Source organism: Lytechinus pictus, chromosome 18, assembly GCF_037042905.1.
Source record: "Lytechinus pictus isolate F3 Inbred chromosome 18, Lp3.0, whole genome shotgun sequence".
In the NCBI taxonomy this organism is placed as follows: Eukaryota; Metazoa; Echinodermata; class Echinoidea; order Temnopleuroida; family Toxopneustidae; genus Lytechinus; species Lytechinus pictus.
Window position 1 is genome coordinate 8073893 of NC_087262.1, and position 72089 is coordinate 8145981.

A 72089-nucleotide genomic window follows, 5' to 3' on the forward strand; every position below is an offset into this window, starting at 1 on the left:
TTTATTTTGCCCACAATGGAACTTACAGGAAAGCATATATCAAACAGGATGCAAATGGAGGTCTATTCAGCCGGACGTTATTTATACGCTTTGGAGTTTGGATTCTTGTTTGCCTAGAAAACGTAAAGTATTTCAAGAGTTTTTATATTTTCATTACATCTTTGTCCTTATTTCTCTATATCCGTAGCTCTACCATGCGCGTATTCGGGGTCGCCAAAATAGGGAGAAAAGGGAAGGAAAGAAAAGGGGAGGAAAAGGGAGGGGAGAGAAGAGAAAGGGGGCAAGAAAGAGAGGAGGGAAAAAAGAAGCGCCGCATTGGTGTTCGACCTGGGGGGGGGGGGGGGGGCCGAATCGATAATCGACCTAGGGGCGCCGAATTTAAGTCCAACATAGATAGGGGAGCCGAATTGTGGTTCGAAATAAGGGGCGTCGAGTTGATATCCGACCTAGGGGGCGCCGAATTGATGTTCGACCTAGGGGGCGCCAAATCGATGTTCGACCTAGGGGCTGCCAAATTGATGTTCAACCTAGGAAGGGGGGAGGAAATTGATGTTTTACCTCGGGGAGCCGTATAGATGTTCGACATAGGAGGGTGCCGAATCGAAGTTCGACATAGGGGCACCAAGGGGGCGCCGAATCGATATTTTTTTCGTAGGGTTGACGAATTGCTGTTTGACATGGGGGGGGGGGGGTGGATGCGCCGAATTGATGTTCAACCTAGAGCATGTATATAGCGGGTGCCGAATTTATGTTTTGCTTAGGGGCGCCGAATTGATGTTCGACCTAGGGTGTGCCAAATTGATCTTCATCCTGGGGGGGGGGGGGGGTGAATTAATGTTTTACCTCGGGGCGCCGTATAGATGTTCGACATAGGGGCACCGAAATGATGTTTAACCTTGGGGATGGGGCGCCGAATAATTATTTTTCCTATATACGGTTGTCGAGTTGCTGTTTGACATATAGGGGCGCCGAATTGATGTTCAACCTAGGTGGTGCCGAATGGATATTCACCACACGCCAATTTGATATTTGTCTCGGTGCATCAAATTCAGGTTCAATTTACCTAGGGAGGGGAGGGGGTGCCAAACTCATGTTTGCTCCCATCAATTACCAATCCTGTTCATGATTACCAAAAGTGCCTAGAAAGTCCTAATTTTAGATCAGAATATAAAAACAAATTCATCCTACTCTTCGCATTAATTGTTTAGTAAGGTGGCGATCCTGTTCATGGTAAGATAAGTGCTTAGAATGTCTGACTTTGTATCAAAATATATAGATTTTTATTCAGCTCGCGCTTCGCGCTCGCATAAACTGTTTTGTTACTGATCATCCTTTTCATGATAACCGAAAATGCTTACTCAAATGTCCAAATTTTAGGTAAGAATATGAAAAAAAATTCATCTCGCTCTTTGCGGACGCATCAATGTTTAGTTAGATGACAATCCTGTTCATGATTACCAAAAGTGCTTAGAATGTCCAAATTTTAGGTCAAAATATCAATCACTTTTTAAGCTCGCGCTTCGCACTCGCACAAATTTACGAGGTCAGAATATCAAAAAATTTGAACTCGCGCTTAGCGCTCGCATTAATTATTTAGCTATATAATATACCCATCCTGTTCATGGTTATAAAAAGTGCTTATGATGTCCAGTGTTGGATTGGGAATTCAAAAATTGTCAGTTCGCACTTCGTGATCGCATAAAATGTTGATAGATACCCATCCTGTTCTTGATTGCCAAAAGTGCTCATAGATTTCCCCCCAAAAAAAAATTTTAGGTCAGAATATAAAAAAAATTCAGCTCACGTTTCGCGCTCGTATCGTAAATAATTCATATACATATCATGTTCACGGTTGCAAAAAGCGTAGAATGTTTGATCGGAAAACAGATGAAAATATCCCCCTCCCCTATTGGCGAAAGCTGGATCTAGCCCCGGTTAAGAAATTACAGCTCCCGCACATAATTTTAGTATGGTCTACCACTCTGATGAAAAGTTGAACTAAATTGAAACCCCAAAACGCTTAAAAATTTTATGCTTTCTGGTCGCATTTATTATTTTCAAGAAGTGGATACAACTTTGATCTTTTTTACATGGACACGTTACAAAAAATGGTCTTCGATTGCCTTTTTCACGTGGTTGTGGAATAAGACAATTCAAAATGCATTTAGGCACTTTGATTGCCTGAGTGGTCGGGTCGGGGTGCAATTTTCCGAAAAATTCACAGGGGCGCAAAAATAGTGACCCCCTCGTGGTGCAAAATCCTGGATATGCGCATGTCCGTCGGGCATCGTTTCCACTTTTGTACCTCTTTATCTATACCGGTGTGATACTATATAAGTCCATGGATCAGATCAGTTTACTTCCATTTCGTCTGATGCCAAATCGTCAAATTGCCAACTCGCCTACTATCATTAAAGTCTACCATAATTATGCTCATCCACTATCGTCTAGTAACCAGTTGGTCCAATAGCCATTTAGTCCATATACCATTTGGTCTAATTGGACAACGTGCTATTGTGCAAAATGAATGAAAATGAATTGGATACTGGACCAAATAGACGACTTGGTTATTTACCAATGGACCTACTAGGCCACTAAATTGAACTTGTCCGAGTGTGCCATAACACCTAAACTGCATGCTTTCTCATATCCGATACCCCCCCCCCCCTCCCCCGCCGCCCCAAGAAAGGGAAGGGGGCATGGAGGAGAGAGAAGAAAGAAAGAAAGAAGTAGATTGTTGAAAGGGAATCAAAAGAATATGAATCAGAGGGAATGTAAACGCAATATAATACTCTGTTTGAATCGCTTCTCTTTCATGGAATTTATATTTTGAATAGATCGTTTCATTTCAGTCTTTCTCATTATTTTACTTTCAACCCTGTATTTCATCAGCTTTACTATCAAAAGCCTGCGTAGCGAATTACAAAACGTCCCATCCTTGTTTCACCACCCATGACATTACGTAATTATCATTTTATTATTATCATGTAATGAAATTCATACTGTGTTTACACGCTGCATCTGCTGTCAGTTTGACTACCTTGTAAATATTTATTTACAAGGTAAAGCTTATTTCCAAGGTAATATTTATTTACAAGGTAAAGCCTATTTCCCCACTGGAAAATAGCTTTAGAGCTTTCGTGGGTCATCCTGTGTAAGCCTGTTGTTTTTAATGCTACTGTATATATATTATGGTGACTTGCGAAATAAAATCAATCAATCAATATTTTTTGACGATATATCCAGTTGAAATCAGTGGCGTTCAAAATAATGGGGAATGATTGGGGCTATATGGATTCCCAAATTTGTCACGGCCAATACAAACAGAAAGCGAGAAGGGGAACTAATATCTGAATATTATGTCAAAATCTATCACCGATAAAAAATGATTTGTGCCCGACACATATATCTGGCCCCTTAATTCATATTTTTTTACGCCAATGGTTGTATTCATGAATAGTTCAAGCATGGTTCCTAACATCTTTCTGTATTTTTCACGTGATTATGAAATACGATAATTCAAACTGCATTTACGGCACCTATGATTCCCTGGCTGGGCGGGTCGGGGTGCCATTTTACGAAAAGTTCAGAGGGGCGCCAAAATAGTCAGGCTCAATCCTGGATACGCACATGTCCGTTGGGCATCGTTTCCAACATTGTACCTCCTTATCTATACCGGCGTGATAATAGGCGCTAAGTCCATGGATCGGATCGGTTTACTTTTATTTCGTCCGATGCCAAATCGTCCAATTGCCAACTCGTCTAATATCATTTGGTCTACCATCAGTTCGTTCACTATCCACATGGCCTATGTACATACATGCCATTCCGTCTGATAACCAGTTGATCCAGTTGAATATATATCGTTTCAGCCTTTCTCATTATTTTACTGCATAGCGAATTACAAAACGTCCTATCCTCGTTTCTGCTAACTGCACAAGACATTATTTATAATTTTATTAGTATCATGCAATGAAATTTATACTGTTTTACACGCTGCGTCGGCTGCCCACTTGACTACCTTGTATTCAGTTGAAATCGGTGGCGTTCAAAATAAGGCTTAGGGCTATATGGATTCCCAAATTTGTCACGCCCCCCCCCCCCAAAAAAAAAAAAGGAAAGAGAGAAGGAAAACTATTATCTGAATACCGGGTCTGAATATCATGTCAAAATCTATCGTAGATTACAAAAAAAAATCAAGATTTGTGCCCTATATGCCCTTCATATTTATTTATGTTCATTATTTACGCCACTGGTTGAAATTAAATACAACTGAAAACATTTTCCCTTTTTATCATTGCATTATACATCATGAATAGTGAAAGCATGGAGCTATATGGTGAAAGCATGTTCATAACATCTTTCTGTATTTTTCGCTGTTTATACAATTCCTAAACTCAGGTTTTGTGTATTCCTTATGTTCGCATTCTCAATGTTATTTTTCTCTTTAGTTCAATATTATTCTCTCCAATTAACTTTATTATGGTATGCCTTTTCAGGAAAGTATTACTTGTTTGCTTGCCCCATGACCGCTTTACCTTTTGCAGATCGGCGTGTCTCTCAGTGAGTACTCTGAAATATCTCCTTGACCCCCCCCCTGGAGTTGTAAAACACCCATAAAGGCAAAATATTATATTTTTTATCGTCAACATATTTGCATCACATCACCATAAAGTAAATACATCAGAATAAGCGTATACCCATTGAACCTCGCCAGAAGGGGCTTGCAAAAAATTTCATTTTTTTCGAAAGTCATCACCACCACTATGCACGATTGGCCTTTCATACCAACTGATAGCCAAAATAGTTGAACCATATTCCAACACTTTCTATATACGATCAATACGATCGCCTTGACTGATTTGATACTTTCTGATACGACTAATTATTCCGCGATTGTATGCCCCTTGGAAGCGGGGGTGCTGGGGATGCGGCGTGTATTATTTTCTCCAGGCATGCAGCACCCCCTGGAATTATGGTAGGTGTCAAATTGGAGAAATGTATGGAATATGACCAACATTTCGTGTCAGAACCTTTCTTATGTTTTTATTTTGCTTTGTTAAATTTTCTTCAGCACGTAACCCCAGCAAAAATAAATCCTGAGTGTGAACTGAGCACATTTCTTTTCTCAACCATCAAAATGATTATCATATTATTTTCCCAATCAGTTGTAAAATGTCGAAACGCCGGAATCTCCTTGGTCCCAACCCCACGGGCAATCCCAATATGAAAAAATACACTTCCTCTGCTATAAAACAACAGTTATCATTCCCTTTTTCCTTTATATATAACACGGAAATGGGAGTTCCACTTCCCGGTTAATTCCACTTTCATTGCTAAATAAGTCAATCAAGATGCGAGTGATGTTTTTGTCCTGATCGTGTCGCCACGCTCCACAGTCATTCAGATTTTTTCAACAGTTGAACTGCTCGTGCACACACTGTATGCGTAGGCCTATCTGCCTCTCATTTGTTGCAATAAAAGTTCATCTTTCCATCTGTATTTTTTTGTTTATTGTTTATTTAATAAGGGTTAGCTAATTCAACAAAAGCTCCCATGGGGCGCCCCTATCTATTACTTTGTCATTGGTATCCATGTCTATCCATTCTTGGGCCATCGGATGATCCATTCATATATGCCTATTCCTCCATCTTTTCATTCTTTCAGTCATCCATCCATCCACCGATGAATTGATTATAGGCTACCTCACCCTCCCCCACTGGAGAAATGCTCTGCGACCAAATCTCTGGAAATCCTATTGATACACGTTGAAAGCCGACGTAAATTACTAGTACATGTGCAATCCCCTCGGACGTTGCTTCTCCAAGTTTGCTTAGTCTTCTTTTACGTACTTCGTTGCCCTGTTTCCCACTGCGTGACTTGTAAAGTTCTGTTGTAAAACATGCTGGTCGCCCCCTTGATCGGCTCTGCACTGAAATTCACCCCTCTGCATACGTATATAGAGTGGTTCTACCGTAGATCATAGCGCCGTGCAATATTGAATATACTCAACTTCTCCTTATTCCATATCTAGGTATCTTGGGTGGCTGCAAGAATAAGAGTTTTCCGAGAAATCTTGCCCATTACGTCTGCCCCCCGGTTTTTTTTTTATTTTTTAATTTAATATTTTTTCTCATGACGCCTGTAAAGATTGACCAAATAACACTTTATTCGAAATTTGCAACTGCATTGGTCGCATACACACACTACAAAGGTCTACATGATGTAGACTACGCTACGTACATACTTTGCATCAACGGGTTTCTCCGCTCACCTTTTGACCTCGCAAGTTCAGTCTAAACAAACGAATAATAATCAAGTTGTGTTGCATTGCACCTACTTTCATGTCAATAATGTGTGTCCTCATTGTCCTATCAACTTGATTTATCTTCCTTTTATGTTTTATTATTCTGTTTCCCGCCCTGAAAATTGTTTTTCTCTTCGCCCTTCCCTTTCTTCATACTCGGCCCTAGACAGAATGGGGGTGGTCGTCTATTTAGAGTTTTAAACCACTTTTGTTTTAGCTTTTTATCAAACTTTTCCTCTGTAATTGGTGTGTGGAGCCAAATAATCTGAAACTGACTGAAACGCTATAGAACATATGATATCATGATTTTAGGAAAGATCAACGATTTAAAAATATTAGGGTATGTTGTGTTCACATTCTTTTTTTGACCGTTCTCCCTATTCTCCTTCACCGATCCACTTCTTTCTTTCTTCTCTTTCCTCCCTCCCTCTTCCCTTTGGGGAGGGCCATGGAGTCAGTATAGTAAGCTATCGCCTCGCTCTGAGACCGATTTCCCGTACCTAGTACGCCAAGCTATGTGGAGGGAACTGAAAGGGTGCATAAAGAGCTACGATCCGACATTAAAAAAAATCAAACTCGGCCCTTGCCTTCTCCGGGATTCCTTGTATCTCTTTTAGTCTTTGGAGTACATTCAGATTCATGACATACAATCCCTACAGTAAGCCGTATTGCGTAGTCATTCACGTCCGCTCATCAACGTGTCTGAAGTTTCATGTAGGGCATGCTCGTATGTCTTTGGTATATATACAGTGTGTATGTGCTGCAGGACGATTTTTATTGATTGGACCATGGACCTAGTCCATGATTGGACAAACCAAAGGGGCAAACCCTATCGGACCGTACCCCCGCCCGCACACACAACGAATACACACACGCCCTCCACTGATTCACTTACCCCCAGTGATTCAACTAACACAGTGATTCACTTTACCCATTGATTTACTTTCCCCGGCTATTCAGGGGTGTGTGTATGCATGTTATGGGGATGTAGTGTGTTGTGTGTTCGGCAGTCCAGGAGGTGGACTTCAGTATCAGCAGCCAGTGGCCGCCTAACAATCGGCGCATTGTGCATGCAGCGTCCGGTGCATGACTTCCACCCTGCTCTCGCTACGCGTTTAGCATTCGTCGATAATGCGCATGCGCCATGACGTATTTATGAATATCCACGATGTTATAATGAATATGCATGAATCAAACGGCGTTCTAATATCAATTTATTTTCTAACTCGAGAGGGCGGAAACAAATTGAATAGGTTAACCGATCCCTATAATATATATTTCACCCCTCAATATCACCAAAACAGAAGAGTTATACCAATTTCTGTTGAGTGCTAAAGTAGAGCATTGATATAGATATTTAATGAAAAAAATATATTCACAATTGATTCACTGCCCTTGTCTGATATGAACCAATCATACACTATACCTTTAAGACTGTATTTAGGACGAATTGGCTATTGAACGAATTGATATTGGACTAAACAAAATTAGACGACATGGTCATTGGACGAAATTGCATTGGACGTTGTGGGTATTAGACCATTTCGATCTTAGACCAACTCGAGAACAGACAAGATTAATGGTCCACCAAATGGGTTTAGCCGATGTGGTTTAAGAAAATAGTGACCAAATTAAAAATCCTCATTGTGCAGTTACAGGGTATATTGTATTTGTAATGCAATGAATAAGTACGGACAACTGGGCGAATGATCCCATAGGTTACCAAAATGTGCCGTCAATAGCCCTGCACATTTTGGTAAATTCACCAAATTGTGCAGTGTTTATTTGGATAAAAAGGGCAAAATCCAACAACCGTAACATTGAAAATTTTATCAAAATCGGATGTAAAATAAGAAAGTTATGACATTTCACAAAACAGTTATATGCACATCCTGGTCGGTATGCAAATGAGGAGACTAATGACGTCATCCACTCACTAATTCTTTTGTATTTAGTTTATATGAAATATGAAATATTTCTTCTTATTGTCAAGTGAAACAACGATTAATTCCTCCCAGAACATGTGGATTTAGCCTTGTTTAATACTATTTGGTTCAGTTAAGTTGGTCCTTATTGTAAAATCTTTAATTCAAACAATAAAAAACAAAAGAAATAGTGAGTGATGGACATCATCGACTGACTCGTTTGCATGTCACTGAGTTGTGCATATCACTGTTTTGTGAAAAATAAGCAAAAATTTAAAATACCATAACTTTCTTATTTTACAGCGTCATGCTAATCTGATTTTTCTCTATTTATTTAAATAAACATTTTTCTTGGGTGGACTTAACCTTTAACATTAACGAAATCAATAAGTTTTCCGGCTGTTCTAGGGATCTTCAAGAGGATATTTCTACTTGTTTACCTGATGAGATTTATAGCAAAACAAGTTCATTTGTCAACAGCTCAAGAGAATATGAATTCACTAGTTTGCTCCAAAGAAATACAGAAGGGCAGTTCCATAAAACATGTACGTCCGAGCCCCTAGTGTGGGACCTTCATGAAAGTTTCTGTCTCAGATTTCTTGTTCTTTTGACAATCTGTAATGTTCTCAAACCATAACTTGGTCAGTTTATATAAAAAAAAACATTTTAACAGCATTTGAAATTACGCCCTTAAACGCTTATTACTCGATCATCCATAAAATATCGCTTTTGTCTTAAAAAGTGGTGGAAGTTCGTACAGACCATTTCCCACCCCCCACGAAAAAAAAATGTGCGGGATATGACTTCGAGCTGAACGGGCGCACTGAGCAGAGAGCTCTTGCCACCTATTAAGATTACACAAAAATTATATCAACTGCGAATTATGGCATCCCATGGCCCGAGGCCTGTTACCCGACAAACTGCGAGCAAGCAGCCGGCCGCATCGGCCACCGTGGCAGATAAAGTGCACTCTAGCTCTCCAACCTCTTAGGATCCCTCTAATTCGGAATTACAGCGAGATATTGCCAACTTTTCTGACAAAATCTTGTCTAAACTTGATAACATCAATACCGAACTTCAGTCTTTTAATCGCCGCCTTACAGATGTGGAAACTACAATTGAGGTTAATTCTGCCAAAATAGCTGAGGTTGAGAATTCTATACCAGCTACATTGCTCTACTACAAGACGAAATATCCAATTTAAAAGAGAAACTTCTCTTGATGGAAATCTACAACCGAAAACCCAATCTGCTATTCTACGGAGTTGATGGTGAGCCTAATGAGGATATATATAAAACATTACTTAAAGTATTCATCTTTCTTGGTGTTGACGAGGGAAGGGCAAAAGGGATCCAACTCATCAACGCACATCGCTTACCCAATCGCAACCCACCTCGGACCCCAGACGCCGGTGCCGCAGCCCGTTTCCGACCCGCTCCGATAATCGCTAAATTCGTCAGGATGCCAGACAGAGATCTCACTCTATCAACTTTCGAGAACCTAAGACGCCCAAAGGAAACATCGCAGCAGCCAGGAATCGCAGCGGAAACGCAATCATCACCTCCCCTCGCATAACGGTCAGGACAGACCTCCCTCCCACCCTGAAAGCTCAACGTGGCCACCTTGCCGAAATTGCTTACAAGTTGCGAAAGGAAAAAAAAACAATCTACAAGAATAAAGTTACAAGGTGCTAAAATCGTCCTCCAATGGAAGGAAAAAGGTACGACTACTCTCTAAATTCGAGCGATTATAATTGTAATCAAATAGATTAACTTTTTAATCCAGCTCAGATTGTCCTGAGGGACAAATCCCTTCAGATTAAAAAGTAAACTTTTCTTGGATTACTCATTTTTAATCTTCAGGAAGATTACATCAATCATAATCAAATTAGATTAAAAACTAATCAGTTATTAATTAACTATAAATCCCTTTCTAGATTAACACTTTCACAATCTAAAAAACAGTACACAATATGAAATTAAGAAATGGGTGCTTTTACAGCTTTATTTTCATAACATTTCATCAGTTAACATTCAAAATTCAATGCTTTGAAAGCAGTATATACATTGCAACAATACACATTTCATCAGTTAACATTCAAAATTCAATGCTTTCAAAGAATTATTTACATTGCAACAATACACATCAGAGTGTAATGTGATTATGAAGACCATTGTACAATCAATTCTCAATATAATGAAAGTAGAAACATTAAATATTCTGTACAATTATAAGGTGAACTAGAAATATCACCGAAGGTGATTAATACCCCCGCCCCATCAATAACATGCTGTTACCATGACAACACAATTTTCGACACGTGAAAAATGTGTCTTGCACATCCTCACACCAAGACAAATGTTTGTGCCAAATTGGTTAAAAACTGAGGAAGTAGTTCGATCCGCAAGATTTTTACCAAATTTTCTGACATTATATGTGCCGTTACCATGGAAACAGTTTCCGAAACATGTGAAAAATGTGTCCTGAACATCCTCACACCAAGACCAATGTATGTGCCAAATTTCACGAGTATTTGTTGAAAACTAAGGAAGAAGTTCGATCCACAAGATTTTTAACCAATTTTATGACATTACATGACGTTACCATGGCAACCCAGTTTTCGACACATGTGAAAAATGTGTCTTGCACATCCTCACACCAAGAACAATGTATGTGCCAAAAAATATAAGTATTGGTTGGAAAATAAGTAGTCTGATTCACAAGGTTTGCAATGGACCGCCCGCCCGACCACACGCTGATTACTATATACCCCCTTCAAACTTCATTTGGCGGGGGTATAATTATGATATCAAGTGCTGTGATATAAATTCATAAAAATACACAGAATAAATTATATATATAATAAGGAAGGGATAAGGGACCAGGCAATGCATAATATTCAAAGAGTTTACAATGCAAGTTGTGTTTCAGCGCTAATCAGTGTCACAGTAAATATTTTCATGGCATAATTAATTATAGTCATGTGTACTCAAATTCATAAATTGCAGAAATAAAGAAATGAGAGCAAGTTAAACAAAAACTTTCAGATTGTTGTAACAGAATAACAGACCAACATGGACCGTGATTAATTACTATTAAAGTCTTGGCTAAACTTTGTTCAGGTGAGACAAAAAGATCAAAATAAATATGAAAATGAAAGTTTACTACCTTAATCAGACTGGAGTATTTTGGAGGATGGAAAGACTGTTTGGGGGGGGGGGGTTAAATGCCCTAAAGGCCCCCCGCCCAATCTCGGCTTTGTTGATCGCGCAATCAAAAAACGAAAATAGTCATGCACGTCACCCATGACTTAATCTACAAAACTGTATACTATTTGATTGTTCCAAAATTATTCAAATTATTTGTTATTCATTATCCTAATTTATGCATGAAATTAGAATTTGACTGTTTTAAATTATAAGGCCCTTGTACCGCTAATCTTTTGTTTAGAGACTGAGATTCTGACCAAATGCACATAAAAAAATAATCAGTATCAAAGTGTTTTAAGTATTTAATTGTTTTTGAAATTTCATATGTATTTCTTTGTTTTCGACTTTTTTTGGATGGAAATTGTCGACAATAATTTTATGATCTTAAACAACATGAAATTAATTGATTTTAATCAGTAAAAGTAAAGAGAACGCTATGAAATTTTGGCTACAAACAGAATTTGCATTTTGAGCAATTTTGGGACTGACATGCACTTACATAATTATGCATAATTTCGGACTGCATACCCAGGCGTCGCAAATTTGGTCTCAAAAGTTGCATGAGATTTATCGACAAATTTATTGCAAAAAAAATTTCAAGGGGGGCCTTTCACCCTCCCCCTCCCCAGTCTATTTAGGGTTAAATTTGTCTTTATGTCTTAATGCAAGACCCTGTAAATTCTGCTTGATTCTTTACCTTATGACTCATGAATAATAAATCACTCTCAGCAATGTAATATCAAACTAGATATCACCTTGTCTTCTAGTTACTTTTGTGAAAAATGTGTCTGCACATCCTCACAAGCAGACCAATGTGCCAAATTTCATGAATATTGGTTGAAAACTGAAGAAGTAGTTCGATCCGCAAGATTGTAGTGGCTTGCGTCTGTGTCCAAGGGCTGCCGCTTGAACATCTGTCCCAATCTGGCAAAGAAGCACAAAGAAGTGATAGTTGAGCATTGACAACATAAGCTACAAATTTTAAAAGCATAGGCCCCAACAATATCATATTCAAACAAATGTAGAACCTAATTACTCTCGTATTCAAACAGGGAGGAAAAAAATTACTTGATGTAAACCTGTAGTATATTTGAAACAACCCCATGAATGAAGTATTGGGAGGCTGCCACGATCCATAAACAGCCAACAATATTTATAAGCCAACAATGAGATTTTGCCAGTGAAGGAGAGATTTATGATTGCATGTATACATGCCTGCACAGCTGGAATTTGCATTTCATAAGATATTGGAATGCATCTTCAGGATGACATACACCACTGCATTATATTTCTATGGCCTCTTTCAAGTTCTGGCTCTGCAATTTGTAATCATATTATAAGTTTTCTTTGTTCATATTTTTGCATTTGTTATTATACATGAAGTTGATATTGTTGTTGGATAAATAAATACTACAATTAATTTCTTTTTAATGATCATTCACAATTCTTAATACATAGGATAAACAGAAAAATAGAAAAGTTTTCATAGTGAAAAGTCAAGGGGGAGAGGCATTAACCAATGTCGAGGAAGATTCATAAAGAGGTGGCACAAAGCCCGGGAACAAAAGAAAAAAACTAACATAGACTAATTGGGCCGGGTGGAGAAAACCCCAAGAGAGGGACAGACAGAAAAAACAGAGGGAAAAAATTTGTGAAAATAGCAAGAAACACACACCAAAAGAGAAGTATTGTGGGACAGGAATTTAAGGATAAATTGATGTCTGGTAGGAAACCCAAAATTTGCATATTCACTAATTGACTACTTACAGGTCTGTACTGGATGAAGTGCTCCAAACTCGATGCTCTTGAACTCGAGGTGGGGTTCTTGGTCTTTGTCAGTGGCTTATGTAACATCAGCAACAGTGCAGTTAAAGCACACAGGTCTCCTGTAAAAGATAAATATTATGATATTATAATTTAATATGTTCAATTAACTTTGGCACACTCCCTTATTGTCATGTAATGATAGTAGGTAAGATTATATCTTATCTGCTCACTTTGATGCAATGATGTACATACATGTACATTGCATCATCTCCTCATTGTAATGCAATGCATATATTGTACCATCCATTCATCACAATTCCATGTGTGATAGAGAGAGAGAGAGATTACAAGGTCTCTGCCAAACTTTGTTCAGGCAAGACAAAAAAGTGTGGAGACAACTGTTGTTTGGATCATTAGATCTCTGAACATCTTTTAATAATCATGGAGAGTGCCACTTAAGTATTTGAAAAAAAAGATAACTTTTAATGTTTTGTCTGCTGTCACCAAGATAAAGCAGCAAACAAATTTTCTTTGCACAACCAAACTGACAATAAATATAAATCAGAAATAAAGGGGGAATCTAGGCTGAAAATCAGATAATTTGGAAAGTAGAGTAAAATTTAACAAGCACAACACATCATATGTGTATAAAAAAATATATCCCTTATATGGACATAACTCAGTAACAACAATGATCATAAACATTCCATCAGGAGTCAGTCATCCTAGTTTATTATGTCTGGAGCAGAAAATTTGAATAATTATTTCACATAATAAAATACAAAATAAAAAGTTCAGGTGTGATATCATCAGCTTGCTCATTGAATATGCATGAAAGCAATTTATTGAGAAAAAAAAATGCAAAAAACAAAAAAGTAACTTCGTTACTTTTTATCCGATTTTGACGACATCTTTAGTGTTGTGCTTGTTATATTGTACTCTATAAGACTTGAAGGTATATCTTTGATGTACTAAACTTTTTTATATCAAAATATATGCCAAGGCGCTTCCTTTGATCTCCTCTATGCTCTATGCACCTTTTATATCCCCTTCAGTTCCCATTGTTCTGTTCTATCTTATATTCATTGAAGTAATCCCTTTGACGTTTCCCCCTCTTTCCTATGCACGAACCTACTTACTTCCACTGCCACATCCTCCTTCTTTCACCTCAACTCTATTCTTACTATTGTTTTCAATTTCTTTTTTTTTTCAGCCTAAACCTAGCATCATACATGTACATAAGTTGTTGTATCTTGCTCTTATCTTCATTCGTTCTCTTGACGACGAGCTGCGCATTCAGCTTGGAATGTGGCGTTTCCAACTCTTACATGGTTGTACCGCAAATACCTTCCGAATGGGTTTATATTTTACTCTACTTTTTCAAATCATTTGAATTTCAGCCTGGAGTCCTTAAAAATAAAAACTTTACTCACTGTTGTCACCTTCCTCAAACTGTTGAATTGATTCTTTACCGCTGGATACCCGCTCAAACCTAATTTTATGATACGGTCTCGGTAGAACGACTCCCACTTTGAAATAAAATTGTCAGAAAGGTGCCCATGTTCTGTTTCAAAGTCCATGTTGATCTGTAAAAACCAAACAGGAATAAGTATATTTTTGTAAACCTAACTTTCATGCTTGTAATAGTGGAAAATTGGGTCCATGATTCAATGCGTACATTTGCCTAGTTCATGAAACATGGACATAACCCACATAAGGATAATTAAAGGAGAAAGAAACCATAGAAACCAGTTGAATTCATATCAAAGTGAAAAATCAAAGAAACATATTGTTGAAAGTTTGAGCCAGATTGAATGAATAACAAGAAAGTTATGAGTATCTGAATATTGAGATCACTAATGCCATGTAGATCCTCCCATTGGCAATGCGACCGAGATCTGTGATGTCACAGACTTACATTTCCCCCATTACCTTAATACTTATATCACTTAAATTCTCTCTTTTATAGAGTCTATTGCAAGATGAGGTGTTCTTTTATGAGAGGACAAGTACAGAGGTTTCACAGCATCATATCATGGATGATTTGTTTGTCATATCATAAGAATGAGCAAAATGAGATATTTTAGGGTATATTTTCAGTGTCCAAAGGGGAGAGTTGTACGTCTGTGACATCACAGATATTGGTCGCATTGCCAATGGCAATGTCTCCATAGCATTAGCGATCTTGACATTCAAATGCTCATAACTTTCTTGCCCAATCTTACTCAAAGTTTCGTTGATTTCATTCTTTGATTTTTCTACTTTCACACAAGCTAACTTGCTACAAGGGTTTAATTCTCCTTTAACATGCATGATTTGAGAAACTTTGGATCTACCCTAGATATGATTGGAATAAAAGCCCTATTTACACCTGGAGAAAATGGGAAAAACTGTAACATTAACAGGAAAGCCTAGTACAATTTCCTCGCTTGGTGAGAAAAGTGCATGCATTTTGTCATTTACAACATATATTCTCTATCTTTAATGCTATCTAGTAAATATTACCCTGCTCCACATGAATAACTTTAAGTCCCTACCCCTATGGATGATCCTCATCACGTTTGGTGATCTGATTTACCCGACCCCCCCCCCCCCCCCGGCCCCATTTATTTTCTTTTACACCTACAGGGGCCCAAGTAGCTTGCCTATATATTGTCATGAAAAACTTATTCTTCCATAAAGGTATATATACAACATATCTTGTTTGTAGAGCTTTTGGGTACCTGAAGAATTAATTGACCCCCCCCCCCACCACCACCCCGGGCACGTTGCCACATGCCATATACAAACAACTTTAGGTCCTTACCACTTAAGGACGATCTACATGTTTGGTTGAAATCTCATATCTGGTTCTAAAGAAATTCAATATGAAAATATAATTTCCCAAATTGCATGACCCTTTTTCCAAACTTTCATCCCCTTTAGGAGCCCAAGGTGACCATCCTAGGTCTTGACATGAACAACTTATATTATCCATTTATAAAGGTATCTACATTCAACAGATCACGACTGTACTGCTTTTGGGTCTGGAGAAGATTTTTAAAGTTTACCCACTTTCTCCAATGGGGGGGGGGGCACATGCTCCATATGAATAAACCCCCTAAAGATGATCCTCACCAAGTTTGGTCGACATCCGCCCAGGGGTTCTTGAGAAGATTAAAATGTAAAAAGTGTAGGCACAACGGACAAAAAGCGGTCACAATAGCTCAGTTGAGCCTTTGGCTCAGATGGGCCAAAAATAAGGGAACTGAGAATCAACAATCAGACATAGTGAGAATCTGTGTTCTTTCAGTACAAATTGGCAATCATAACAATTTTAAACATATTTTTAGTGGATATATATATTTTTAGTGGATGTATTATAAGCAAATGTTTTGTTTAACACGTAAAGCATTGAAGTAAAAAAACAAGTGTTGCCAATTAGCAGAAGAAAAGGTGATCAAATAGGCCTCTAAATAAGTCGTCATGAAAGCTCGGGTTAACTTACAAGTTCTGGCATCTCTTGTATCCTTGGAAAGGTGGTGATGAAGTCTGAAATGGTCAGGTCTGTCCTCTTCTTCAGCATCATTTGACGATAAGCAGCAGTGTCTTTGAAAAATTGGATAATTTTCCCCTTATTTGCTGCAGTGGGAACTGTGTGCTTCATCCAGTTAACCTGAAAGACAGAAGTTACCGTATTATTTCAACCATCAAAATAACCTGCATGTACATGTAAGGTACTTTTATTGCCTTGGACATACTCTTTGTATTACTTCTAAACGTGCCTTTAATTTGGTGCCCCCTTGATCTCGCATTTTGAGCTATTCTGCATTTCTTATATTACACAGATGTGCATGCGTACTAGGGATGCCATCGACATGGCAATTACATCATCATCAAAATGACAGAAACCATGCCAATATCGACATGAGAAATAGATTTCACAACATTTGTCAATATAATTTCCTCAAATGTTAACTGCATGAAATCACCTATTAGAGCTTTCCAAATGTGCATTGTCACTCAGATTGATGAAACAAACTTGAGAATGAAAGAAAGATGATTATCAAGGCAAGTCATTGACCAATAATGATTTGCTTTGAATCTCTTTTTTTACTTTTTAATAATTTATTTGACTTTTTTTTATTGTTCAGAGGGCTTTCGAACAAATATATACATATAATAGCTACATGTACAGTTTGCAAGGTGCAATTATTGTAAAATCATTAATCTGACTTCGGTTCAAAGCATGAAAGCTGTTCGAAAATACTTTTGATGTCTTTTCAAATATAAAGCAAGTTTTATATTTCTACTTTTTCCTTACCAAACTATATTTGTGCTTTAAGAATATCTTGAATTATCTTTTCTAATCAGTTTATTTAAACTCAGACAAGTCTTTCAGTCAGCCACCCATCTTATTTCACATATTATTTTGCAGGAATCAACACTGTAACAAGATTGACATTTCTCACACCTTTTCTTGTAATTCTTCATCTTGAAGTAATTCCTCATCCACTATCACATCTTCTTGTTTGTGATCATCTGATTTGGCATGCTTCCTCTTCTTACCCTGTTTGCCATTCTGCCTCATATTCTTGAATCTGTACTCAATGAATCCTTCATTTTCTGAGAAGAAATGCTCCTGTCATGTCGAAAGTATAAAACATATGTAGTCACATGATATCCAGTACTTCAAAAGGCAAAATCATGCATTCTTCGTAAAAATAAATAAATAACCTGAGTCAAAAAGGGGCCTGAGCCTTCGATCCTAGCAGAATCTTCTTGGATGGAAAACTCATTCAGTGTGTTGCTATTGTAACCAAATAAACAGATAATTTTTAAAATGTTGGTATTTTTAAAAGAATATGCAATTTAGTGATAAAGATGTAAATTTGTGAGCTTGTGATTCTACTAATAAGATTGGCCTTATTGTCAGCTTAACGTAGACACCAAAATCACAAAATACCATTGATCCTAACTGGAGTTATGAAGATAATATCGGCACGCGAAAAAAGGGCCCCAAAATTGGAAAAATCCTATTTTAGAGGCGGCGGGCGGGGTCGGCCAGTTGCTTTTTTTTTGTTCCTTTTTAATTAGACATCCTGTAAATCAACAAATAAGTAATAATACGAATTACTCTTATAATTGAAATTCTTGTTTTTATTATATCAATAATCGTTGCTATGGTAACACACTCAACATAAATACTAAAGGGCATTTATACTGGACCTGCCTATCTGTATGCGTTTTGTGTACATTATTACGTCATTTTGATACACAATAAACAAATACTTCATAAAAATCATCAAATTACATATCAAAATAACAGGAATTTACTCTAGATACTTTCTATTGATACCAATTTCTAAGATCTTAGGTGTTTTTACTCTGTTTATAATGTGTCACATGAAGACATGCTTCCATTTCACGGAAGCGTGCCTGCAGGCACGGTCGGCGGTTAAACGCTTAATGGTGTGTTAACAGAAAACATGTTTCACCTGCTAAAAGTTCAAGGCACAATAAAGGAAAACTGTGTAGGCCTACTTATAGTACAATTTGCATAAATTAGCCAAATTAATGAATTTCCAAATTCTATGCACAAATTATGATCCCTGTACTAAGCTCTACCAGATCTTGAGTCAAGTTGGATTTAGACCTACAGTTAAAAAAAAGCATTGTTTGGTGATTTTAATATATTTGCATTAATTAGCAGTTTATCAATTTCCACATTCTGCGTAAAGGAGCTAGGTTCCTGTACTTACATTAGCTTTTAGTTTTAGATCTTTTACATTTAGATCTAGACCCATCTCCTAGATTTTAAGTTTAGTCTAGGTCTAGATCTAGATCTAGACTAGTTGGCCGGTCACTAACAGTAACACTATTCACAGCCGTAAGGCCCAATTAAGGCCAAGGCAGTATAGTGTATCACTCACACTACCTCGAGCGAAGTTCGTGCAGGCTCCACTCCACTTCACTACCGCTACACTACGCTCCACCTACCCAAACTTCGAGACCGTATTACTCTATCTGATATACCGAGTGACAAAGGTGGGATTTTATGGGGGAAAATATAAAATTCATGCAACATCACGATCTTTAAAACAATTAAAACTAATATTCTTACTTTACACCAAGTTTCACTTCTTTTCCATGCTTCTACCAGTCTCAAAATTGGTGATTTAGAGCACACATGAAGTTCCTCGCACGTATAAATAATCCGCTGCCGATTTCAAAACATCGCATGCGCGCGCGAGGGTCCGAGCTCGGACCGGACCCGGTAAGGCGGTAGCTCATGCGATACGGCAGCGAATTATCTATATGTGTGAGGAACTTCATGTTGGCTCTAAATCACAAATTTTGAGACTGATAGAAGCATGGAAAAGAAGTGAAACTTGGTGTAAAGAATATAAGTTTTGTTTTTAAAGATCGTGATGTTGCATGAATGTTATATCCCCCCCCCCCCATAAAATCCCACCTTTGTAACTTGGTCTTGGAATATCTGATACTTTTGATAGAGTTCACAGTATCGATTCGAAGTTCGGGTAGGTGGAGCGTAATGTAGAGGTAGTGTCAAGTGAAGTGGAGTGGAGCCTGCACGAAATGTCGAGGTACACTCACACTGGCACCTAATTGGTCTCAGGCCTACTGTAACTTAATTGCATGCGAAATTCTTGCCCAGAATTAACTGCAACAGCCCGAACGCTCGAACGTCTGCAGCGTTCGGGCCGCGCCGGCGCAGATATAGGCTAGACCTCTTCAGTCCATCACAACCTGCGTTTGGAACTGGATTGGAGGCAACAAAGCCGAGGTCGAGGAGATCGAGCTAGGGTCCCCGGGGGGGGGGGGGGGGGGGCACTCGACCAAAAAAGTGGTAGGGGTGTGCCGCGGGCGAGGCAAAAAACGGGGTCCTTGGAGCGGGCTTATTGTAAAAAGGAGGGTCCTCGGAACGGGCTTCGGAACTACAAATGTTTGTGAAAACGGGGGTCCTCGGAACAGATCTCCGTATCTCTGTGAGTGCGTATGCATCCCTATGGAACGGGCAATCGTGCATGACGCAGCTAGCGCGGCCTCCGCCGGGTGAGCTCGCGCTTAGGCGATGGTCGAAAAGCGCTCTACGGCCGCTTTTCACCAAAATTGTAGCAGATTTGTAACGAAAAATATGCGAAGCTTTGGAGCGGATTTCTTTCTTCTTTTTTCTCGATAAGAAGGAAATGCTATGCCTTAAGGAGCGGCTTTCTTTGTTCTTTTTATCAATAAGACAAAATGCTATGCCTTGGAACGGAAATTTGAGTGTAAAAATGGGGGTCCCCTCCGCGGCACATACCCACTATGAATTATATACTGAGTGCCCCCCCCCTCCCCCGGGCTAGGCCCTAGGCCTAGGGTCTCGATCTCGCTGCGATTTTCGTTATTACTGTTAGTTTTATGCCGTGTTTTTGCAACAAAATAATATTCGGAGTATGTAGCAACAGATGGTAGGTGAACATAGTGCTGCAAAATATTGAATTTTATGATGTGCGTGACTTTTGGTCCAACCCTTCACACACACTAGACCACTAGATAGATCTAGTCATCATGCGACGGACAGTTGTGTTAATCTCACGTTCAACTCACACGTACTGTCGTACACGTAGATCTCCTTCGCGAAAGTTACAGCGTCAATTGAAGCGTACTTTCAATCTCAATCAATCACAGTTGCAAATTGCAATCATTGGCCCATTCTTCCTCAGCTTTGATCTGTACAATTCAATAAACACATACCTTTCAAAATCTGAATGATTTCCTCCCCGAAATCTTTTAAAATGTACTCCAGTTCGGCCGTCCTGATCCTGGTATGCCTAGATTCAACAGCTCACTTGCACAGTATGTTGTGCGGTACACATACAAAAAGTCGACAGAATTTCTTGATATGATATGATGAGCGAGCCGCGGCGTGGTCATGTGACATATTGTAAGCCTTTTCATTGGTAGATAGTTTGAGTATTTTGTAATTTTGTTTGGATTAACAATAAATGCGCGCGAATTCGTCGATTTTTAATCCATTTCGGATTAACAACGGCAAAATATAACCCAAATAGTTTACAATATTTTGTAATCGCTAACTAGAGTACTATTTGTAATCGCGCGAATTAAGAGAGTACATGGAACCCCTACAGAGATTGAGCAACATCAACGTTACAACAGGTGATATGACTCTTTCTTCCCCATTTTTCGAATGTATCGAGACTTTACTGAATGACTGAATGATAAATCGCCTTTCCCTTTCCGAAAACGGACATTTTATTTTTGTTCATACCAAATGCCTTTCGGATAGAACGACCCCTGATCTCCATTTGTAAATGTTCTATGCTTAACTTTGAAATTATTATCACATTGTTTTCCATTTTAGTCCTTTCTGTAATTTCAAGGTTATCGGCACTGACAAAATCTGCTTCTATTGAAGTTTCCTGCGGAAAAAATATAATTATTTTTCTTCAAAACATGTTGGAAAAAAGAAGAGCGTTAATATTTATGTAATGTGTACAACACACATTTTTAATACCTGATATTCAATATTTTGGATACATATAATCATAACTTCGTAAAAAGTCACGTACAGTATATGTAAACGAGAAAATAAAAAGCCACAAAAACGCTTCCCATACAGTATTTGTATTTACTTTTCTCTGATTCACCGATTTTTTTCCCACTATACTAACCACAGCTGTATTTGGACTGATCATGCATCGCTGTAATGTCAAATTATATTCCTCGCAAAAAAAAAAAAAAATGAATACATGTATATCTTTTGACATATTTGATACATTCGAAAAAAGGGAAACAAGGAAATGTATAGAGGAGTAAAACATAAATTTTGACTCTGGGTTTTTAATATAACAAACCATCCTCATACATGATGAAGCATGTTTATCAATTACACTTCATACTTTTCATTAGGCCTACTTCAATTCTGAAGGCTGATAAAGTCCCTGCCCTTAAATAATATAACTGAATGAGAAGTTTAGTAATATCATATTTATGTATATTTGTATTTAACCGTGTATTTTGCCAATTTGGTTAAAAATTATTCTCAATGCGGAATATATTTACTCAATTGATTACCACTTATCTGAATTTGTCTCTTTTGTATCATATACCTCTAGAATCTTTGCAAACCTTATACTAAAATTAGAGGTATTTTCGTGGTAATTGCATTATTGTTCACCATCTCAACAATTTTAACCAATTCACTTGAAATGTAATCCCATTTGCTTGATTGAGCATTTAATGAGACTGTAATTAACACAAGTATTTCAAACGGTTCGTTGAAATGTAATCCCTATTGTCGTTCTATAATTGTTGTGTTAATACCGTTGGTCATGCGTGAACTGACGCATGCCTGCTTTACACCACTGTCTGATCAGATTGATGTGTGGCTTACACATTGCTAATTTATGTTTGAATGGTATACGAGCTTTGCCATAAACTCTATAATTGAAAACACGCATGCGTCATAAGGTCTTGTCGGTGAGGGTGTGGCTACGCATGCGTGTAAGCGACTCATATGACAATTAGGTTAAAAAATATTATCAATGCTGAATAATTTCACTCGATTGATTACTACTTATCTCTAATTTGTCAGGGTTTTCTTTTGCATCAGTTAAGTACCTCTATAATCTTTACTAACCTTAGTACTGCAGACCAGATGTATTATCCTATTCTTGTGGTAATTGCATTATTTATAGTTCACCATCTCAACTATTTCAACCAATTCGCTGGAAATGTAATTCCATTTGCTTGATCGAGCAATGAATGAGACTGTAATTAACACAAGTATTTTAAACGGTTCGTTTGAAATGTAAAATCACTGTTGGGCTATGCTTGTTGTGGATACCGTTGGTCACGCATGAACTTACGCTTGCATGCTTTATATGCTTGCATGCTTTACATCACTCTCTGATCAGATTGGGGTGTGGCTTTATCGTCAATTGATGTTTTAATGGTATAGGTACGAGCCTTGCCACAAACTCTATAACTGAAAACACGCATGCGCCATAACGTCTTGTAAGTGAGCAGTGAGGGTGTGGCTACACATGCGTGTACGCCGTACTCAAATGCTCGCTAGGACAGGCATGAATCTACTTCTCACAATTCACACTGATCTATTATGTTGATTATAATGCGGAATGCATTCAGTCATTCATGTCTTTAGGAAACCGCTTTATCCTCAACATTTTCTTGGTATCGTTTAGTCATCCTGTCACTTTGTATGCCTGCATTGGCCTACATCATGTACACGTACTATCTGATCAGAGGGAGTGGCTATTCCTATCCTTGATAATTATACAAGACGCATACCTATCCTTGTATTCTACTGATTCATCCGGTATGCAGGGTATTTAATTGATAACTGATGGGAGCTTTGTAAGAATTCTTATTTTGCGTTCAATCCTAATATGAAAACACGTATGTTCTCAAGTATCTGGTCAGAGAGGGTGTGGCTATACCATGTATACATACATGATCAATATCTATATATATTATGATCCTTGATCGATATGCTCGATCGCGGAGGCATTGGTTGGTTTTATAATATGCATAACTGATTACAATGACTTATTTGATATGTTAATTTTAAACTTGTGTACCCGCATACACCATGTACATGTAGTGTCTGATCAGAGGGGGTGTGGCTACTGTGAATCCACGTGTCTGATCAGGGAGAGCATGGCTCCTTCATGCATGATGAATTGTATTGTACCTGCACATGCATTATCAATCTATATCAATTATTCATGTTATTATACTCGACTGAAGTGCTCGATAGGGAACCGATTTTACAATATGCGTAACCAATTACATTGATTTTGTTTGATATGTAAATTTCAACTTGTCTATCGGCATACACCAATTACATGCAGTATCCGATCGGAAGGGGAGTGGCTATTCCATGAATGATCAACGTATACTACTGTATACGCCCGTCCAGAGTAGTTTATTGTTACACTCCTGAAATGCTGAATTAAGAATAACTCTTGTTAAAAGCATTCTACACATTTTTTTTCGCTTTAAAGAACCGTATAGGTATAATTATTTGGCTTGTTCTCTCATGATCTTAATTCGTGCGCCAAAATAATCATCCTGGAATTACAATGACATTTTTATGCTGGCAGATAATGCTTAGTAACGAATTCTTTATTTATTTTTAACCATACTCGCTTGAAATGCTTGATTGGACAAGCATGGATTGAATTCTCAATGTACAATGACAATTTCATTGATCCACTGAACATGTTGATTACATCATTCAGTTATTAGGAAACCATTCTATCGTATTTTTTTTTGTATCGTCTTATTATCTTGTTAATCACTGTAAACAGCCATCCCAAGGATTAGATGATTCCCCCTCTCTTTTATGTATTGGGTTGAATTTACAATATGCATAGTCATTGCATTGATTTGTTTAACATGTTAATTGGTACATCGTGTTCCCCGCATACACCATGCACATGTAGTGTCTGATCAAAGGGGGAGTGGCTATTCCATGCAAGGTCAACGTATACCTAAACAAGTACTACTACGCCTGGAATTCGGGTTATTTCATTGGTAACTGACATGATGGATGTGAGCTTTATAAAATTTATTATTATTTTGCAAATCAGTCCTAATATGAAAACACGCAGGTACCCAAGTATCTGGTCAGAGTGGGCGGGGTTATACATGCATGATCAATCTCTATGACATAAGACTTGAATGTTCAATAGGGGATGGACGGGTTGATTTCACACTGTGTATACCAATTATATTGATTTGTTAAATTCGCTAAACTCAATTTGCATGCCTATACACACATCATGTACATGGGCTGCCTGATCAGAGGAGGCGTGGCTATTCCATGCATGATTGACGCACCTTTATATTGAATACACGCGCGACTGATCGGGTATTTAAGGCTGATTGATAAGCGCTTTCGAAACAAACTTCATTATTCCCCAGGACAGGCCCATGCGCATAATTATCCATATTTATTACACTTGCACACATACATCCACGTATCTGATCAGGGAGGGCGTGGCTATTCAACTTTAGGCCTACTGCGTTAATACATGGAGTTAATGGAGTGATTTACCATGCCAATAGTAATACACATTAGATCTTTGATTATTAATACAGATCCGTAGGCATATTTTGGGTTTGCTCTTAATTCATTTGTATGTAATCGTTCATTATTTATATGTAATTATTTCAACTCTTGTATATATGTTCTTAGGTGGCAGAGCTCTGCCGTAGTGCTTCCTATATTGTATATGCTGACCAAGATGGGTCTTGTTATTTTTGTAGTCATATTTTTCATTTATATTAACTGCACATCAGCACCACAGTTACACATGAATATACACACAATCACTATCACACGCACCTTCACCACAATCACGCTCGCAGTATATCCCTACATAATCGCCGGTACTTTACATTATATCAATTTTGATGGATTCACTCTCTTTTATTCCTGATAATTTAATATAAAATTCACACAACAGTAAATATTACACACCTCAAGAATTTAACAACATATTTAATAATAATCGTGATGATATTTCTCTTTTACATGCAAATTTAAGAAGTCTGAATAGAAACTTCGAATATTTTGAAAATCTCTTACACACGTTAAACAATTTTAAATTTTCTGTTATTGGTATTAGCGAGACATGGTTACACGAAAATTCCCCAGATTTGTTTAATTTACCAGATTATAAGCTGATTAGGGCAGACCGCAAAGGGAAAAGAGGCGGAGGGGTAGCCTTCTATATTGCCGAAAAACTGAAATTTAAGATCCGTTCAGACGTGAAACTTTTACATGCTGAATCTTTGTTTATTGAAATTGAAAACAAAGAATTTAAAAATGTCGTCATAGGTTTAATTTATAGACCACCAGGTTTTAATTTTGATTCATTTTATGAGGAAACAGAGCAATATCTCCATATAATAAGTAATGAAAATAAAAACTGTTTTATTATTGGTGATTTTAATATCAATTTCTTACCCTCAATCGACAATAATAAATCAAACGATTTCATGAAACTAATGTACTCATTCGGCTTCAATTCATTCATAAGTAATCCCACTAGAATCAACCAAAATTCATCAACTCAAATTGACAACATTTTTTCCAACGTACATAACATGAACAACAAAATGATAGGAGGAATTCTATGCTCTGAAGTTTCAGACCACTTACCAATATTTCTAACTTGTGATTTAAAACTACCACACCTCAAAACATTTAACCAACATACACATAGAAGAGAATCTAAACGTAATATTGAATTATCGACAATAATAAATCAAACCATTTCATGAAACTAATGTACTCATTCGGCTTCAATTCATTCATAAATAATCCCACTAGAATCAACCAAAATTCATCAACTCAAATTGACAACATTTTTTCCAACGTACATAACATGAACAACAAAATGATAGGAGGAATTCTATGCTCTGAAGTTTCAGACCACTTACCAATATTTCTAACTTGTGATTTAAAACTACCACACCTCAAAACATTTAACCAACATACACATAGAAGAGAATCTAAACGTAATATTGAATTATTGAAACAAGACTTAGCAATTGAGGAATGGGAGGATGTCTATAATGAAGTTGGAGCAAACACATCTTATAATCGCTTTAATGATAAATTACAACATTATTACGATAAGAATATCCCCATAGGTAGAATGAAAAATAATCGAAAAAAGACCCCCAAACATCCCTGGATAACAAAAGGTATATTGAAATCAATACATGTAATCGCCTTTACAAGTCACATTTACACAAACCGTCCGAAGCTAACTTAAAAACATATAAAGTATATCGAAACAAATTGACAAAATTAATTCATATATCACGTAAAATGTATTACGCTAATAGAATAAAGAATGCCAGTTCAAACACTAATGCAACTTGGAAAATCATTAAAGAGGTAATGGGAACAAAGACAGATTCCCCTCCTACTGATAATATGACTCTTAACGGTTTTAAAATTGACTCTTCCCTTCATGCAAATTCATTTAATTCATTTTTCACAAATATCGGACCCGAACTTTCAAGCAAAATTAATAGCCCTAATGCGCGTTTTACCGACTATCTCCCCGAACCTAATCCACACTCTATATTTTTTAACCCTACGGACCCAACTGAAATTATCAATATTACACGGTCTCTTAACAGTTCAAAATCGCATGGACATGATAGAATTAGTATGTCTCTTTTAAAAGAAATAATTCACCCACTTGCTAATCCTCTTAGAAACATTTTTAATAAATCATTGTCACAAGGAGTTTTTCCTTACTTATTCAAAATCGCCAAAGTCAATCGAATTTTTAAAAAAGACAATCCTCATGAAATTAATAGTTATCGCCCCATTTCTCTTCTCCCAACTATATCAAAAATCTTAGAAAAAATAGTATATAACAGACTTTATAAATTCATCAGCAAACACAATCTGCTAAATTCTAATCAATATGGCTTTAGGAAAAATTACTCAACAAACTTGGCTTTAATCCAAATCTATGATAAAATTACAAACGCCATCGCTAACAAAGAACATGTCATTGGCATATTTTGTGACCTTAGTAAGGCATTTGATACACTTAATCACGACATTCTACTCTCAAAACTTAATTATTATGGCGTACGAGGTCAATCCCTCCTTTGGTTTAAACATTACTTAAGAAATCGAAAACAATACGTCGCATTTAATGGTTATAACTCTGACTCACTTTTAGTTTGTTGTGGTGTCCCTCAAGGCTCCATATTAGGCCCACTATTATTTTTACTATATATCAATGACATTATTAATACATCATCCATTTTATCTTTTGTATTATTCGCTGACGACACAAATATTTTTTTTTCTCATACAAATCCCACTTCCTTATACAATATTTTAAATCATGAAATAAACAAAGTATCACAGTGGTTCAAAGCTAACAAATTATCTTTGAACACACAAAAAACTCATTACATATATTTTAAACATCACTTTCATATTTCTAACACTCAATTTCACCTACAGATTGACGGCAAGTCATTAGAACGGAAAACTCAATCTAAATTTTTAGGGGTTATCATAGATGAAGCTTTATCTTGAAATGAGCATCTGCACCATATTACAATGTGTATTTCGAGAAGCATTGGAATTATTTCTAAGTTAAAATTTATTTTGCCTCTTAAAACTTTATTCCTATTGTACAATTCCTTAGTACTCCCGTATATTACTTATTGGAACGTTGTTTGGGCTAATTGTGGCTCAACAAAGCTGACTTCTATTTTCAAATTACAAAAGAGAGTTATTCGCATTTGTACAGGATCTCATTACTTGGCTCACACTGATCCATTATTTTTCAAACAGAAAACACTAAAAGTTGCCGACTTGTATACTCTTCAAGTAGCTATCATTATGTTTAAGTATATTAATAATCTACTCCCTTCGTCTTTTGATGATATGTTTAAGTTCAATATTTCTGTCCATACCTACCCAACTCATACATCTGGAAACTTTCATCTCACAAACCCCAGACTGTTAATTACCTCTAAATCAATTCGACATCATGGTCCAGACATTTGGAATAATCTTGCAGAAAATATTAAATCTTGTTCCACTTTATACTCTTTAAAATCAACTTTTAAAAGAAATATAATTCGATCTTATTCATCCCAACCTTCAAATTAATCCTCATTTACCACTATAAATTAAATAAAAAATATAAATTCTACAGCTATCTTCTGCACCCGCACCTGCACCTGCATTGCACCCACTTGTTCAGTAATTATACCAATCATAGTCACGAACCCTTTTTATGAGGCCGCCATCAATTACAAGCTTAACCGCTCACGATGGCGGTCTCCTGCGTTCATTAAATTTTGTTAATGTTCCTTTTTTATTATCAAAATGTGAAGTATATGCCCACACCATTTTTTCCCTTCAAATTATGTATTATGTTTATATTGTATGCATTATGAATTATTTTGTATATTACAAACAATGTAAATATTTGTGATAATGTATTGTGAACGCAGAAATAAAAATAAAACAAACAAACAAATATATCCCTATCCCCTCGGATTTCCGCCAGTGAATTATTTAATTCATGTAATTAGAACCGTTAATTAAGTTCTACACACCGGAAGATGTACCTGCTTGTCCCCGGATCTCTGAGTCAATCCTGAAGACCCATCTGCCTGGTAGACCTATGTTTGATGTTGTTTCAATATCGACAATGGAATTGGTCCTAGATCCGCTGACACTGTAATAATTCTCGCCGTCACCAGCATTGAATCCAACCTGTTGGTGAAACCATTGTAGCAGGAACAACGTTGAAACACTTGATTATTTTTTTTTTCTGAAGATTTCCCGGTAATATTTTAATTCATGGGGGTTTCAGCCCCATGTACCATGTCCTCGTACGTTTTTATTCACGGGGTGTTTCGCTTTCATAAACCATTACGCACAACTTTTATGCACGACTGTAACCATGTTCTTATTAGATACCAAATTTGAATCTAAATATCCATCTCTGTAGATTAAAATTCTTAACTCTAAATGCAAAAGAGATCTGGTCCCTAATCACAGTCCTCTCAGAGTAAGACGAGGGATCGTTCAATTAGGAGTGAGATTCTCATCTTTTGGGAGTGCATTGTAGCTCCTTGAGTGAACAGTGTACATGTATATTTTAGATATTTCTACTCCAAACAAAAGAGGTAAATTTACTCTCAAAAGATGTAAATCCAACTCTAAAACGACTGGTTCCTGTAATTAGGGAACAGATTGGCTGTTTTGCATTTAGAGTGGTGAGCTAAACACACACTTTAGATACAAAGTTCGTCATTGTTATCTGAAATTTGGTTTCACTTTGTTGAAAAAGGGGAGGTAAGACTTGCGATAGTATCTAATTCAGTTGTGCTTTAGCAAATTTATCAAACACGTCTGTGTTTTAAGAAAATGTTAATGTTAACAATGAAACCTAACACACGTACTGAAAGTACATAATTATTGCTTAGTGATTGGAAAGAACTTAGAAGTCCTTTGATATGAATGGAATCAAATTTATTTACTTCCTCTTTTTGAGACTGCTGACATTACCAACTGGCTCTTTCGTCCATGATAGCTAACATTTCATGTAAAGAGATCCATGAATAGCCCAGCCATTTGGCTTTCCTTAGCCCAATAAATCCACCCCTCTGGCAATATTCTAAAAAAAATGTAAGTCAAAATAGCTATAAGGAAAAATATTACATATCGTGAAAATGAGATCATCTTGTCCATTATGATACATCTGTATCTGCATTTTGTCGTTCCTCTGTGTCGTAAACTCAAGTCTAAGCTGGAATTTTAGGTCAAACTTTTATTTAATTGCTAGGCTTCGTCTTCTTCCATAAGACAAAGACAGCACATCAACTCATTCACTAAAATTCATTGAGTTTTTCTATTATCATATTCTTCTCATTTCACGACATAATCAATTTGTTTACAACGTGTGTGCAACAGGATAAAACAAATTTTAACTTGGTTGAATGACCAGAAAACTGACAGTCTATAAAAGTGATTAAATTGAAGTCTAAATATTAGAATACCACCCGAGTACGTTAATTGTTGCATATATCAATATACCCGTATAAAGAGATGGAGGCGTATAAACATGACGCAATTATTTACCTGAGCTGGGGTGCCACCAAGACCTGTGAAGCTATTGCCACCACTTGCAGTTCCAGTGGTCCAGTTGATATCTCCATAGTTGAAGATGGCAAAGGAAAATCGGCCATCGGTTACAAGCACAGCCTGAAAGGAATTCCTCTGAAAGAAATAAGGTCAACCTGTTTTAGTGACCACGCGTCGGCTATGGAAGGACCGGCTGTCTATAATTATTGGAGTCTCCTTTGAATACTCCCAATTAATTTTTTTTTTACAGGAACCTGTCCATAAATATCATGCATCGGTGATAACAAAATCTTGTTGCCCCTGGATACTATTTATACATACATGGTTTCCTGTATACACATGCATGTATAACTTAACGTACACGTGTAACGAATGATTCTTATCAATTTAGTTAGTTGAGGACTCGTTGAAGTATTTCATAAAACTTAAAGGCACCAAATTGGGGGTGGGGCCTATTCCATAGATTATTATTGTTCAATTGTTTCTTTTCAATAATCTTCACACTTCTCATGATTCCCGTTTATCTCCCCTGGCACCTTTTTCTTAAAAACCCGCCTCGTGGCCCCACCCGCGCCTTTCAAATCACTTTCAAAGAACCGATTGCAGATTGCCAGTAAATAGATATGACCAGCTGGCATGATCTTTTGTCCGATTAATTTTGTTGATGTTGATGATAAAAAGAAAAACGGTTCTTACAATTGAGGTATCAGATGCACCGAAGAAAGCCACACTGTCCCAAGTTGCGATGTACATCCACGACGATACAAAATCATTCATATCATCAAAGGTTGCTCTGATGACATTATCGGCTTCACCGAACAAGCCACCGTTCTCAGGCAATCGTAAGACTTCCCGATAAAATACACTGCCACCATTCCTCGTGTCGACATCTGCCCAGAATGGTGTCAAAAGTAGTCGGCCGAGAGGAAACGGATTTGGAGTGTATTGAGAAACACTCGACAAGAAGGAGATTACACCGTTGTTGTTCACCTGCATTGATATGAAGGAACTTCATAACTTTCTTTCTCTTTTATATTGCTCTTTCTCCTGTTCTCTCAATTTCTTCTTTTTCATTTTGTTTTTGTTTAGCGGCGCATTCGGCATCATGAAAACCTCCCGTTTGTCTATGCATTTATACATCAGAAAATGTGTAAATTGGCCCTCATACTAAGTTTTCATAGAACAATTGAACACGATTAGTCATAATAATCACAAATGCTGAATATCTCTGATTCTAACTGATCTGATTAAAAAAAAATATTTATTTTGGGTTTAATTTCAGGAAAGAAATCAGGCAAATAGATAAAACGTAAAAAAGACACATTCATAGGTAGAAATATTGAAAGTCGATAACGCAACTATCACCACTAACACTGTCAAGTAGGACCTACAAACCTGTTATTTTAAAACAATTCAACTAACAAGAAGCTAAGAATTATGAAAAAATTGGTGCACATTCCAGATTAAGATGTGGCTTTATAACTTAATACAGTAAGCTAAAAAACTTTATGCAAAGATAATACACACAAGAACACCTTGCAATTTTACCATTTAGGCCCTAAATGGTAAAATTACAAGGTGTTTTTGTGTGTATTATTCTTGGGTGAAAGCAATTAAACATTAAAGAAGGAAATTAAGTACCAAAATTACTAAATTGTAAACAATATGACATAATCAAATACAGTGCTTTTTCTATACAAATTGGCAATTATGATAGTATACAATTCGTTTAAGGTGCATTTTAAGGACGGTTTGTAAGAATTTATAAAGAAGTAGGCCTATGCAAATCAAATAATGCGAGCAGCGTGAGCTGAAAATATTAATATTTAGACCATAAAACGGACATTATACAGAGCACTTAAAAAATCAGTTTGTTTTGTAAATCAAACAAAATGATGAATAATGTCCAAGCTGAAATATGCTTTATATATCGATTTCAAAACTTGATATTTTAAGTTACATATCAGCCTATTTAGCAAGATAATGTATCTCATCGAATATGCTATGCGATCGCGGAGCGCGAGCGAAAATTTTAATATAGTGACATGAAATATATTTTTCATTTTCATTGTTTCATTTTCATAATTTGTGATTATTATGACTAATCGTGTTCAATTGTTCTATGAAAACTTAGTATGAGGGCCAGTTTACACGTTTTCTGATGTATATATGCATATCCAAAACTGGAGGTTTCGGGTGCAAGCCCCCATTTTTTTATGATGCAGAAGGCGCCGCAAAAAAAAAAAAGGAAAACAGAAGAAAGTGAGAGAACAGGAGAAAGAGCAATATAAAAGAGAAAGAAAAAGTTATTAACGTAAGATAAAGTAGAAAATATTTCGAAAACCTGTGCCACCGACCAAAACTTACAATGGGTCCCGCTTAATTCTAACATTGATGCTGGAGAAAAGGGGGGGGGGATTTTCTGGGGGTAATTGTCCAGGGGGTAATTGTCCTCGGGGTAATTGTCCGGGGGGTAATTGTCCGGGGGTAGTTGTCCGGGGGGTAGTTGTCCGGGGGGTAATTGTCCTCGGGGGGTAATTGTCCGGGGTAGTTGTCCGGGGGGTAGTTGTCCTGATCCCCCTCGAGTCATCTCCACATTCCAATCGATGTTCTCAGAACAGACTCATTACCTCATGAAATGTTTTCTGTTAGATCACCTTACAAAACCTGATGTCATATTCAAAACAGGAGATGCCAATGAACTATTAATTGAAAGGGAAACCCAAATAGTCCTGATGATATCATCCCAGTTCTCAAGGAGCTTTCACCATGGGCAAGTGGTGGTATCATCATGGACATACTACAGGTAGGTCCATGGTGGTAGCAAGAGTCATTGCATCCTTCCGTTTTCGGGGCAAGACATGACATAAAGGGCTAAATTCATTTCAAAATGCTGTGAGCGAGGGAAGCGACCGAGCCAAAAATAGTCTTTTAAATAGATAAATCAAATTTTTGCAATTGATTTTGATATGATATATATTTTAAACATCATGACGAAATCCATCATAACAAATTGATTATATATCAAAAGTATATTTTTGGCTCGCTCGCTTCCCCCACTCACTTAATTAAAAATTTATTTTGCCCTTTTGTCATGTCTTGCCCCGAAAACTTTAGACTTACAATTACGGCACTGACCTCCGCCCAAACTAAAATAATAATAAAATAAAAGCTATCAATTTTTTTTAATAAAAAAGATCCCTCACAAGAAAACAAAGCAGCCCCCAACCATGAATACAGATCAACGCCCATAGCTTACCATTACATATGCTAGAACAGTGGTTTTCCTTGAATTCTATCAAGATAATTATGAAATATGGCACTTTAAACATTTTGTTGACGTAGATGGCGCTCTTTAATATTGATGAACGAAAAGCAAATCAGAGATCAGAGAGCCAACGGCAATTTTGATGTTTGCTGTGCGATTGTCCGAATACAGAATCACGGAGCGGAAAGCGTGTTCTGATTTTGTTTTTGATATATAAGAACACAAATCTAGAATGAGAAATCAGAAAAAGCCCAAAAGTATTTGTGATTTCAATTTTCTGTTTTAGATCTACAAAAACGAAATCACAACACGTTTTTCTCATTGTGATTTCGTTTTGTGTTTTCAAGAACCAAACCACGAGGCTGATTTCCGTTTTCGCTTCTTCATGATCGGAACGGAAAAACGAATTATCCATTAGTACCCTGATTGTAACAACTGTTAGTGTTGGTCAGTGACCAGAGGAACAACCTACATGACAGACAAAAATAGTTTAGATCTAGAATTTAGTAAGGCTTTTCAGATGGTCCACCACCAGTGACTCATCGACAAACTAGAGTAATACGGAATGAGAGAACTAAACAAATGGTTAGCTTTCTATACAGCATTCTACAGCATAGAAAGCAGTAAGACATTCTTAATGGGGCGTAATTAATCTGAATTCGAAGTTGCATGAGGCGCATTGTAAGGGTCTGCACTAGTTAGAGGTTCAACTCTTTGCTGATGATGCTGTTCTCTACCACGGTTGAGCCAGATACTAAAATAATGGACCTACTAAAATATAGGGGAAGTTAATCTTGACAATAAGTTCTTAAAATAGAAGCACACAGATTTGATCAAAATTTGTACAAGGTTGTTTTATTCATCTTGTACTATAAACAGTGCGTCCCACAAAAAACGAAACCGAGATTTAGCGATGATTTATCATAACTTAATCATAAATACAATAGACAAATGACCTACCAATGTAAAGCTTAGAATCTCCTCTGTCATCTGACATTACTTAGAGTATTCCTCATTCACGCATGAGTGAGCAAAAACAATTTGAAGAAATAATACCACTTAAAAACTCGTTTGGCGGGGGGTATCTGAATTCCAAAAAGAAAACCACATGCCTACTAAAAAGTTCAATATCTGCTCTTTTATTTAATACCTTAATCACAGAAAATGGTCAAGAAGTAAAAAAGTTATGTTCCCTCGAAACAATGCTTGTATTTCCATAATTTCATTAAATAAACGTGTTTTCACCGGTTTCCCACAGAAGCTATCGCATGGTTAAAGGTCAAGTCCACCCCATAAAAATGGTAATTTTAATGAATAGAGAAAAATATAACAAGCATAGCGCTGAAAATTTCATCAAAATCGGATAAAAAAAAAGAAAGTTACAACAGTTTAAAGTTTTGCTTATTTTTCACAAAACAGTCATATGCATAATTCAATGATATGCAAATCAGAGAGTCGATGATGTCACTCACTCACCATTTCTTTTGCTTTTTATTGTTTGAATTATACAATATTTCAATTTTTGCAGATTTGACAATAAGGACCAGCTTGACAGAACCATCAAATGTAAAACAATGGTAATAACACATGTTCAGAGAGGAATAAAACTTTGTTTCATAGGACAACAGGGAGAAAATTTGAATATTTCATATTTCATATAATAAAATACAAAAGAAATAGTGATGCTATCATTCCCCTCATTTGCATACCGACCAGGAAGTGAATATAACTGTTTTGTGAAATGTAGCGAAACTTTAAAATGCCATAACTTTCTTATTTTACATCCGATTTTGATGAAATTTTCAGTGTTATGCTTCTTGGATTTTTCTTCTTTTATTCAAGTCAACATTTTGTTGGGGTGGCCTTGTCCTTTAACAAAAGACTTAATACATGGCTGATCGTCAATAAAACGGAGTGTCGAGCAAGTCTGAAAGCTAGCCTGGAAAGCCTCTTAATTTTATGAAATTATTGAAATTCAAGCCCTATTTGAAATAACCAGAACTTTTTTATTTATTGACCCGATTTTCTGTAATTGAGGTATCATATTAGAAAGCAGATATCAAACTTTTTAAAAATGTGTTTTTCTTTTTGAAACCCAGATAAAGCCCGCCAAGTGACTTTTAGGTATACCCTCTTCAAATTGTTTTTGCTCACTCATGCGTGAATGAGAAATAATCTGAATAATTTCAGATGAAAGGGGACATTATAAGATTTGCAATGGTAGGTCATTTTTTTTATTTAATTTGTGACTAAGTTATGATAAATCATCGATCAATCTCGGTTTCGTTTTTTTGTGGGACGCACTATATATATATAAACTGGCCAGCAAAAGAAAGTACCCGCTTCTTGTAAAGGCTGCACACAAAAATTCACCCCATAGAAATAAACAATTTTGTACACAGGTATGGTGCAATATCCATTAGTAATCACATACCCAACAAGAAGTGATTATATCTTTATTACAAAGAAATAAAATGACATGTACAGCATCTTGGTCACTGAATCAAAAGTCACAAATGTAACAGAATGAGCCGTCCAGGTTTTACACAAAAGTCAATGTCAAAGGATGAAATAAACAAGACACAAACAACAATGTTCAATAATGTGTATGTCCTCCTCGTGCCTGGACACATTCCAGGCATCTCTGACGCATGCTTTGGACAAGTTGTCTGGCGTAGTCCTGGGGAAGTTCTGTCCATTCATCCTGCAGAGCTTGGATCAATGTTTGCCGATTGGTAGGAGGCTGTTCCCTTGATCTCATCCGTCTGCCAAGTTCACCCTACAGATGCTCAATGGGATTGAGGTCAGGAGAGCATGCACACCATGGGATGACGTTAATGTCCTGCTCCTGAAGGAGGTTGGTGGTGAACCGTGCTGTATGGGGTCTTGCATTGTCCTGTTGAAACAATGTGATGCCAGGATGTTCCTGCAGGAAAGGGATCAGATGGGGTATCAATACTCAATACTTCATCAACATAGCGCTGAGCTGTCAGAATACCTGCCAGAATAACCAGATGAGTCATATGGTACGTTGGCTGATATGCCTGCCCACATCATCAAAGAAGGTCCACCCCACCAATCAACTTCACGAATGCAACATTCTGCATATCGCTCTCCTGCTCTGCGCCACACACGCTCCCGTCCATCACTTGTATTGACGCAGAACCTGGATTCATCTGAAAACAATACTGCATTCCATTGTCTTCTGGTCCAGCGGCTATGCTCTCTGCACACCTCAATCTATTCCTTCTATGGATATGTGTCTGGTTTATTTCATCCTTTGACATCGACTTTTGTGTAAAACCTGGACGGCTCATTTTGTGACTTTTGATTCAGTGACCAAGATGCTGTACATGTCAATTTATTTCTTTGTAATAAAGATAGTCACTTCCTGTTGGGTATGTGATTACAAATGGATATTGCACCATACCTGTGTACAAAATTATTTATTTCTATGGGGTGAATTTTTGTGTGCAGCCTTTGAAAGAAGTGGGTACTTTCTTTTGCTGGCCAGTTATAATTGTCACTATTGTTCGCAGATATTTGCGCCCCTGAAATGCTTTGTAGGATCTGAGGCTGGATACGCGGGTGTATATATATATTGTCACGAAATAGGTTTTATTTCGTGTTAGAAAATTATCTTTGGTTGATTTATAATGTTTTTGTCGTAGCTGGTGATATTACATGCATGTTTCTACACTAATAATGACGTAGATAGGAACATGAAAGTTATGCATGTTTTGAACCGTTTTTTGTGAAATAACAATTTCCTGGAGATGTTTAACTGATTATTGTGGTTATCACTAGCTTGGTCTAAATAAATGCTTAAATTTGATATGTCATTCATGCATATCCGGTTTTGGAGAACATAGTTATAGCTGATCTAAGATTGTAACAGAGGTTAACTATAACATATATTGTATAATTAATGCATAACTACAGTAAGTTGGTGTTTTCGTTGGGCTCTGCCATTAATCTGATCAAATACGTCGCCTACGGGGTGCGTTGCACGTAAAGTATGCAGATTGATTTGGATTCGCTGTCCAATAAATAAAGTTGGTGAATGCGATCGAAATGATTTATATGATCGTTCGCATGTCTTTCCACGGGAAAACCTAGGATGGATTTCTAGTCATAGGCGACGACTGTGGTTAGATTTCCTTGTGTGTTGGGTCTTTTGCACGCCAGCAAGCGACTATACCAGGGCTTGCTCTTTTGGTAGTCTGGTTGGTCTGGAGGCGGACGGTTCGTAGCCTGGAGCAGACGGCTGGTGGTCCGGAGCAGACGGGTTGGTCTTAAGCGGATGGTTGCTGGTCTGAAGCAGTCGGTCGCTGGTCTGAAGCAGACGGTCGGAGGTCCGGAGCAGACAACGATGGGAACTACAAGTAGAGCAGAGCCAACAGGTTTGGTCGTGGGAGCCTGACTGCAGAAGAAACCATACATATGGTCGAGGAACCAGACGTAGTTTCCGGTACTGAACAGATGCTAGTGGTTGCAGTACGGACTCAGACGTGGTCGTGGTACTGAACAGACGTGGTTGCAGTACGGAATTAGACGTGCATGGTTGTTGTACTGAATGCAGACGTGGTTGCAGTACGGAGCAGACGTGGTTACTGGTCTGAAGCAGACAGAAGGTCTGGAGCAGACGACGGAAGAAGTTACATGTATAGTAGAGTCCATGAGTATGGCCGTGGGAGCTTGACTACAGGAATCAGATGCATATGGTCCGGAAAGCTTAACTACACAAGCTAGATGCATATGGTCGGGTGAGCTGTAGGAGCTGACAATAAAGAGTGGTGCCGTCTGGAGGTTGCCTGGTGCAGCGGCGTAACAGGGGTCGGTGGCCAGGGGGGGGGGGGGGGCAAGAGCCAACAATTTCCCGGTCATACCATGGTATGAACAGGCGTAATGGTGTAATGAGGCGACTATTTTAAGAAGGCCAGATATTGCGTATCGGGCAGAATTTATCTTTTAAAAAAGTTGCAAGCGAGCGAAGCGAGCGAGCAAAAATTTTGACCTTTTTAATACAAAAATCAAATTTTGTGATAGATTTTGACATGATATCAAGAGAATAATATATTTCACTCTTCTCTCTATAGATTCCTTTATTTTGTGGTCTGTACGCCACTGTGAACAGGATTCTTTGCGGCAGTAGCGTGAAGAGTTAAAAAAAAAAAAAACCCGATGGCGGAGTATAGCACATGTGCTAAAAAGCTGCTTTATAAGTTCCGAGCGAGCGAAGCGAGTGAGAAAAAAATCACCTTTTCATGAGAGCCTAACTTTGAGCTATTTTTTTACATTATATTCAGTAAATACAATCATATCTTACACTTTTCCTTTGCTTTTCTTTCCTCCTTTTTTTGTTCTTGTTTGTAAAACTTTTGGGGCCAAGGCCCATCCCTTCCATACGCAGTGCTGTACGGTTGGGGTCCGGGGCGGAGCCCCCGGAACTTCTTGATATCAAAGCCATTTAAACCTCGCAGATTGCCGCTATTTTAATCAAATTGCGGGCATATACAGAATATAGCTTTTACACAACACATTTTTTTAACCCATGCAGTTGCGTAATGAAAAAAATATTTTGAGGGGGCAAAACATAGCAATGTGGGAAAAATTTGTAAATAGTCGCCAGCGTGCAAAGCGAGCTGGAAAAAATTGCCTTATTGAAATTAAATTCTAATTATGTGATAGACTTTCCCATTATATTCAGCAAATAACACATTTCATTGTTTCCATTCATTTCATTATACGTTGTCTCCTATAATTTCTTTTATTTCCTCTAGGGTGTGGAACCAAGATCCCGCCCCCCCCCCCGCCTGTATGCCAGTGATTGAACGTGATTGAACGGGGGGGGGGGCGTTATAGAGCCATTTGAAGGTTATAAATGAAGAGCCCCTACTGCGTTGGGTCTGCATGGGGCAAAGGTAGCTTAGTTGCATAAAATTTAATTTTAGCAAGCTTATAGCAGAATGTTGTATGCAGTCCATCTTTCTTCCCGCTCTTTAATTTCAATCATCGGCAGCCCGGTTGTATTTCAGGGGCCGCGGGAGCGGGGGGGGGCACTTTTTTCCAAAACCATGTACAAACACGTAAAAATTACCATACGATTGTGATTTTCTGCATGGTCAGCCCCCCCCCCCCACACTTTGATAACCGTTACGCGGCCCCTGTGTTTGACTAATTCCTTTCTACCTTCGTTTCCCGCTATTGTTTGTCAATTGTCATCTTTTGATTTATTTCCCATCATGCTATTGCATACATAGGCCTATTTCAAAATGATTTGTTCTTTCGAAAATGTTCTTCTTTCTTACATTTTCCCGCTTTTCTTCCTTTTCCATTTAAAAAAAGTTTTCTTCGTTTTCTTTTCGCTTTTTCCCTTTCCTTATTCCTCCTTTCCTTTTCCCCTTTTCTTCCTCTTTCCCTTTCTTTCTCCCTACTTTTTTTTTTCTTTTTCCCGTTTTTCTTTTATTTTCCCGGTGAAATCCGCCAGGGGGGGCAGCTTGCCCCCCCTGCCCCCCCCCCCCCCCCCCCGCCTGTTACGCCACTGGCCTGGTGGTGGAACTGGCTGGTTCGAGGCTTGTGCAAGTGTCAACTGCGGCAGTATATCTCTGCCAAACGGATCCGCGACTAAAAGTTTGGAAATCGACGTGGCAAAGCACCCGCCGGCGGCAGGCATCCTGACAAGAGCAAGCTGCCAAAGGGTAGCAGAAGCTAGATCAAATATATTCGCACCGTGTAAATAATTTGCAAATGAACTTAAATCTTATGACACAGGGTAATAGACTATCAAATGATAACAACAGTTCGTTACTAACAAAGAGACTGGTATGGTCTTGATCGAAGAATGGGAAGACTACGGCAATCCGTAGCTCGGCTGTGGAACCATCATCATTTGCAGGAAGAGATTCGTCTGCTTCACTTGATCCGAATGGGAAGAAAATATCTGTAACAAAAACAATCCAAGTGGATATATATATATATAAATAAATATGTATATATATATTGTAAATAAATGGACGAAGAGAACAATGGTAGGCGTAGCTTAAATCAAGGTTCCCCAGAGCTATCTACCCTTAGGAAAAATTGGAGATGCCGAAATAATTTCTCTGCCGGGAATCGAACCCGGGCCCCCAGCTTTGAACGCCGGTGCCTTAACCACTAGACAACAGAGACGGGTTAGTGGCTAGGGCGACCCCGATTTCGGCATCACCAATTTTTCCAAAGGGTAGATAGCTCTGGGGAACCTTGATTTAAGCTACGCCTACCATTGTTCTCTTCATCCATTTCTTTACAATATTTAAATAAAAGAGTTGCCAAAGCTCTTGTACATGTATAACTTTACACATTTATATATATGTAACAAAGTGACTAGTGTATAGACTATACATGCATGCCCCACCATATTTCCTACGTCATGTATATGAGATGCTAGATTTTACATGACGCTATCTATGCAAATTACCCATGACACCTGACCCCACGACACGATGATGTTATCCCTACACATTATTCAAATCAGCAGACTCTTCCTTTTTCATGAAATATGCAAATTACCAAGGACTCGTGGAACCCGCTCGACTCTTCGCAGTCCGTTTCACGAGTTTCAATCATATAACATCTTCTACTTGCCTCCTGTTTTACAGGTAAATAATCATATTTTCTATCATTTCTACTCTTAAGTATATAACGGTATTTTGTTCCAAACCTTTTTGTGGTTATATTGATATCATTCTGGATGATTTTTGACATTTGATCATATTGAATTTAATGGAAAGAATCTTGAGTTAAGAAGAAACTTTCCATCTTGAAACAAATGATACTGTTAACGTAATCCCGAATATATTATATCTATTCCTATTCCAAAATGCGGACTTACATTTAGACTGGGATATTGCGTATTATTTTTTCTAATTATATATATATATATATATATATATATATATATAAGTAAGTTCGGCATATGGCTAATACTATGTATGTCTTCTGTTAGCAATTCACCTTTTCCTGATTTTAGAATATTTGACAAAACTTTCTATTCTCGGTTGATAAAGTTCTGAGACATTCCATCTCTAACAGGGATACCGTTCGTACGTACAGAGACGCTAGTCTTTGTCATACATACCTCGGTATAATTCACTATATTGTCCAGCCGGAGTGCTGGAGTAAGTGGTTCATTGTGATCAAATATGTTTTTATTCTATGTTCACTGTAAATATGTAAATAATTATCAATATGTATATGTTTATTCCGTATGGGTTCGTAGAGCTGGTGAATACTTATTCGTTAATGATTTAACGTCTGCGGAGTCAGACTAGCTACGGACTGTAGTTCATGGTCAGTCTGGGCAGTGAGACTGACCGCATCCATGAGCACAGAGAAAAGAATGTGATGTTTAGATTTATTCTTACAACATTGGCATAAATGGGAGGTGGACAGTAGTCTCTCTTTGTATTAGCGGGGAAGGGATTTGTTCGTTGTTCATTTCTTTACGAGATGGTTTAAATGATGTGAGGCGTTTGTGTTCTGGCTATTGCTATGTATGCTAGGGGTCCGCATGTATCAAAATGTTTCCCGTAACCCGCCCTTTTACATGACTGCATGAGGGGTTATATAGTCATCTGGGGTTATTTACAAGTCTACATGAGCGCCTGATTCATTCTGGCACATTCCTATATATATATATACTCGTTTACTTCTCTCAAAATATTTTGTATTCTTGATATATAAGTAGGTTGTTATTCATACAGTCTCTATTAGTGAAACTTTAAGTTCCTTTATTCGTTCCATGATTGAGGTAGCTTATACTCTATATTAACGTTTATAGTTTCAACCTTCTTGTCTAGAGATTGGTTATCATTTATTCAGTCATATTTGTACTTATCCCATTCAAATAATGATAATAATAACAGTAATAATGATAATAATAACAACAGTAATAATGATAATAATAACAACCGTAATAATGATGATGATAATAATGATAATAATAATAATAATCATAATGATTAGAATAAGAACAAGAATAAGAAGAGCAATTATTTTGGTCACAATAATCATGGCCGATATATTAACGCAAGTAGATCTAGTTTCTGATTGTTGTTAGTATTATAACCTTATCATAATCTTTTATTGGTATTATTCGAATATTTGTCGATATATTGTTTGTATATACCTAGTTGGATTAGAATGTGTATATGCCATGTCAGTAGACTAGGATGGAATTCCTTGTTGGTGTGTTGATAACAGTGATTTATGTGGTATATGAATGCTTAACTGATATATTGTCGAAGTAGTTTTGTGATTAAAAGGGCAGTCCGTTTCACGAGTTTCAATCATATAACATCTTCTACTTGCCTCCTGTTTTACAGACTCATCTCAAGAACTATCTTATCTTTGGTAACCAACCTCTAATTATTACGTGGGCTACATATATATATATAAGTATATATGAATGTGTGTGTGTGGGTGTGTGAGAGGGTGTGTGTGTATGTGTGTGGGATAATTACAATTATATGTAACAAAAACAATATTTATCATATGCATGAAACTAATATTAACATAGGATAACAAAACATAACAAAAAATCCGAGTCATCGACCTTATGAATGCATTTCCAAATGTCATTTTTGTTTTTATTTTGCATTTTTCAGCCAATGGGATTGAATTCCAAATCTACCGCCCTCTCTGGGTAATGTTTACAGTTTTATTTTAGTTTGAGCACTTACCATGCTTTCTTTACATTTAGTAACTGGCACAGATCATACTTTGCAGTTTTCAACCAATTTTCATGCTTGAGAAACTATTTAATATCAACAAGATGAGAATTATATATATATCATATTTGCATAGATGTTTTTATTATGCACTGGATCGAACTAAACCTGAATGTAAAATCGGTAAATTTATCATATAAAACACAATTTTAGTTTAAATCCTTCACACCAGCACCGATTTGTGATTAAATATGATTTAGCAATCAACAGCGACGTGCACTTTTGGGGGTTTACGAAGATAGGCTGTAAAGATCAAGTCCATTCCAGTAAAAAGAAAAATGTTGCTTTGCATCAATAGCGAAAATCAAACAAGCATAACGACGAAAATTTCATCAAAATAAAGAAAATTATAACATTTCATTTTTCACAAATCAGTGATAACGTCCCTCACTCACCATTTCTTTTTTTAATTGTTTGAATTGTTTCAATTTTTACAAATATGACATGAAGGACCAACATTTCCAGGTGGTGACACTTTGTTAAACAGGACAATGAGGAGAAAATTCCATATATTTCATATATTTCTTATTTCATATAATAAAATACAAAACAAAAAATAGTGAATGGGTGACGCCAGCAGTCCCCTCATTTGCATACACACTACAAGGCCATGGGAACGATTTTTTCCCAGGAGGTGCTGGCTTAAATTTGACATGCAAAAAACAAACAAACAGTGTGTTGCTTCAAATTGAAGAAAAGTAAAAAAAAAAAAAAAAAAAAAAAAGGAAAAAAAGGAATGTGTTATTTAAAATACCTACCACGCAGCACCCCCCCCCCCCGTAAATCTAGGGGGTGCTATAAACCCCCAGCATCCCCGCTTTCCAGGGCCTTAACAGACCAAAATCGTGCGAAAGATGAAATATGTCATAAGTTTCTTATTTCACATCCGATTATGATTAAATTTTCATTGTTATGCATGTGGGATTTTTGTCTTTTTATTCAGATCAAATTTTTGTTGGGGTGGACTTGTCCTTTAAATAGGCACATCTTTAATTGTCTATGATCAATAATGATAACAATAGAAGTAATTATAATAATATGATAGTAATAATAATAGTTACATTTACATAGAGCTTCATACGTTGGTAGGTTGGTTTCTAAGCGCTTTAAATTGTAATTATTATTACCCCGGTCATAGAATCAATGACTGTTCCACACATAAAGTGCACCATCTCTACTCCCTGATGAGTATCCTGGCCAGGCAATCGTTTATCGGCGCACACATGCCAATCCAATCAAATTGAATTTCACATCCCACTGGGTACCCATTGAGGGAGAGTGACAAACGTGGACAAGTGCCTTGCCAAAAGACATTAGCGCCGGTTGGAATACGAACCCTTGACCCTTGGTTTAAGTGACTAAACCAATACACAATGACACCTCCACAAAAATCCACACTAAACCCTCCTGATTTTGATCGGCTGCTTACCTGCTGCACGTCGGCACTCTTCATATCTTCTCAAAGCTGTTTCCCAATATTCCGAGGTAGCATCTTTCTTATAGCCATTTGGACCGCCATTGTGTATACGGGCAAAATCTTGACAAGTTGGTTGGCGTTCGAGGCGTTGGGAAGTAGCATAACGCGCCATGTAGCCCTGTACCGCCTGCTCACTGCATTCAAATTCAGCTGTGCATTCCATCCAAGCTAACACGGCAAGAGTGAAAGGGGTGGAAAACAACTTTTAAAAACTTAATTATTCAAAGAGAAACTTTGATCATATTTCTAAATAGTATTTTGTTGACAATCTTACTCAATTCAAAATAAAGGAGGACTGATCTTCAACTAAGTTTGAATATTATACACACTTTCAAACAGGTTTACCCAGTATTGGGTGAAATAGGAACATGCGTGCTGGTTGGATAAAATATTTTATAAATTTTACGCAATGTTGCGTTGAAATAGCTCAATACGGGGTAAAAAAAAGTACCCAGCAAACATGCATGTTCCCTTTCTACCCGATATTGGGTAAAATTTTACTTTTTAGTTTTTATAGAGCGCATGTTCCTTTCTTCGAAGAAAGGTCCGAAATTTTACTTACAGCCCATGAGTTCACCTCCTCTTAACAGCGCATCACTCCAGTATGCTTCTTTTATCTGGTATGGGCCGCATGATAGTGAGCCAACATCATCACGACAAACAGGATCAGGAATTGTACACCCGGATTCGACCTTGCAGATACACGCTAGACAGTCGGGTGAAACAGGAGTTGGGAGCGCTGGAAAAGAAAATTTGGGAGTATTACGAGAAGGAGAAATATATCACTACTGCCGGCACTACTGACCAATCTGAAGCAGCAGCAGAAGTAGTAGTAGTAGAAGTAGTAAGAATAGTAGTAATTCTAGTAGTAGTAGTAGCAGTAGTAGTAGCAGTAGTAGTAGTAAAAGTAGTAGTAGCAGCAGCAGTAATAGTATTAGCAGTATAAGAGTAGAAGTTGAAAAAGTAGTAGAAGTTGCGGTAGTAGTAGCAGTAGTAGTAGTAGTAGTAGTAAAAGTAGTAGTAGCAGCAGCAGTAATAGTATTAGCAGTAGTAGCAAACAAAAAAAGTCTTCACTTTCAAAAGGGGGGACAGACTTCTGTTTAAACGGCATGTTTACATTACAAATTTTTATTGTCCCTCTCAAGAGGGGGGGGGGGCACAGCCGCCCCTGGATCCGCCAGTGGTAGTAGTAGTAGTAGTAGAAGTTGTATACAAGTAAGAATAATAGTAGTATTAGTCAGAATAGTTGTATTAGTGGTAGTATGATGGGGTGTCCAAACATTGCCCGGACATTTAAAAAATATTCATCAGGCTAAAATTCGTTCACAAATTATTCATATTTAATACAAAACCAATTTAAACTAGAACTGCAATCGTATCAGAACGATGTGCATGCATTGACGCCTGTGATTTAATAGAGGGAAAGAAACAGAAGGAATTATAAAGAAAACTCTAGATGATATACATTTTCAAAATAGTAGAGGGCGCTTTTTATTAAAGGAATGGTCACTGATGCGTACAAAAACGTTTGAATTATGAGGGATGATACCATAAGTAAACCCTGTAAATATCAGACCAAAATGGATGAAAACTTTTCAATAGAGGGCACTATTTCTAAAGATAATGGTTACTGATGGGTAACAAACTAGTTAATTATTTAGGATGTTATCATAATTTATAGCAAACTCTGAAAATATGAGACCAAAATGGATGAAAACGAGGAAGTTATGGCAAGTTTACATTTTGCGACTTTTCAATAGGGGGCGCTATTTATTAAGGTAATGGTCACTGATGCGTGAAAGAATGTTGAATTGTGAGGGATGACATCATTAGTAAACCATGGAAATATGAGACGGAAATGAATAAAAACAAGGAAGTTATAGTAATTGTACAATTTTAATACTTTACATTTTTTAAAATAAATATGAAGTTTTTTAACGTAGACTATATTCGATTTGAATTTGAGGCAAGAACACGGCATTTTGAAAGAGAAGTCGTATATTTTATATGAAAAAGTAACTCTTAAACAATCAACAGCAATCTGTTAGAAGTCTGTAGCTTGCAGGATAAGGGAGTTAGGACGGGATGAGGAATGGTATGCAAATGGTCTTGAAATTTACAAAATGGCGCCTAAATGGTCATGCATGAGTGATTTTGGAAAATGAAATAAAAGGTGCACAACTAGGGATGCTGGATAACATGCCTACCAAGTTTTGAGGCATTTGGATGAGGGACGTGGCCTGGGCAGGGTGAACAAACTCTATGTGTTAAATGAATGGGATTTTTGGCGCAAGGAGAAAAAGATTACGGAATAGGAATTTTGAACTAGAACTGCAATTGTTTCAGAACGATTTGCATGCATTGACGCCTGTGAATTTCGAAAGATATTATCATAAGCAACCAATGAAAATTTGAGACCAAAATGGATGAAAACGAGGAAGTTATGGCAATTTTACATTTTGCAAATTCTCAATAGAGGGCGCTGTTTGTAAAAGTAATGGTCACTGATGCGTAAAAAACAAATTAATTAGAAAACATGTTACCATTACCAAACCCTGAAAACGTCAGACCGAAATGATTGAAAACAAGAAAGTAATGGCCATGTTACTATTTTCGATTTTCAATAGAGGGCGCTATTTATTAAAGGTAATGGTCACTGATGCGTACATATGGATTATGTGGAATGATACAATAAGCATTTACTGAAAATATGAGACCAAAGTGAATAAAAACAACTAAGGAACTTATGGCCATTTTAACATTTCTTTAGTTTGACGGCGCTATTTCTAAATGTAATGGTCACTGATGCGTAAAAAGAATATGTATTATGAAGGATGATATCATAAGCCAGCCCTAAAAATATAAGACCAAAATGAATGATAACAACAAAGTTATTGTCATTTGTTGACTTTGCAATAGAGGGCACTATTTGTAAATTTAACAGTCACTGATGCGAAGAAATTTTCTAAAATTCAAAATATAATTCAGAATATAAGATATTTTCAGCTTGTGCTTCTCGTTCGCATAAAAAAGGTCGGGATGCGTATATAACTAAACAGTGATACGAGCACGAAGCGCGAGCTCAATTTGTTATATAGACTGACTTAAGAAGGACTCTTTTAAGGTATACTTCCTATTCTAAAATTTTTTCCTTTTTCTCTTCGTCTTTTTTGTTTTTTTCTCTCCTTTTTTTGCGCCACCATGGGGGGGGGGGGCAAAAACTTTGCCCCCTGGATCGGCCTATGTATATTAACTTGAAAAACACTAAAATTTTAAGGACTTATGTACGTGTGATCGATGGAGAGGATACACACCTCACTAATCAAATATTGCGAGCGCGTAGCGCCAGCTGAATTTGATATTAACCCCTTTTCTGACCCTGAACAGGATACCTATCTCGCCAAACAAACTTCAAACTCGAGCACATTGATTTTTGTCTACTATCGTAAAAACGGGATATTTCAAATCAGCCGCATTAATTTAACCTTTTTGGACAGGAAATAAATTTCACTATAAACAGGCAATACGAGCAATGCTGCGCCCCCGGTCGAACATGAATTTGCATGGAGCCCCCTAAGTTCAAGGTCAATTTGGCGCCCTCGGTTGAACATGAATTTGGCGTCATGTGAAATATCACTTTGCCCTCCCCCTTCTAAAACATGTATTTGTCGCCTTATGGTCAAAACATCAAATTAGCGCTCCCCTAGTGCGAACATCAATCTGGCGCCCCGCTAGTTTGAACATCAATTCGGCGCTCCCCTAGTTCGAACATCAATTTTGCGCCCCTCCCAGTTCAAACATCAATTTGGCGCCCCCATCTAGTTCGAAACTTAATTCGCCCCTCCCTCTTGTTCAAACATCAATTCGGCGCCCCATAGTTCGAACGTCATTTTGGCGCCGCCTAGTTCTAACATCAATTTACACAATCGTCACATTTTGGCATTACTTTGTTATAATCAATTTACTTACCTGTCCTCTCCTCATTAAGACCGATTTTTTTTCTGGATCCTGCAGACTTAACAAGCCTTGCTTTTTTATGCAGGTTCCCTCATATTTCACTCTTTTAAATTGTCTTCAATTCCAAATCGCTATTTTCTTTAATTTGAATTAATTGATATGCCTTGTCTGATTTGCATTCTCATAAGTTTTCTGATATTGTTTCATAATTTTGTTTGTACTTGTGAAATATGTAAAATAAAGTCAAATCAAATCAAATCAAATTTGGCGCCCCCCCCCCCTCGTTCGTACATCAATTTGGCGCCCCAAGTTCGAATAGCAATTCGGCGCTCCCTAGTTCGAACATCAATTTGGCGCCCCTAGTTGGAACATCAAATTGGCGCCCCTAGTTCGAATATCTATTTGGCGCCCCCTAGTTCAAACATCAATGTGGTGCTCCTAGTTCGAACATCAATTCGGCGCCCCCCCCTACTTTGAGTATCAATTCGGCGCCCCTACATGTAGGTCGATCATCAATTCGCCCCCCCCCCCGTTCGAACATCAATTCGACCCCCAGTTCGAACATCATTTTGGCATCCCTTCGAACTCAATTTGGCTTCCCTAGTTCGAATATCATTTCGCCCCCCTAGCTCGAGTATCAATTTGGCGCCCCCTAGTTCGAACATCATTTCGGCGCCCACCTAGTTTGAGTATCAGTTTGGCGCCCCCCTAGCCCGAACATCGATTCGCCCCCCTAGTTTGAGTATCAATTTGGCGCCCCCAGTTCGAACATCATTTTGGCGCCCCCCTAGTTCGAGTATCAATTTGGCGCCCCCTAGTTCCAACATCGATTCGGCCCCCTCCCTCCCTAGTTCGAGTATCAATCTGGCGCCCCCAGTTCGAACATCATTTTAACATCATTTTTTTTTTTTTTTTTTTTTATTATTATTATTATTATTATTATTTTTCTCTCTCTCTCTCTCCGTTATGTGTATGGTGTTTTTTTTTCTGTATATTTCTCCCGTTTCTTGTTGTTGGTGTGTTAGTTTGTTCAGCTTTGGGGTCTGATAGGGGGGGGGCTCATGGGACGGGAGAATGCTCATATACATTCATTCTTTAAATTTGCGTAGTTGTTACGTCTTTGTTTTATTATTTGCTTTATAGCTGCATACATAAGTTGTTGAAATGTTATTTTTGCATGAGTTCGGATTATGTCTCTTTTCTGATACAATTTGCCTGCTACGTTTATTACACTGTTATTTAATTTGTGTATTGCACTGCTGCAATTATCATTTTGTTCTATATTTTCTTGATTGTGTATGTATGAAATTTATTTGAATGAATAATAAAGATCACTACAAAACAAAAAATTTCGGCGCCCTCCTAGTTCGAATATCAATTCGGCGCCCCTACATGTAGGTCCAACATCAATTTGGCACCCCTAGTTCGAAAATCATTTCGGACCCCCCCCCCCTAGCTCGAGTATCAATTTGGCGCCCCCTAGTTCCGACATCAATTTGGCGCCCCCTAGTTCCAACATCAATTTGGCGCCCCTACGTCGAACATCAATTCGCCCCCCCTCCCCCGTTCGAACATCAATTCGGCCCCCATTTCGAACATCATTTTGATATTCATTCGAACATCATTTCGGCGCCCTTTTGGTTCGAACATCATTTTTTTCCTCCTCTTCCTCTTTTTTTCCTCTCGTCCTTCCCCCTCTTCCTCTCCCCTTTTCATATTTTCTTTCCCCCCTTTCTCTCTCTTTTTTCTTCTCTTCTTTCTTCCCTCTTCCTCTTTCTCCTTTTTTCTCCTTTTCCTCTCTCTTTTCCCCCCTCTTCTTTCCCCTCTTCCTCTTTTTTCTCCCCCTCCCCCTCCCTTTTCTTCTCTTCCTCTTTTTTCTCTTTCTTTCCCCTCTTCTCCTTTTTTTCTTCTTTTCTTTCCCCTCTTTTTTTTTCTTCTTTTCTTTCCCCTCTCTTTTTTGGGGATATATCTTCCTTGACTTTTAGGAAGGGGGGGGGGGTGGCTTGTGTAATCATCCCCCAAATAATTTACCGTCGCATATCATAATATATGATGAATTATAATATTTCCTGGCTCCTGGCTGAAAGCCGGGAAAACAATGCTATGTATAAAACATTGCTTTGTACTTTCCATAGGATTTCCTTATAGCAAAGTTAAAAGAAATTCATACTTTGCTTTCATGCTTTCGTTATACGGGGCTACAAGAACGCATGGTCGGAAAAGCAGAAGTACGAAAGTACGAAATGTATATATATATATATGAAAAATTATACATGTACAACAGGTCTAGTGGTTAATGTACCGGCGTTCGAAGCTTGGGGCCCGGTTTATATTCCCGGAAGATACATTTTTTCGGTATCACCAATTTTTCCAAAAGGGGCAGGTAGCTATGGGGAACCTTGATTTAAGCTACGCCTACCACTGTTCTCTTCATTCTTTCTCTTATATATATATATATATATATATATATATATATATATATATATATATATATATTTACGAATCTTCCCTGAAGAAGGTAGATGTCTACCGAAAATTTGGAAAGTGAATAAAAGAACTTTGCATTACTCATGAATTTGTTTCGCATTTCTGATGTGTTATTATTGCCAATACGTGGAAAACCAAGATGCTTATATATTTATATATATGTATATATATATATATAAATATTTATATCCTTAGATGTGTAGATGCCGATGATTGTGCAAAGTGCTCAATGCTATATAAAGCAGAGCATATATTCATACCTATGGAACGTCTGCTATCGGCGCACCCGGACTTGAGGCGATCTTCAGGCAGACTGACGTTATTGACTATTTGTGCGGTGCGGCATTTAAGCATGAAAGATACCGGAGCGAAACTCAACTCTCAAAATACATATGGAATCTGAAGGAAAAGAACATTGAATCTACGCTAACTTGGGACATCGAAAAAAAGTCCAACTTAAACCAAACAAAAAATTGCTTGAGCAGTCTTTGCCTGGATGAAAAAGTGTCCATAATAACAAACAGAAACTCACTAAACAAAAGGTCGGAATTGATTTCAAAGTGCAGACACCCAACGAGACCAAACCGGAAACCACCGAAGCGTCAAATTGACCCGCCGCACCACACAAATAGTCAATAACGTCAGTCTGCCTGAAGATCGCCTCAAGTATGGGCGTGAAACCGCCGGTAGCAGACGTTCAGTGGTTAAGGCACCGGCGTTCAAAGCTGGGGGCCCGGGTTCGATTCCCGGCAGAGACATTTTTTCGGCATCACCAATTTTTCCAAAGGGTAGATAGCTCTGAGGAACCTTGATTTAAGCTACGCCTACCATTGTTCTCTTAATCAATTTATTTACAATATTTAAAGGAGAATGAAACCCTTGAAACCAGCTGACTCCATATCAAAGAGAAAAATCAAAGAAACATATTGTTGAAAGTTTGAGGAAGATTGAATGAATAATAAGAAAGTTATGAGCATTTGAATATTGAGATCACTAATGCCATGTAGATCCTCCTATTGGCAATGCGACCAAGATCTGTGATGTCACACACGTACAACTCCCTCATTACTTTAGTACTTATTTCACTTATATTCTCACTTTTATGGAGTCTATCACAAGGTGAGGTGTTCTCTTTATGAGAGGACAAGTACAGAGGTTTCACAACATTATATCATTGATGAATCGTTTGTCATATGATTAGAATGAGCAAAAAGAGATGTTTTGGGGTATATTTTCAGTGTCCAAAAGGGGAGAGTTGTTCATCTGTGACATCATAGATCTTGGTCGCATTGCCAATGGGAGGATCTCCATAGCATTAGTGATCTCGACATTCAAATGCTCATAACTCTTCTATTACTAGTCCTATTTAACTCAAACTTTTGTTGATCTTATTCTTTGATTTGTCTGCTTTCACAAAAGCTAACTTGCTCCAAGAGTTTCATTCTCCTTTAAATAAAAGAGTTGCCAAAGCTGTTGTACATGTATAACTTTACACATTTGTATACTTTCTCCCATACGTGTACTGTATCAAAGCAATAGCTTTGATCCAGCTGAAGCATGGCGGCTTGTCATTGTTCGAAACCCACCTTCACCCGACAAAGGAAATTATAATTGGTATAGTGTCGAAACTCTGTCTATCTGACGGTCAAGCGGATCAGGGTCGCCCTAGCCACTAACCCGTCTCTGTGGTCTAGTGGTTAAGGCACCGGCGTTCAAAGCTGGGGGCCCGGGTTCGATTCCCGGCAGAGACATTTTTTCGGCATCACCAATTTTTCCAAAGGGTAGATAGCTCTGGGGAACCTTGATTTAAGCTACGCCTACCATTGTTCTCTTAATCCATTTCTTTACAATATATATATATATATATATATATTTATATATACAAGTCTTCTTTTTTTTATAGGTTTCTTGAGATCATCCTCCCAGCCAATCTTTAATTCACTTGAGATTTATGTTTAAATTACTCTTCAAAACGCTGAATAAACACGCTCCAGATTCATTAAATAACTGTTAGACGCTGTATACACCAACTACAGCACTTACAGCATTTGCCTCTAATAATAAGACAGTCTCCGTCAATTGTCAATTAGCAATTTTCAAAAGAGTATTAAAACCCATCTCTTTCGTAGTTTGTAGTTGCAATGTTTTAGCATTATATAATTTATCTTAAGTATATTCAATGTAAGCGGTTTGGGCCTTATGGGGAAAGCGCCATAAAAAATAAGTATTATCATTATTATCATTATCATGACTATCATTATCATTATTAACATATATATTTTTTATACTTTATGAATTAGTTAATAGTAGCAGCTTCCCCAACCTAACCACTGCATACGCCAATGATAATAGGGGTAAATCAATGAACAACCTATTATACACACGCATACACAAGCAATTATATAAAAAGTCAATTTGACCCTACCGATAAATTGATACAGCAAACGAGAGGAAATTAAAATAAACTTCATGCAGCAAATCAAATCGGACCAATGACTGAGGACAAAACAAATTTAAGACGTTTACAGTATATGAAAATATTTCATTTACAATATGCAAAATAGTATTTAAATTTTATTTATTTATTTGTTCGTTTCCATATTGCATTAAATTTAAATGACAATATTTAAATGACAATACCCCTACAAATGGGTTTCTAAACACTCTTTAAAGGGTGCAATTTAATGCTACAATGCGGCCATGACGGCTGCGGCATCCGAGGAGTTGTCCCCATGAATATCGGGTACTTGGAATTTGCATCAAATTATCACTTCCCGCTCATAAAGTAGAGTCGGGTTGTAAGATGGGTAGCACGGTTTTGATGTTCTGTGATAAAAAAATGAGATTATAGCTTAATAATATAACATACCAGAACTTGCATCTGCTGTCTGAAGATCCTTGGAAAGTATCAAAATGGTGAAGCAAAGGAGAAGCTTCCCCTTTCTGTTCATCTTGAATTTAAGAATGAAATCTATCAAAACGTCAAGTATATGATATCGGATTCAATGATAAAGTTACGATAATCACGAGTAATCTTTCTGACGACCTAAGCCTAAGTGACGATCCTCGCCTCGAAAAATGATTATTATCCTTAACCAGTCTCTGATGTCATCATTATCATGAATATGTGCTCTTGTATTTTCTGCTTGCCTTTTTTTTTTTCATTTTCTTTCCGGTTTTTTTTTCTACTCAGCGCATAATCTTATTGTTTGTTTTCCGCCTCCCTATTCATGCGGTAAGACATGAAACCACTAATTTACCTACGGACAATATAAAAAAAAAAAAAACGAAAAGAAAATTTAAAAAAAACATTGCGCAGGGGAGGGCAAGGGGGAAACCCAAAATTAATTCAGAAGGCCATTTATCACATGATGACTTGTCAAATCCTGGCAACATGCCCAACATGGAAATATCCCTTTCACGACGTGAAATGTTTAGGTATAGCCTTTCCTTCAAAATTATTTCTTTGATCACCATGTTAAGTTCTGAACTTGTTTAATTTACGGCCTCGTAACGGCCGGCCCGATCCCCACACGCCTACTCGCAGTGGCACCGCATTATTTTGGTTCACATGTGGTCAAACCACGCTACCTCACCTGCGCGCCCATCAAGACATTCTCCTGCACATGGGTCTCATGCACTCCTACAACGGCCGATTAGCACTTAACTGCTTTATAGGAGGATATACCATTTATGTGCACAAGTAGGCCGTAAAACAATATTTTTAAAAATGCTTGAAACATTGTAAAATGTCCGGTTTTCAGGCCTTAATGTCAACAGATTTCGAGCTCTCATTAATATTATATTGATAAATAAGGTAACAGGTAATGAAATTGTCCCTTTTTTAGAATGGAATATCGATATCGACAAGTTTCATCTCGCGCTTAGGAAGAGGAATAGGAAAAAATAATTTTTTATATGATGCCAAGATTTCCTTACAATTTCCTCGGGTGCTTGGTCTGAATAATAATTTAAAAAAATCGGCTCGTGCTTCGCGCTTGCATCATTTTGTGAAATACAATCCATATCCACTTCACAATTTCCCTACGATGCTTGAAATAGTGCTTAAATTGACCCTTTTCAGATCGTCATCATTTTTTTGCAGCTCGCGCTCGCGCATTATTGATTTTCATAATAAAAGAAATGTATTTAGAATGCCCAGATTCTAGGTCTAAATCTCAAAAACACGCGCACACAACAGATATTGTTTTATTTTGGGAACTGAAATTATCTCCTCCACTATTTTTCGTTACGTTCATTACATGCTTCAATGATTCTAAGGCGGGCAATTAAACATTTACGCCTGAGTGAACAAGTGAGATGGGAATAGCTTATTTTACGTTATTGGAAAAATGCAATTGCTTGCTTTGGATATCTGTCACAAACCTTCTTTCATAAGATAAGCATTTACTGTCTCCATAAAACAGTGAGAAATTGATTTGACAAATTGGTTGTAAAAACATCATAAAAAACATATAGACTTATCAATACACAGTATAAAACAGAACCCAAAAAAGTCGGTTGAAGTTTGAAAATATACATATACAGTGGAGGCAAAAGCATATGCAAAGATGTAGCTAAGGAAAATAAAAGAGATAAGAGAGGAAAAATAGGTAGAGGGGTGACAGGTAAGATGGAAGAAGGAAATAGAACATCATAAGAAATCTACAGAAAGATAGATTTAGATTTTATTTTTTTTCCGTTCACAAAGCACAAAAAAAATCAAAGTAACAACAAAGTACAATATCAATCGGAATAACGCATAAGAATTAGAAGGTTTAAACAGTGAAAACTAACGCGAACTAAAGTAACTTTGACTAATAACTATATAAAACAGAACGGAGGGGCTTGCCAAGAAAAGTAAGGCTTGTATGGGAGGCAAGCCCCTGTAACTTAGTTTCAATACGTAGAGGCAACATTACAAAACTATAGAATAAAAGAGAGACGGAAGAAAGTTTAAAAGGTGGCTATACAAAATATCGAAGGTAACAATGAAAGAGTGACACAAATTATAATAAATGATAAAAGTAAAAATAATAAAATAAAAAGTATGGTTACAATAATTGTGATAATGAGGGAGAAACAGTGAGGCAAATGAAGGGAGAGAGGAGGGGTACAGGTACAATTAGAGGTGCAAAGAGGAGCATAGCAGGTGCGGCAACAGGTCGGCAGGCAAGTCGTATCCTGGGAGGTAAAAAAAAAGTTTTTTAGTAGTTTTTGTTGTAGTTTTAGTTATATGGTAGATTGACTTGTTTGTATAAAGTATTGGCAAATAAGCAACTTTTTAAGGTTATGTTTAAAATAGTGATGCTTGGGGATTCCTTAAAGTCGTTGGGCAAGGAATTCCAATATACGGGACCAGAAAGACAAAATATTTTTTTTGCAAGTAAAGTTCGGGTTGCAGGTAGGTGATAAGAGTTTCATTGTCTTGTAGGGTAATCGTGTACAGAGGAGTTTTTGCAGAACATAATTGAAAAAAAAAATGCGGGGAGATCATCGTTATTTAGTTTGTACATAAATTGGCCGAGTTGGAACAGATATATATCATTAAATTTAAGAATTTTATTTTCAAAATATAATTTATCCGTGTGACATCTGAAATGTGTATGAAATATCATCCTCCCCATTCATGCGGTTAACAATAAAAGACGGACCCCCTACAGACATTAATCCACTGATTTACCACCGGACAATAGTAAAAAAAAAAAAAAAAAAAAAAAAAAACATAGCACAGGGGAGGGCAAGGGGGAAACCCACAATTAATTTAGAAGGCCATTTATCACATGATGACTTGTCAAATCCTGGCAACATGCCCAACATGGTAATATCCCTTTCACGACGTGAAATGTTTAGGTATAACCTTTACTTCAAAATGTCTTTGATCACCATGTAAAGTTCTGAACTTGTTTATTTTACGGCCTCGTAACGGCCGGCCCGATACCCACACGCCTACTCGCAGTGGCACCGCATTCTTTTGGTTCACATGTGGTCAAACCACGCTACCTCACCTGCGCGCCCAAATAATAATTTTAAAAAATCGGCTCGTGCTTCGCGCTAGCATCATTTTGTGAAGTACGATCCTTATCCACTTCACAATTTTCCTACGATGCTTGAAACAGTGCTTAAATTGACCCTTTTCAGATCGCCATCATTATTGATCGCGCATTATTGATTTTCATGATAAAAGAAATGTATTTAGAATGCCCAGATTCTAGGTCTAAATCTCAAAAACACGCGCACACAACAGATATTGTTTTATTTTGGGAACTGAAATTATCTCCTCCACTATTTTTCGTTACGTTCATTACATGCTTCAATGATTCTAAGGCGGGCAATTAAACATTTACGCCTGAGTGAACAAGTGAGATGGGAATAGCTTATTTTACGTTATTGGAAAAATGCAATTGCTTGCTTTGGATATCTGTCACAAACCTTCTTTCATAAGATAAGCATTTACTGTCTCCATAAAACAGTGAGAAATTGATTTGACAAATTGGTTGTAAAAAACATCATCAAAAACATATAGACTTATCAATACACAGTATAAAACAGAACCCAAAAAAGTCGGTTGAAGTTTGAAAATATACATATACAGTGGAGGCAAAAGCATATGCAAAGATGTAGCTAAGGAAAATAAAAGAGATAAGAGAGGAATAATAGGTAGAGGGGTGACAGGTAAGATGGAAGAAGGAAATAGAACATCATAAGAAATCTACAGAAAGATAGATTTAGATTTTATTTTTTTTCCGTTCACAAAGCACAAAAAAAATCAAAGTAACAACAAAGTACAATATCAATCGGAATAACGCATAAGAATTAGAAGGTATAAACAGTGAGAACTAATGCAAACTAAAGTAACTTAGACTAATAACTATATAAAACAGAACGGAGGGGCTTGCCAAGAAAAGCAAGGCTTGTATGGGAGGCAAGCCCCTGTAACTTAGTTACAATACGTAGAGGCAACATTACAAAACTATAGAATAAAAGAGAGACGGAAGACAGTTAAAAAGGAGGCTATACAAAATATCGAAGGTAACAACGAAAGAGTGACACAAATTAGAATAAATGATAAAAGTAATAATAATAAAATAAAAAGTATGGTTGCAATAGTTGTGATAATGAGGGTGAAACAGTGAGGCAAATGAAGGGAGAGAGGAGGGCTACAGGTACAATTAGAGGTGCAAAGAGGAGCATGGCAGGTGCGGCAACAGGTCGGCAGGCAAGTCGTATCCTCACTGGGAGGTAAAAAAAAATTTTTTAGTAGTTGTTGTTGTAGTTTTAGTTATATGGTAGATTTACTTGTTTGTGTAAAGTATTGGCAAATAAGCATCTTTTTAAGGTTATGTTTAAAAATAGTGATGCTTGGGAATTCCTTAAAGTCGTTGGGCAAGGAATTCCAATATACGGGACCAGAAAGACAAAAGATTTTTTTTGCAAGTAAAGTTCGGGTTGCAGGTAGGTGATAAGAGTTTCATTGTCTTGTAGGGTAATCGTGTACAGAGGAGTTTTTGCAGAACATAATTGAAAAAAAAAATGCGGGGAGATCATCGTTATTTAGTTTGTACATAAATTGGCCGAGTTGGAAGAGATATATATCATTAAATTTAAGAATTTTATTTTCAAAATATAATTTATCCGTGTGACATCTGAAATGTGTATGAAATATCATCCTCCCCATTCATGCGGTTAACAATAAAAGACGGACCCCCTACAGACATTAATCCACTGATTTACCACCGGACAATAGTAAAAAAAAAAAAAAAAAAAAAAAAAACATAGCACAGGGGAGGGCAAGGGGGAAACCCACAATTAATTTAGAAGGCCATTTATCACATGATGACTTGTCAAATCCTGGCAACATGCCCAACATGGTAATATCCCTTTCACGACGTGAAATGTTTAGGTATAACCTTTCCTTCAAAATGTCTTTGATCACCATGTAAAGTTCTGAACTTGTTTATTTTACGGCCTCGTAACGGCCGGCCCGATACCCACACGCCTACTCGCAGTGGCACCGCATTCTTTTGGTTCACATGTGGTCAAACCACGCTACCTCACCTGCGCGCCCAAATAATAATTTTAAAAAATCGGCTCGTGCTTCGCGCTAGCATCATTTTGTGAAGTACGATCCTTATCCACTTCACAATTTTCCTACGATGCTTGAAATAGTGCTTAAATTGACCCTTTTCAGATCGCCATCATTATTGATCGCGCATTATTGATTTTCATGATAAAAGAAATGTATTTAGAATGCCCAGATTCTAGGTCTAAATCTCAAAAACACGCGCACACAACAGATATTGTTTTATTTTGGGAACTGAAATTATCTCCTCCACTATTTTTCGTTACGTTCATTACATGCTTCAATGATTCTAAGGCGGGCAATTAAACATTTACGCCTGAGTGAACAAGTGAGATGGGAATAGCTTATTTTACGTTATTGGAAAAATGCAATTGCTTGCTTTGGATATCTGTCACAAACCTTCTTTCATAAGATAAGCATTTACTGTCTCCATAAAACAGTGAGAAATTGATTGGACAAATTGGTTGTAAAAACATCATCAAAAACATAGACTTATCAATACACAGTATAAAACAGAACCCAAAAAAGTCGGTTGAAGTTTGAAAATATACATATACAGTGGAGGCAAAAGCATATGCAAAGATGTAGCTAAGGAAAATAAAAGAGATAAGAGAGGAATAATAGGTAGAGGGGTGACAGGTAAGATGGAAGAAGGAAATAGAACATCATAAGAAATCTACAGAAAGATAGATTTAGATTTTATTTTTTTTCCGTTCACAAAGCACAACAAAAATCAAAGTAACAACAAAGTACAATATCAATCGGAATAACGCATAAGAATTATAAGGTATAAACAGTGAGAACTAATGCAAACTAAAGTAACTTAGACTAATAACTATATAAAACAGAACGGAGGGGCTTGCCAAGAAAAGCAAGGCTTGTATGGGAGGCAAGCCCCTGTAACTTAGTTACAATACGTAGAGGCAACATTACCAAACTATAGAATAAAAGAGAGACGGAAGACAGTTAAAAAGGAGGCTATACAAAATATCGAAGGTAACAACGAAAGAGTGACACAAATTAGAATAAATGATAAAAGTAATAATAATAAAATAAAAAGTATGGTTGCAATAATTGTGATAATGAGGGTGAAACAGTGAGGCAAATGAAGGGAGAGAGGAGGGCTACAGGTACAATTAGAGGTGCAAAGAGGAGCATGGCAGGTGCGGCAACAGGTCGGCAGGCAAGTCGTATCCTCACTGGGAGGTAAAAAAAAGTTTTTTAGTAGTTGTTGTTGTAGTTTTAGTTATATGGTAGATTTACTTGTTTGTGTAAAGTATTGGCAAATAAGCATCTTTTTAAGGTTATGTTTAAAGATAGTGATGCTTGGGGATTCCTTAAAGTCGTTGGGCAAGGAATTCCAATATACGGGACCAGAAAGACAAAAGATTTTTTTTGCAAGTAAAGTTCGGGTTGCAGGTAGGTGATAAGAGTTTCATTGTCTTGTAGGGTAATCGTGTACAGAGGAGTTTTTGCAGAACATAATTGAAAAAAAAAATGCGGGGAGATCATCTTTATTTAGTTTGTTCGTAAATTGGCCGAGTTGGAACAGATATATATCATTAACTTTAAGGATTTTATTTTCAAAATATAATTTATCCGTGTGACATCTGAAATGTGTATGAAATATCATCCTCCCCATTCATGCGGTTAACAATAAAAGACGGACCCCCTACAGACATGAATCCACTGATTTACCACCGGAAAATAGTATAAAAAAAAAAAAAAAAAAAAAAAAAAAACATTGCACAGGGGAGGGCAAGGGGGAAACCCACAATTGATTTAGAAGGCCATTTATCACATGATGACTTGTCAAATCCTGGCAACATGCCCAACATGGTAATATCCCTTTCACGACGTGAAATGTTTAGGTATAGCCTTTCCTTCAAAATTATTTCTTTGATCACCATGTAAAGTTCTGAACTTGTTTATTTTACGGCCTCGTAACGGCCGGCCCGATACCCACACGCCTACTCGCAGTGGCACCGCATTATTTTGGTTCACATGTGGTCGAACCACGCTACCTCACCTGCGCGCCCAAATAATAATTTTAAAAAATCGGTTAGTACTAGCATCATTTTGTGAAGTACGATCCATATCCACTTCACAATTTTCCTACGATGCTTGAAATAGTGCTTAAATTGACCCTTTTCAGATTGCCATCATTATTGATCGCGCATTATTGATTTTCATGATAAAAGAAATGTATTTAGAATGCCCAGATTCTAGGTCTAAATCTCAAAAACACGCGCACACAACAGATATTGTTTTATTTTGGAAACTGAAATTATCTCCTCCACTATTTTTCGTTACGTTCATTACATGCTTCAATGATTCTAAGGCGGGCAATTAAACATTTACGCCTGAGTGAACAAGTGAGATGGGAATAGCTTATTTTACGTTATTGGAAAAATGCAATTGCTTGCTTTGGATATCTGTCACAAACCTTCTTTCATAAGATAAGCATTTACTGTCTCCATAAAACAGTGAGAAATTGATTGGACAAATTGGTTGTAAAAACATCATCAAAAACATATAGACGTATCAATACACAGTATAAAACAGAACCCAAAAAAGTCGGTTGAAGTTTGAAAATATACATATACAGTGGAGGCAAAAGCATATGCAAAGATGTAGCTAAGGAAAATAAAAGAGATAAGAGAGGAATAATAGGTAGAGGGGTGACAGGTAAGATGGAAGAAGGAAATAGAACATCATAAGAAATCTACAGAAAGATAGATTTAGATTTTATTTTTTTTCCGTTCACAAAGCACAAAAAAATCAAAGTAACAACAAAGTACAATATCAATCGGAATAACGCATAAGAATTAGAAGGTATAAACAGTGAGAACTAATGCAAACTAAAGTAACTTAGACTAATAACTATATAAAACAGAACGGAGGGGCTTGCCAAGAAAAGCAAGGCTTGTATGGGAGGCAAGCCCCTGTAACTTAGTTACAATACGTAGAGGCAACATTACCAAACTATAGAATAAAAGAGAGACGGAAGACAGTTAAAAAGGAGGCTATACAAAATATCGAAGGTAACAACGAAAGAGTGACACAAATTAGAATAAATGATAAAAGTAATAATAATAAAATAAAAAGTATGGTTGCAATAATTGTGATAATGAGGGTGAAACAGTGAGGCAAATGAAGGGAGAGAGGAGGGCTACATGTACAATTAGAGGTGCAAAGAGGAGCATGGCAGGTGCGGCAACAGGTCGGCAGGCAAGTCGTATCCTCACTGGGAGGTAAAAAAAAGTTTTTTAGTAGTTGTTGTTGTAGTTTTAGTTATATGGTAGATTTACTTGTTTGTGTAAAGTATTGGCAAATAAGCATCTTTTTAAGGTTATGTTTAAAAATAGTGATGCTTGGGGATTCCTTAAAGTCGTTGGGCAAGGAATTCCAATATACGGGACCAGAAAGACAAAAGATTTTTTTTGCAAGTAAAGTTCGGGTTGCAGGTAGGTGATAAGAGTTTCATTGTCTTGTAGGGTAATCGTGTACAGAGGAGTTTTTGCAGAACATAATTGAAAAAAAAAATGCGGGGAGATCATCTTTATTTAGTTTGTTCGTAAATTGGCCGAGTTGGAACAGATATATATCATTAACTTTAAGGATTTTATTTTCAAAATATAATTTATCCGTGTGACATCTGAAATGTGTATGAAATATCATCCTCCCCATTCATGCGGTTAACAATAAAAGACGGACCCCCTACAGACATGAATCCACTGATTTACCACCGGAAAATAGTATTAAAAAAAAAATAAAAAAAAAAAAACATTGCACAGGGGAGGGCAAGGGGGAAACCCACAATTGATTTAGAAGGCCATTTATCACATGATGACTTGTCAAATCCTGGCAACATGCCCAACATGGTAATATCCCTTTCACGACGTGAAATGTTTATGTATAGCCTTTCCTTCAAAATTATTTCTTTGATCACCATGTAAAGTTCTGAACTTGTTTATTTTACGGCCTCGTAACGGCCGGCCTGATACCCACACGCCTACTCGCAGTGGCACCGCATTATTTTGGTTCACATGTGGTCGAACCACGCTACCTCACCTGCGCGCCCAAATAATAATTTTAAAAAATCGGTTAGTACTAGCATCATTTTGTGAAGTACGATCCATATCCACTTCACAATTTTCCTACGATGCTTGAAATAGTGCCTAAATTGACCCTTTTCAGATCGCCATCATTATTGATCGCGCATTATTGATTTTCATGATAAAAGAAATGTATTTAGAATGCCCAGATTCTAGGTCTAAATCTCAAAAACACGCGCACACAATATATATGCATTTATATTCAAAACGTGCTTAAATTATCCAGTTTCATATCAGAATATCACAAATTTTCTTCTCGCGCTTCGTGCTCGCATTATTAATGTAGGAAGATACCCAATTAGTCATCCTTTTCGTGACTTACGAAACATAAATAGTGTGACGAGATAATAATATACGTTTAAGTCTTGAGGACAGACTAGAAAAAGGATATATCGCTATGTGAACAACGGACTTGTGAACCGGAATCGTCATGTGTATATTTGTAAATAAACTGTGTTTTAAACGATTTGACACGGCGTGGCTTGTTTTCTAGTTCATGAGTGTCTGAATGGAGAACAGGATTCAGGAAGTTTACGTGGGAGTTTGTCCAGGACAGGTAACAGTAAGAGCTTGTCCGGACTGCGCGTTTCCGTTTTACACCCTGGCGAAGGCAATCTCCGCAAAAATAGCTACAAAGCGACTAGTGAAGAGTCTAAAGTTTGTTTACAACAAGGCCCTATAGGGCCTTGGTTTACAATATCAGCTGGGCGCGCGATGCAAAAGTCCGCACCGAAGATAATTATCTGCAGAACATGTGCAAATGCAGCTGAGCTTATATTACTATCGTAAAAATTGGAAAGGGATAACGATCATAGATATCTTACATTCGACTGTGAACTAGGAACAAGGCAAATGGGCAAATAGAAGAGTCCTGAAAAAATAATCAATATCATTATAAATAAAATGTTTTCTCTCATGCAGTCATGTTATTATATTAGGTGGCGATTGATATTAGATGATAAATTAGATCATAAGGGGTCAACCATACAGGTGAAATCTAGATTTAATACATAACTTTTGGAGTTCATGGACAAATTTCAATTAATAGATATTTGGAGGAAAAGATATCCAGGAAAGCAACAGTTTACTTTCAGACAGAAGACACGTAGTACCTATTCAAATTAGGCTCGATTATTGGATATTATCAAAAGAAGTTGAAACATTGGTGCTGGAATGTGACATTTTACCGTCTATAACTCAAGACCATTCTGGAATCTTGCTTACCTGCAGTAGTGCAAAAAAAGAAGTGAAGCGAGGTCCTTCATATTGGAAATTCAATTACAGTCTATGTTATGATAAAGAATATGTTCTGCTATGAAAAATGAGATTCTTAGTTCAGTGGAAAAAGCAACACAGAAATGTCTTTTCTAATTACTCATTGCTTTGGGGCTTTATTTGATGAAAGATTAGAGAGTGTACTCGAAAATATTCTAAAGAAAAGGCACGAGAAAGAAATAAGCAAAAGCTGATTTTAGAGTCCGAAGTGAAAGACTTAGAACAGCAAATTGCTGCGAATAACTCTGATGTTTTGCGGAAGAATTTGGAGGAAAAAAGAGAATTCCTTAAGAAGTTATCTGACTTTGGCCGTGATGGTCTCAACATAGAGCTATTGCTCTATGGTCTCAAAGTAAGGTCACCCGCGGCCTGGGGCCTGTAACATAGAATATTTTACCTGAGAAAACTCTGGTAAAAACTGAAAACTAAGGTTAGTATGATTTCTGCCATTGACTTTAACACAGGGCAAAAACTCCGGTAAAAACAACCTGAATTTTCTCTGGTAAAAAGTTTTATGTTACGGGCCCCTGGAGTGAAAAAGGGGAAAAGAATTTTGTATTTTTTGAACAACTTGTGTTATCAAACAAACGTAAGTCTGAGATTCATAAATTAATAGGTGAAGATAATCAGATACATAGCGACAAAGATGAAATTCTATAAATTATCAAATTATTCTACAGTTCCTTATAATCTTGTAGGAGTTTGCAATGATGTTGAAAATTTACTGAAAAAATCCCTTTCCTCCAAGGTACTAAATTATCAGAAGACAATAAAAGTAGCTGTGAAGGTAAATTAAGCAAAAGTTAATGTTTTGAGGCTTTGAAAAGCATGCAACTTAATGAAGCCCCAAACAGAATTCTACTCCACGTTTTGGTGTGTAATTGATGACCTATTGGTTGATTGTTTAAATGAAACTTTTGAAAAAGGTGAATTGTCTGCATCACAGAAACAAGGAGTAATCACTCCCTGAAAAAGCAGGTAAAAACCCTTTATACATTAAAAACTATAGTTCTTGCCAAAATAATTAAAGAGATTCTCCTCGAAATTATACAGGTTGACCAGGTTTATGGATACATTAATAATCGAAATATAGGCGAAGCAGTTCGTCTTATTGATGATATTTTGTTATAGGCTTTGAATAACAATATAGAAAGCTTTTTATTAGCGGTGGATTTGGAAAAAGCATTTGACTCTGTATCGCATGAGTTTATACAAAATGTATTAGAAATGTTTGGATTTGGTGTATCTTTTAGACAGTGGATCAAAATGTGTATAGTGGAACAAGTAGTTGTGTTATGAATGGTGGAATGTAATGTGGATAAAAAGATTAATATATTGTTACAATCAGATGAAATGGAAAACGCGGTTCAATAGTTTATGCAAATCAATTGGTGGTGTGTTCATTTTTCAATGTAATTATAATACCGCCAAGATCAAAGCAAAGTTACCAACATTCTATGTTGAAATGTTAAGAGTTTGGCAAGGAATGGAAGAATGTAGGACAAAGGAGAAGGATTGTGTTTCAAACACTATAAAATTTAATAACAAACATGTATGTATTGATAGCAAAATGGTATTTGATATAAAACTCTATACTCATAACATATTTAAACTTCGATTCATTTGATTGATGGAAACGGCCACTTAAGGCGCAGTATCTTACTTTTCCAACCGCGGTTTGGACTCTAATGATATTTTAAAAATATATGGTATGATGATGCTCTGCCAATTGGATGGAAATGTTCATTCAGGCGTAATCCATTACAAAGTAATCAGTCCCATGACGACCACATCTCTTTACAATTATTGGGAAGAAATGTAACTCTAGAAAAGATCTGTTCAAAGCAATTATATATACATGTATATTTTATTGACGGTTTAAAAAAGACGGATGACATGCATAAAATCAATCGTATTTTTTCAGGTTTAACAGTAAATCAAATTCGGCATATTTTCATGAGACCGCGTTTTTATACAGTGCATTGTAAACTTAGGGAATTTCAGTTTACATGGTTTAAACAGCTGCATGGGGTTATTTACACAAATGATAAACTTCATACAATAGATTATATTTCATCTAACAAATGTTAATTTTGTTACCAAGAAGTTGAAACTCTTGATCACTTATCTAAAAGTTGCCCGAATGTTCAAGCACTTTGGAAAAATATTGGACATAACTTAAGGTTAAAAGAACTGGAGAATCTCTCAATGAAAGAAACTTTGTTAGGGATTGATGGAAGTTCAAATACGATAAAATGTTTAAATACAGTAATTTTAATAGCTAAAAAACAGATTTATTCTGCAAGGCAGGAAGCTGTTTTGCCACCTGTTGGATCATAATAAAACATTGTAGAAAATATAGGGAAGAGGAATATAAGATTGCACAAGAGAGGAATACCTTGGCAATTCATCTCCAGAAATGGGAACAGGTTGATTTTAGAGTAACGAATGGATGCGTATATTTCATTTTTATTATTACTTTTTTTCTTTTCCAAGTATGTACATATATTAAACAATGTTTTGTAACATTAGTCTTATGTTATTATGTAATTTTCAGTAAGTGTAATCAAATGTTACCTTTAATAATTATTTGCAATATTTGTTTCGTCTTGTAATGTTTTGTGATACATGTATGATATCTTTGATTATAGATATATTGAAATAAAAAAAATTGTAAAAAAAAAAAAAAAAACTATACAGGCCTTCAACACGAATGTTTGCCTTGATCATTTGCCGTTGCCGAATTGCTGGTAATTTGCCCTCTCACTATCATGGAAGAAGATAAGAGGATGACATTCCATCACCGTTGTTGGTCGCCGTCGTCGTCGTAGTTGTAGTCGTCATAGCCATGTAGTAGTTAATGTAGTTATACATTTATTATTGTTATTGCTATTATTATTATTAGTAGTAGTATTATTATATTTTTATCATGATTAGTAGTAGTATAGTTGTATACTTTATTATCATTAGCATCATTTTGAAACTGTTATAATATTGTTAATCATAAATTGCATAGTTTGTTATCAATATTATTACCATTACTATTATTATTATCATTACTATCATTATTAGCATCATTATTATTATTGTTAGCGTCATTGTTATGAACAGTATTAGTAGTATAGTAGTAGTAGTAGTAGTAGTAGTAGTAGTAGTAGTAGTAGTTGAAGTAGTAGAAGTAGTAGTAGTAGTTATAGTATAATTAATCATTTAAGTATTATATTTGTTGTTCTTCTTGTTCTTCGGTCTTCTTCATCTTTTTCTTCTTCTTATCATCAGAAAAACTTGTTACAATCTCAGTTGAAGGGTAAAGCTCGAGATGCTTATTCAGCTTTGTCAGTTGATGATGCGGGTCGTTATGACGTTGTAAAAGCAGCAGTGTTGCGTGCTTATGAGCTTGTACCGGAGCCGTAGCGTCAACAATTTCGGAAAACGCGCAAAGATGAGACCGAAACTAATCTTGAGTTTGCTAGGCGCAAACAACAGTTGTTTGATAGATGGAGTTCGTCACTCCATGCAGATAGCTTTGATAAGCTTAGAGAAATAATTCTTCTCGAAGAGTTTAAGCGTAGTGTGCATTTCGATGTTAGGTTGCATCTTGAAGAGCAGCAAATAGGAACGCTTAATGAAGCAGCGAAACTTGCAGATGATTATGCGCTAACGCACAAAATCACAAACAAAAAATCAGATGAGACAAACAAATCTGGAAAGTGGAAAAGCAAAAACAAAAATGGTGCTTCAGCACACAACAAGAAAGAAGTAAAACCACAATCTAAAGATGACGAGCAAGAAAAGAAATGCTATGCATGTCACAAGGTTGGTAATTTTAAAGCAAAGTGTCCTACACTTAAAGGAAAAACAAGTGAATCAAGTAATGCACATCCAAATGCATTTGTGAAAAATTTGCTAAGTTCAGAGAGTAGGATTGAGCCAGTTAACTTAGAGAAAGTGAAAATGCAATATGAACCGTTTGTTTCTGTAGGATATGTTTCACTAGCTGGTAGTGTGGAAGCAAGAAATGTGAAAGTGTTGCGTGATACTGGTGCTTCTCAGTCTTTGATCTTGGAGAGTGTGTTGCCTTTTGGTGAGAAATCTTGTGTTGGAGCTAGTGTTTTGCTCAAAGGAATAGGAGATGGCTTAGTAAAAGCACCCCTTCATGTGGTAGACTTGAAATCAGACCTTGTTTCTGGTAGTGTGAAAATGGCTGAGAGACCATCACTTCCGATGGCAGACGTTTCCATCATTCTGGGGAATGATCTTGCTGGTGATAAAGTTGTGCCATGTCCAGAGTGCTATTCCGAGTGAGAGTAGTAAAACAGAGCAGTTGGTTGCAGAATGTCCTATTGTGTTTCCGTCTTGTGCTGTAACTCGTTCGATGGCAAAGAAAGTAGAGTCTGAATCGAAGTCTAGTGAGATAGATGAGGTTAACTTGGGAGATTCTTTCTTTTGTCGTTTGGTTGATGATGAATGTGAATCAAATGTGAATGAGGGTGCAGGAGAAACTCAAAGTACAGAAGAGAAAAGTAAATGTGAACCAATGCCGATAAGTAAGAGCAAGTTGTTGGAGGAGCAACAACAAGATCCTCAGTTAATATCCATGTTTGAGAGAGCGATCTCTGAGGAGGAGGCATTGACCGTGTCTGTTTGTTATTATACGAAGTCAGGTGTGTTGATGAGAAAGTGGAGGCCGATAGATGTTCCTGCTGATGAAGTTTGGAAAGAGGTTCACCAGATTGTAGTTCCTTCTACTTATAGGCCGGAAATACTTAGTCTTGCTCATGAAGCACCACTTGCAGGTCACTTGGGAGTCTATAAGACTCGGGAGAAAATCCTTTCTCATTTCTTTTGGCCGGGTTTACAAAAGGATGTTGCAAACTATTGTAGAAATTGTCATGTATGTCAGGTAGTAGGTAAACCGAATCAGAAAATACCAGTCGCGCCATTTAAACCAGTGCCAGCGTTCGATGAACCGTTTGCAAGAATTATCATAGATTGCGTAGGTCCGCTTCCGAGGACAAAAGCAGGTAATGAATTCCTGTTTACCATTATGTGCGCAAGTACCAGGTATGTCGAAGCGATTCCACTTAGACGCATCACCGCAAACAATGTGAGCAAGGCGCTGATCAAGTTTTTCACGACTGTAGGATTACCGCGTACCGTTCAGTCTGATCAAGGATAAAACTTTATGTCGAAAGTCTTTAAGCAAGTGCTAGGGCAGTTAAGGATTGAACATGTAGTTTCTAGTGCATACCATCCTGAATCGCAAGGAGCACTTGAGAGATGTCATCAGACACTCAAGAACATGCTCAAAACATATTGTTTGGAGACAGAGAAACAATCGGATGAGGGAATTCCATTGTTGCTATTTGCTTTGAGAGAATCTGTTCAAGAATCTCTTGGTTTCAGCCCATTTCAGCTCGTGTATGGACATGAAGTCCGTGGACCCCTCAGGTTGTTGAGTGAAAGGTTGTTGTCAGATGAGGAAGATGTAAATATGTTGGACTACGTATCGTCTTTCCGTGAGAGATTGCATCGTGCTTGTGAAGTTGCTAGGAAGAATTTGTGTCGTGGTATGACAAGAAGTCCAAGGAAAGGAATTTCAAGGCAGGTGATGAAGTTTTGGTTTTGTTACCAGTAGTTGGTAATGCTTTGCAGGCTAGATTTTCTGGACCGTATACCATTCTGAAGAAAGTTGGTGATGTTGACTATGTCGTCAAAACTCCAGATAGAAGAAAAAAAAGCGTGTATGTCATGTGAATATGATAAAAGCTTATGTTAGAAGAGATGATGAAAAGAGAGCACAACCGGTGTTGAGTGCTGTAGAATCTGAGCTGAATGATGAAAGTGAAGAGATGTGTAACATTGAGAGAGATGAACCATGTGTGAAATTGAAAAATTCAGAAGTTCTAACACACATCAATGACAAACTAACCCACTTGTCTGAGAAGGAGAGGAGGGATGTGAAAGAGCTGTTGAATGAGTATCCGCAGTTATTTGCAGATATCCCATCTCGTACTGATGTTGTTGAACATGATGTTGATGTGGGAGATACCGCCCCAATCAAGCAGTCACCTTATCGTGTTAACCCAGTAAAGATAAAGAATCTTGAAAAAGAAAAAGAGTACATGCTGCAGAATGGCATCATCGAGCCAAGTAGCAGCGCATGGTCGTCGCCATGCATCTTAGTTCCGAAACCGGATAAGTCGTATCGTTTCTGTACCGACTACAGAAAAGTCCATTCAAGTACAAAGACCGATTCTTTCCCGATACCGCGCGTAGATGACTGTATTGACCGTATAGGCAAGGCGAAGTATGTGAGCAAATTCGATCTGCTTAAAGGCTATTGGCAGATTCCGTTGACTAATACCCCTTTCATAAACCCAATAAAACCTATCCTCCAATTAGCCGCCTAAGAGTAATGCGGATAATTCAATAAAGATTGCGTTCACAAACTCCGAAAATTATCCGCATTATTTTTACGAGCGCCCGTCCTGAAAAATGCGGATAATCGTCATGACAACTGGACACGCCCCCTCCGATGCGGTTGTGTTGGAAAAGGGTGACCTTGTGACCGCACCATGGCAATTATCCGCATTATTTGGAAATACGTTCATAAACTCAAAATATTGTCCCGATGCCGCTATTATGCGGATAATAGCAGCATCAGAATAATGCGGATAACTCTTGTCCTCCTCTGATTTTACGACCAATTATGCTGCTATTAGCCGCATAATTGGGTTTTATTGGGTTTATGAAAGGGGTA

General features: G+C 37.2%; 2 protein-coding genes across 2 annotated transcripts; both read right to left on the reverse strand.

Annotated features, from left to right (window-relative positions):
- Positions 1–12341: 12341 nt before the first annotated feature.
- Positions 12342–21007, reverse strand: LOC129266742 (uncharacterized). Its single transcript, XM_064112778.1, has 6 exons — positions 20949–21007; positions 17662–17829; positions 16696–16863; positions 14642–14794; positions 13209–13327; positions 12342–12365 (listed from the first exon to the last, which is right to left on the reverse strand). Exons 2-5 carry the CDS (start codon positions 17776–17778, stop codon positions 13310–13312), a joined length of 456 nt encoding a protein of 151 aa, XP_063968848.1. The 5' UTR covers positions 17779–17829; positions 20949–21007; the 3' UTR covers positions 12342–12365; positions 13209–13309.
- Positions 21008–25654: 4647 nt separating this feature from the next.
- On the reverse strand, positions 25655–54977 carry LOC129281600 (sushi, nidogen and EGF-like domain-containing protein 1). The gene is made up of 7 exons (XM_064113333.1): positions 54720–54977; positions 45969–46145; positions 45359–45574; positions 40972–41099; positions 31585–31878; positions 30886–31023; positions 25655–29514 (listed from the first exon to the last, which is right to left on the reverse strand). The coding sequence occupies exons 1-7, from the start codon at positions 54799–54801 to the stop codon at positions 29347–29349; spliced, it is 1203 nt and encodes a 400-aa protein (XP_063969403.1). The 5' UTR covers positions 54802–54977; the 3' UTR covers positions 25655–29346.
- Positions 54978–72089: the final 17112 nt, after the last annotated feature.

What these genes read in the sequence shown, in the direction of transcription:
- LOC129266742 (XM_064112778.1), bottom strand. Translation starts at nt 17,778, where the DNA reads ATGAGGCAGAATGGCAAACAGGGTAAGAAGAGGAAGCATGCCAAATCA. An exon ending in ATGAAGAATTACAAGAAAAG is followed by an intron (nt 16,864 to 17,661) that starts GTGTGAGAAATG and finishes TCTGTCTTTCAG; the next exon opens with GTTAACTGGATGAAGCACAC. An exon ending in TACAAGAGATGCCAGAACTT is followed by an intron (nt 14,795 to 16,695) that starts GTAAGTTAACCC and finishes TGGTTTTTACAG; the next exon opens with ATCAACATGGACTTTGAAAC.
- LOC129281600 (XM_064113333.1), bottom strand. Translation starts at nt 54,801, where the DNA reads ATGAACAGAAAGGGGAAGCTTCTCCTTTGCTTCACCATTTTGATACTT. An exon ending in GACAGCAGATGCAAGTTCTG is followed by an intron (nt 46,146 to 54,719) that starts GTATGTTATATT and finishes TTTCTTTTCCAG; the next exon opens with CGCTCCCAACTCCTGTTTCA. An exon ending in GTGCATCTGATACCTCAATT is followed by an intron (nt 31,024 to 31,584) that starts GTAAGAACCGTT and finishes TATTTCTTTCAG; the next exon opens with AGGAATTCCTTTCAGGCTGT.